Genomic DNA, 72,089 nt, shown 5'->3' on the forward strand with positions numbered 1-72,089 from the left:
CTTTTGTGCAAAGCATCTGTCGGGAAGAGGGTCGGAGGTCAACCACGTGATGGACAGACTTTCACCAACTTCTCGCATCAATCTAAACTATGAAAATTACTTGTATCTACTCACTCGTGTACAAGTATTTTTAAGATGAGAATATATATCTTATTGACATGACAATACCGGCTTACGGGCTGACATGCACCCCTTTTGAATACGAATGAGGGATCTCCATGGTGATCAACTATGACTGACAGCAGTAAGCTCCGCCTTTGAACAATTAGACACACCTCTTTTATAGCGTAGAAATCTACGGCCCACTTTTCACCAATACGATCACCGCTTTACATGTGGAAGGACTTTAGAAGTACTGTCAACCATGCTAACTCTAAAAAAAGTAAAAGTGGACTGAAAGTAAAGGATTTTGTGCAGATTTAGGATTTGGACTTAGACAAGGATACGGTGTTTATCTTAACGTAATCTTCAATAGTGAAAGACTAATACAAGCCTACTCTCTCATCACCAGTGTATGTATATGAAGTTATATATACATGAATGTATATAAAACGGTGTTGTATTCGGGCTAGATATTAGATGACATCAGTTGTTCATAGTATTATTTCCTAACCAGCAACCTGCCTGTTCACGAGAACACGACCCTCGGGTCTTACGCCCGACCCTCCCTTCCTTACAGCCCGTGTGTTGTCACCAGGGAGATCGGCCGAGTACCGGGGGAAGAGATGGTGCATTGTGCTGGGTGTGAACGTCCTATTGCCGATCGCTTTCTACTGAATGTATTAGATCGGGCATGGCATGCTAAATGTGTTCAGTGCTACGATTGTAAATGTAACTTAACAGAAAAGTGTTTTTACCGAGAAGGAAAATTATACTGTCGACTAGATTTCTTCAGGTAGGTGTTAAAATTGTATAAATATAAAACTTGTCGACGCCTACACTTTTAGATTACTAATGATCAGTATGAGTTTCTAACAATGTCAGTTTTATCACGTCACTATTATCTTAAAATCTTTATTAAAAGATATAAACTAATATTTCCTTATCTTTTCAACACATTATTCAATACTTATTTCAAATGCGTAAATATCATAATTTTATTAACATATGTAATATGTTTCTTTTATATGTTTATCTTGAATGTTATCTTCATGTAAACAAAGCACGGTGCTGCGGCATCTCTGGGAATTAAAATCAAAATTTATAACCATCTATATAATTTCACACGTATTAATCGCTTAGAATTAAAATCGTTGATGAAAAACATCATAAATGATTAAGTTTTATATTTGCCATGCATAATTTAATCATCATCGTTTTCTGATTAATTAGATAAACGTATACATATACCAATTAAAGGGGCATTACGCTTATAATTTAAAGACAATTTTAATCAAATGGATACTAGAATGGATCTTTTATATCATTTTTTTACCAAGTTAAAATTTAGGAATAACTTAAACTTTTGATAATAAAATATAATGTGCGTAATATCCATTTTATGTTCCGCTGGGCATTCATTATTTTCTTTGGGTGTTTTCTTTCATGATATGAAAATGTAAAACATTATTTCGGTGCTATGACTGTGTATGACTTGTCATTTGCTTTTTTCCCCTTTTCTTTTCTATAAATTTTTAATATTTCTATTTGTAATATCTCACTACAATAGGGGTATCAAATATACAAACGGATGCTCTGTCGAGAATACATTTCTCAAAATTAATGATATGTGAACGGTAATCTCTATTCGAAAATCTACACGTTTCAAAGTCATTGAAGCGAAAATGAAGAATATTCCTGTTATTTCACGTAAACTCAAATAATCTATTAAAAACTACTCGTGTGCAATATTTTTTATGTATTTATCTGATTTTTCGTGTCGTTAAAATCTGTTGTCCGACATGCTTCGATGAATAATGTTTTTGAAATAATCTCTCCTCGCGTCTTAATTACAACTTTATCAAACAAACGATGGAAAGAAAAAGACTCATCAATTATTAACACTAGTTTTTATTATTGCTTAATACAATAGTCTCTATAGTTTAAAGTCGCCATTCTTAATCAACACAATTAACTATTAATACAAGATTTGTATGATCAATTGACGCAATAAAACAAAAACTGATGTTATAATTATTGACTAAGTTATCGATCAGAGTCTTTATGCATTTATTATTCAAATAAAATCCTTATAATTCGCGAAACAATTCTTACTTAAAGAAATGCATAAAAGAAAACTTCATAATAGTTTAGCTCTTAATAATTATTGTCGATGAACCCATAAGAAGTAAATACTAAAAAAATTCTACAAAATTTCTGAGATTTATTTTGGATTCGAGAACATAGATTTATTTTACTTCAAGCACAGAACAGATAAATCTTTTTTATTCTTAATTTAAGGATGTCGAAATAAAAAGTGTACATTGTATATCTTTTTTGTTTATACCATTTCGATTTGTGATAATTGCGACATGTTGAAATGTTTTTACAGGAGATACGGAACGAAATGCGCCGGTTGTTCGCATGGTATTTCTCCGAATGATTTAGTGCGACGGGCCAGAAACAAAGTTTTTCATTTAAAGTGCTTCACTTGTATGGTATGTAGAAAACAGCTGTCTACTGGGGAAGAATTGTATATTCTGGACGAAAACAAGTTCATATGTAAAGAAGATTACATAAACAGTAAATTTGCGGGTGAGTATTTTTTGACTTGTTAAATCTCAGAGGGTGGAAATTCATGTTTAAAAGAAGATATACAAAATTCTTTGCACGAGTTCGAACAAAAATTGCTTGAAGCTAAAGAAGAATATTTCAAACAGAAGAATGAAAATATCAATCTGAAAACGCAAATTCTAAAAATTAACACACATAGTTTTATAATGGGAATATATACCAATATTTGAGTTCAAGTAATATTATACAAGTATAAATTTTATTTATTAGAGAATATAACTAAACTAGAACTACGCCCATTTACAGAGACAATATAATGACACAACAAATATTGAAATAATGAACATCACACCAGCAAATTATTCGTAATAGCATTACTTATCATTTTAGCACATGATGTGTTATTGCCTAGTGTTTAAAACGATATTGCATTACCGTCTAAACACATAGGTAAACGAACGAAAAATACGCTTTCACATGTATATATACTGAAAAGGCGTCAATTACCATTGAAAGATTTTATCGCATGTTAAATAATTAAATATAATATTACATGCATCATTTAACAATTAACAGAGTGTAGAGAAATACACGATATCATCTCAAAATAATTTTCTGCTTTAAAGATTAATTTTATACAGTTTTAAATACTTAAAGAGACACCCCACAGAATAGTATATTATGGAAGGAAATAATGATCATGGTATTCCAGAGTTTAGATCAATTAAAACGACGACCATAAATATTAGCACATATAGTAAGATACAAGAGCGATTTGCAAGGTTCACCAATTGCTATAATATATGAGATAATTGATTCGAGCCTAAACATCAATTAAAGGACCCAAAAGGTGTAATTAACATTAAAAAGTGAAATTGAAATTAAAAGGTAAAAGAACTAGATTGCTATACTGATTAATAAATTTTGTTATTTATTCCGCAGACACCCTAAAACTAAAATCGCCGTATTAAGAGTATTTGTAGAATATTCTTTTATTAAAATAAACTAGAGATCTAATCACGACCATAGATCCACATACCAATCATACCTTTAAATTACTGATTTAAAAACAAAGATAAACAAAATGAAAATACTAGAAAAACACTAACACATGACAAATAAAGAGCATTTACTATACGAATGTCATCACAGTCGGAAAAGAGATATATCAGTGGTAACTAAATATTATTATTGACGTATGAATAACTAATCAAGTAATTGAATAAGCATATATAATAAGAACAAATAGATCTCTATATTTAGACTACGTTTTGGATAACAAATCATAACAAAGGGGTTTAATATAAAACCACGTAAAGCTATATAATACTTATAACAAGACAATAGCTTTATATTCAAATTTCATTGTTCTTTCATAAATATATTTGCAAGTCGACGGGAGAGCGGATTTTTTTCACAACTGAGACGTAAAACTTGTGACTTGTAATCAATAGTACTCAATGTTTCTGCTAGAAACTTGCAAATCCATCGAACCATACATACATGTAACGCTTGGCATCGCATGTTGGGACGCTGTGTTTTTCTCAAGAAAAATTCGATAGACGATCGAAGAGCGGTCGTTCTAGCTTTTACTCCCAACTCGGTTGTATGTGTTGTTGAAACCGAAAACTAGCCGATATCCCAAGAATTATTGTGAGTCAGGTCTTCGAACTTGAGTTGTAGTGGACCCCACCACGATAGCTATTCTCTTGGTGACAGTGTCCATCGACCCAATATGTTAGAACTGAAGTGGACTTCACAATACCAAACACTTAAACTGTTCCACACGTACAATGATCGTAACATGTACAATAGGTGGACAGGTTCGAGAAAGGTCTCCCTTCTTCATGTTCTCAATACTCCTACACTCAAAAATAGATTTCCTATATTTTGTAACCTCTCGTGGCCCCCTTCTAAAAAATTGCAACAACGATCAAGCTCCAAAATCGTAAAACTCGAACTGTCCATGAATATCGTGACGACCATGATTTTTGACTATTCGCATGGTTGAAAGTACATAACCATATTAATACAAACATACATTTATTAGTCGTAATGGGTTTTGAATAGACAAGCCATTTTAATAGACATACATACTCAAAATAACCTTGCTGCAGATCATAAAATATTTTGGGGGACCGAGAAAGTCATAAAAGAAAATGTCGTTTTTAATTACCATGTTTTGGGTTTTATTGTATATTATATTAATGGTTGTTCTGTATATATGGGCCTCGTAAACATATTAAAGACGCACAGAACCTCAAGGAGATGAAAGTTATTTCTAAAGCAGACTATAATTTTTGCACAAAGATCCTTTCAAAGTGAACCGTGGGTGCATTTTCAGTTTCTTCCGCAGTTTAGTTCATAAAAGACGCAGGCTGCGAAACATGTAAAAAAAACAAAGAGTTTGAAATTCAAAAGAAATAATAGATAGAATTTTGTATCTAGATATAAAAAAATCATTTGAATATTTAATTCATAAATATAATTAGTTTTACATAAAACAGTCGAAGTATTGGGATGTTAAATAATTTCAAACTTACTTGATTTATCCGCAATGTTTTAAGAAAAGGATCTTCATGATATTTAAGAATGCAAACTTTAGTGGTAAAGAACCAAACATTCTTGAAATACATAAAAATCAAAAAGTTTAAACGTTCAGGTTTGGACCCGATTACACTTATAAAACCAGTAATAATTGACCCAAGAGTTAAATGTGAAACTCTTTTATCCCACTCCGACCGACGCCTTGTAGTTTTTATATACCCCGACCAAAGCAATAAAAATTTTCCAATATGTGGCCCACCGTACATAAATGGTTCATAAATAGGTCTCAGCACACTAGTACCAATAGAATAAAGATAATGGCAAAGATAAATAATATTTAATATCCATCTAATGTTGTACAACTGAGTACATAATTTGAATGTATTTGTCAGACACGAAGAATTGTAATTATAGGATTGAACAAAATTCAGAAATAACCTCCAATAACCAAATTAGAAAAAAAAGAATCGTGTTTGTTCAGAAAGATTGTTTTTCCAGAAATACTTAAAACTGGACAAATAAAACTCATAAATTTCTGCAAAACTGATCTCAACGTTAAGATTAACAATTCGCGAACATATTCGTCTTTCGTTTACACAATACAACAGAACTATGTGTAGATTTTCAAATAAACCTGCCCAGGCTTTTCTGTACCCCCACAGGCTAATGCTAAATTTCGTGTGTGGTCTACAGCAGTTTTAAACCCGGAGATGTAAAACCAAATCAAGATAATATAATTATAAACGGCTTGGATATGATAACTGTGGGATAATATACATTTACACACACCATATACATGTTTCTTATGGTAATAAAAATTAGAATATGGATATTGATATAGTTTTACGGAGGGGTATTAAAAAATGAAACAAAGTCCCTTTCTGCTGAAACTATGGCAATGGTGAAAAAGAGAGCCAGTTTCGATAATCACAGCACGAAATGTGGAATAATCCTGAACAGTTTTGTGATTCTACTTCTAGATTTGTTTGTAGTATGAAAACCTCTATGTGTGGTTTCTGTGTGCGTTTCTAGCAGTTAAGACAATTTGTAAAATAAAAAAAAATAGAAATAAAATGGCCATTCAAAGGTGGTGTCATTAACCATGTTCCCTTTGGATCTTGCACCAAAGAAATTTTATACGAAAAACAAATTAGTCTTAACCAAATTGCAAATTCAAAAGAAGAAGAGACTATAGATATAAAATAAGTTCGGTTACCATGTTACCGAAAAACAACATTGGGCTTTTTTTAAAAGATTTAATGACATTAAATACAAAAGACATCCATACGTCATGTTCTATATTATATACCATGATAGCAAACGATACAAATCACCTACTGTTTTGTACTTAAAAGAAAATCCGTTCACATAAGACTTTAGTTACCGTCGATTGTTTTTGATCATATAGTTGCAATGACAGCAGATTTAAAGAGTCTTTATTAGAAATAACAAAAAATTCTATATATTCCATATATCTCAGACATATCCTTGTTGAAAATATTTTACATCTTTTGAAGGATGTAAACTTCATTAATAATTTCCGTTCGCCATTTTAGAAAGCTCTTTGACGCTAGACATATTTACAGCATGGAATGTAGTTTTCTACGCGTACCTTTCAATTCCAATTATGTCAATTTTTACACACATAAAGATGAAAGACAAACGAACAGCCGTGTGTGGTCAGCGTTCAAGACACAAAATAAAGTCTAATTTTTCGACAAACTACTCGTAGCAAACCCTCACTGTTGAGAGATAAAGTACTAAACCATTTTATAACTCTCCCCCTAGTATGTTTGCACTCAAGTTCTTACGTTCGAACGAACGACGAGCGAAACGGACGAGCAGTGGGCGGCCAACATCAAACGGCAGATTTGTCTTACCGCTCTACCTGTACTGGCGGTCACTTTTTATACGCGCCTATAAATTTTTACAGTTTTTGTACCCGCGTAGTTCCTTTGTCCATGTGTGTGCCTCAAACAGCATTACAAAAAATTAAAATCGTTTAAATGGTTATTTTATATAATAGTAAAACAGGTGTTAGGTATTTACTCCCCATTTCTGTTATTTTGATTGTCAAATTGTATAACGCGAAGGAAAATCGAATTACGCTATATACCATTTCTTCTAATTATATTGGACTCGTTCAAGCAAAATACCTTTTCAATCAAAATCTGAATCTGCGATTTTAATATTTAATATAGTAAAATACGATATTTTACGGATTGCAAATACATGTAGTTGAATGATATAGGGGGTCATTCTTAAAACAATAATTCCCATTTGCGTAATATAGCGAAATTCGCATATATTTATTAACTATTATGTCTACGTTTACTCCCGGTTCTAAAGTAAAATGGAAGTACGAAATATCTTGTAAATTCTTCAATTTAGAATCATGTTACAAAAACGACTGCAAAAATAATGGAAGTTATGAAAAAAGCATCATATTTTAAGTATTTTAATCTGCGAATCTGTCATAATTTAATAATATATGTTTTCTTAACTAATAAATCACAAGCTTATATACACATATCTATGCTCGTTACTTCTCTAAATATTATTTTGAGTATTTATTTTTATTTACTTTAAAGTTTGGGCACACGTCTGAAGTAAAAATGTTAAAACCTAAATCCATGGATGGAAGTTGCAAATAGAATATAATCCCAACTAATCGTGGGATTAGCACCTCAAAGGGGTTCTCTTATTTGAAGAGATTTTGTATCTTTTGAAGTTCTATACTGTAACTTTAAGGGATGTTTTATTTTTTGTTATTTAGAGGGGAACGTTTTTACGGGTAGATGTGCAATGATAATAAGAAGTAGTTATATTTCTACTTATTCTTTGAATGTATATTTTTAATTTATCTTCATGTACATTATAAGTTGTTGCTTACATTAGATTTCAGTTTTGTTTGGTATTCAACATGTATATAAAATTTCAATCCAATTGCAACACATTGTTTTGATTTTTTTTAAAACCTTTTGTGTATTATATAATTAAGCTATCACCGGTAGGACATAAATGACCTCTATGCAAACTTTGCCTTTTACAATATTTACTCAATTATTAATATTTTTAATAACTTATAATTTTAAATAGTATATATACATATTCACACTATCTATAATACATTAATAAATATTCCCAAAACTAAAGCAAGAAAGCAAACTTGTAAATATCGAGTATTAACATTAACAATTAAATGCTTGATTTTGTTACTAAATTAGGCGTTCATTAAATAGATATATATTTTATTCAAGCATAAAAATCCCACACACGTCTCGCCAATAAAATTTGTCATGTTCAATATCATATTTCTTTTGGTATTAAATAAACCCATGAGACATTATTGACAAAGTGATCTGTAATTGTATTTACTCTGAGAAATACAGATGTAAAAATTATTCTCACTGAAAAAAACATTTATTCGAATTGCTTTTCACATAATTTCCAGTTCTATAATTTTAATTTGCCCAAGACCCACGTCGTTTGTGCGCGTGCGGTTTTTAAACAAGCGGTGTTAGTGAGTGATCTTTACGCCATCTTGTCAAAATAACATGGGTTTCTGAACACGAGCCTCTTTTAGTTGGTCTCTTAACGCCTTTTTAATAAAATTAACTTAAACAACTCCATCGTTCTATCATTAATGCAAATTAAATTGACAGAGTAAATTAATGTTCGCTAGTTGAATGATAATTAGGCGAAACGCGCCAAACGTTGTGTGACCGGCCCACAAAATCATACAATGGTGACTTTTTCTCTCTGTTTCTCGTCTTCATTGCAACACGTGACCACATTAATTAATAATTAATACATGATAAACATTGTAAAACAAGCTCCCGAAAAACCCTCCAGAAAAACAATGCCGATAACATTTCTGTGGTGTTATATCAAAGAAAACAGCCTAACGTATTAAAATACAAGAGCTAAAAGCTCCTTCAATATTGCAACTGTTTTGTATATTGATCTAATTAGTATACTTAGTTTATCTAAAGCAAATGAAAGAGATGTTTTGGTATTATTCTTTCTGTTCAATAATGAAGGAGGCGAGATGGAAATATACTTCATAGCCCCGTTTAATCAATAATACAACAGGGCAATTTGATTTACTATTAATTCGTTGCATTTACTGAATGTTCCCGATGATTATTCTAGGAACGATTGGCAAACATTTATGAAATATTATATCTATATGAAGCCCCACATCGGCACATTTCTGGTAATCGATTTCAGCAAATGTAAATAACAAATCTCAGCTGTCAATCAGCAGACAGTAACATCTGGTTGGTTATTTAGTATTATTCTAAAACAACTCTAAAAGTCACACTAACGACTTCCACTGTAGTATAACTGAATTAAAAGTTTTGATTTTTTATTTTCAACATTCGCCCAGCCATTGATTTTTGGTTTGTCACTGTGGACATTTTCCATCACAGAACATGGTAGAAGTATTGAATTTAAAGGAAGACTGGTGATATTCTATTGAAAGAGAACCCACTTGATTTACGGACACATGCTTTGCTGTTTGTTTTAGCCCCGTAGCTTTGTTTACCGTATTAAATTATCAATTCTTCTCAAGTAGATAATACAAAATCAATGACTAAATACGGACAGGGTATTGCCTATTACACACCTTTCAATTTAATCTCAAAATCACAGATCCGCCATTTATTCTCATAATATTCACATCGTCAATATAATAAACAAGACCATTCATACATGTATTGCAGCAAATGTTTTGGATCCAACAATTAAGCCAGGTTTCTTTATTTAATCAAAGAACTGCCGATATCTAAATAAATTATTGGCCTATCATATAGATACTATTGAAGTAAACGAAAACCCCTGATGAACAATTCGACAACAAAAATAAGCCTTCGGTACATAACAAAATACTGGAAAAATAATGTCCTCTATAAAATATACTCGTGAATATTTAGTGCATTTGATAATAACTAGCTTTGTTTTTCTTTTGCAAAATCAAACAAAGATATTGACCTAAATTATTTAAAGTGTTGATATTGATATATAATAACAACTAACATTGGTGATTTTAACCAATAGTACGTTTGTATGAGATTCTTATAAGCTGGGCAAATAAACAGAGCATGAAATCCATCTTAATTTCATCACAATTACAAGACCTACTTCTCCCAACATTATTATACCTTTATGTCTCTTGTTGTAAATCATGAAAACAAAACCTATATTAACCGATCTGTCGTTTATGCATTGCGCTGTTACACAAACAGCTCATAATAACTTCGAAGGCCGCGTTAAAGGTGTGATCAGCTTATAACACTTTGTACATTTCAAGTAAGACGGTGTGGTGTGTTAATTTACAAATTGAAACATTTCCAAATCCCCCCCCACCCGTCCCCCACACCTATAATATCCAAATGTTGAATTTACATTCCGTTCAATAACATCACCAAACCCTGGCTTTCAGATTGCTGGAATTCCAAAAGGTTCTTGCTTTAAGCTTTTTGTTGATTTTCTTTGACAAAATCGATGAAATTATTATATAAACTGATGTTATATAGCCAGCATTAAACAAACATTCTCCATAGCGGTTACACTTAAGGGATGGTCAAGTTGTTTGAATTATAAAAAAGTGTGTCGAGAACCTTTGGAAAATGGCCAAAATTTGGTAAACGTACACGAGCTTTATGCAGTATCACAATTAAAACGATTTTCTATGGCCGTTAAATTTTCAGATGCAATTGCTTCAACTTCAAACAAGTCACGAATCCAAGTCTGTCACCGTATTTAAAAATTGTACATACACTTTTGCCCTTAGTATCAATTAAATATATCTTCCCAAGTTCGGGACTTCCAATGCTAAAAGTTATTTTGTCATAAAATGTAGTTCTTTCATTTTTCAACAGATATGTTTCGAAAAATGAGATATTCGAAAGCAAAACTGTTCTCGTATTCCGAAAACTCGATCAAAATATTGCATGTTTAATTGATGTGGAATAATGTATGAGAAACGTGGCATGTTCTTTTCTATTGATGCCGACATTAAAAAAAGGAAGATAAAAAAAATCTTGCCCCGATACTTGCTGAGCAGTGCGCGTGCATTTGACATAAGTTAATGACACTTGGTAACAGTTTTAGTTAGCTTGCTGTGTTTTGTCCGCACAAGTGACTCATCAGCCGTTGTTTCTAACCCCGTGAGAGAAATACGGAATAAAACGAATGTCAAAAAGAACAAACATTAGATGAAATGATATCCCAGGGTTCATGTATTCACCTCTCGGGTGCATCTTACGATTTGGCATCACGATAGAATCCTATTTTGAAGTTCCTTTGTTTAATTATAATGCCAATTCATTTATCGATTTAGTTATTCTTATATATTTATCAAATTTCGTTTCAATAGACGTAAGTTTTAAGAAGGAATATTGGGAAACGCTACATTTCGTTTCTGAATTTCTTATGAAAAGTTTCCAAAACATCAAATAAATACTTGAATTAGGAATTGATATATTCTATTTGTGTAGAAATTTCTACCGGACAAAAACAACCCAATTGAGGATTTGGATATATTTTTCAAATTTAGTTAATATAGATGAATGTTGGAAGTAGAAATACCGTGTAATGATAAATATTTCAGATATGAATTTCTTAAAAATATCTATACTGAAACTCTGGCTAAATATTTGAAATAAGAATTAGAATTTGTGTGTATTAAACTCAATTCGGGAGAAAACAAAATGAGAATTTGGATGAAATGTAATAAATTTAAGTATCAAAGTGTATCACGAACAAAGAGTGAAATTATATAAAATAATCTGTTCAATTGTTACTTATAGTAAATGCTGTAAATATAAATATAATTTACATGCAAAATACAAATTTAGTTATGCGAAATAAAGTGAATTAGAGTTGGAAATAAGAGGATGTTTGTTAGAGAAATCTGTTTAAAACACATAAATCTCAGTTAAATCTCAGTGTTAGCTGTCGGTGTCTTTGTCTACCTAAAGGCCATAGCCCTTCTAGAATTTATTATCAAATTATAGCTCAAATCTTATGACATTTGGCCAAACGATTTGTACTTTATTCAATTTTCAGCACTGCTTAAGACGAGAAATATAGGCAGACAAGAATCTTTTCTTTCTCTATCAAGACCCTTCTTTCTCTTCTCCCTTAAGGGGAATTGGAGTTTTCGATTGACTTGTTCGTTGTTGGACTTCTAACCCAATCTCGGCAGTGTATCCCAGGGGTGATTGCTCGGGGCCATCACAATACTTGCCCATCTGTGCCTCAAATAAAGATCGGTCAATTCAAACACGTCGATAGATTCTAGCCAGATAGCCCTCGGTTAGAAAACTTATCATTCAATTCAAGCGAATTCCTGATTTTATTGTGAACTCTGTGTCCCGTATGCAGTTCCTTTGCAATTTCAGTAGCAGTGATTGCGACATATTTACGCGATTTGGTGGTTTTCTAGTATTTTATGGCATAAGCTCGTACTACCAATTCCGTTTAAGATTACGATCAATACTTGTTACAGGTCTATAACAATATAAACTGGGCATCAAGTGGGAGATTGTTTGCCACTAATCCTTTTGTTTTTCTCCCATGTTGCCCAATCTGTAACTCTCAATCCACTTACGGTTAATAATAAGCGCGTGGAGACAGATTAGGTGCGACTCATCGGAGCAACCGATGATAATTTAGCTGTAATTTGTCAATTCGCCAACTAGTATAACAAGATTACGACTGCGATACGACACTTAATTTGCACCAAATTGAACAGCTTCGGGCTTTTTTAATCTAGTTAACCGAAACGTTCTTTTCATTTTCGGCTCATCTAAAGTAAATGGTCCGTAGAGAAATATTGAGTAAAACACGAGAGTAACAACTCACCATTTCACACGTGGTAAACTGGCAATTATTATCTCATCTTGTCAACAATATTTGATAATTTTATTGCCGGATTAGAAAGTCAGCTGCATCGTGTATTGTTTGCCAGGCAAAGCATCTCTAGTGAGAGAATATGAACGTATTGCTATTTACGCAACCTTGATGTTAGGAGCAACTGTGTTAATTTTAATTAATGCCTTGTTTTAAAATTTGAAATTATCCAGCTTTACTTTAAGTCATTATGTCCATCCCCTTTCAGATTACCGTATACTAAAAAAAAATACCGAGCTTTATTATGCATGCATTTAGACCTTTCAGATAGGATTTTCTTCTTGTCTGGCTCCAATCTGGTTATAATAGGGTTTACACGATGCTATGTATAGCTGGTTGCACCTTTAACACGAGAAAGGGATTAAACTGGTAACACTTGTACCTTACTTAACATATTTCATTTAGTTGTCAGAAAGTTTCATTACTGTCACGACGACTCAAAATAATAAACACTATTTCATCCTATTACTGGTGAATAGATGTTCACAATCGAACGAGTTCGCCGATATTATATCTCCCATCTTTGACAATACAGGGGGCAGTATGGTGACGCCCGATTTGTACGGCAAATCCTATAAGTTATTCCTCGCCCGACTCGCTCAAAGAAACTCTTTGGAGGTATTTGTGAGAACAAAATGGGCGCTCTTGGTAGTTCTTAAAGCCTATTTTCAACCATTGTCGTCTAGGATAGTTTTTCTACAAGGGATTATTTTTCAGCGCAAGCGAAGACGTGGGGCTGTGTTTGATTGTAATATACCCTGACAGGACTTAGATTCTATTTCAAATTGTATCGATCCTTGGGAGGTTTTCTGGCGCCAATTGGTGCGTGTACCTCACGCGCTAGCCCATCACTTCCTTCTCAGAATATTGAATAGCTGATTTGAGCATCTGATAATCCTTCGATTTCTCCCAACATGAAATATGCATGACATGTCAAATTTATTCCCGCCATTGTTATCTTAATATATCTTATAAATGTGGAATCAAGTTTGGTCGTGTTGATCGCATTATACATAATGTTGTTTTAATTACGTTACTGGTTCATGAATATATTTTTTATACTATTTTCACAGATCAAGGTGTTGATTTTATACTTTTATCATATTTATGTGAAAATAACAATTTGTCAGTATTTGTAGTAGGTATTAAAACTAAAACAATTAGAATGGCATCCATAAAAATCATCATTATACTTATTATAGATAATATAGTATGATTATAAAATGAAAGCATAAATCAAAAATACATTTAACTTAAGTTATTAATAGTAAAAAAAATATTATGGGTTTTTTCTCTGTTTTAATTCTAACTTTTCGTAATTATCAATGAATAATTCAGCCGAAGTCTTTAGTTTATAATTTCTGAAATATTTAAAATCAAAATATCTTTCACCAATACCATGTCGAATTTCTGATTTAGATCATCTATAACTTAATGCCTATTTTTGTTACACATTTCTGATCTGGATAATGATTAAAACGTAAATAAATTCTGTTTCACCAAAAGTAGTTGGACCATGCTTAGATTGGGAATACATTGTATTTCAAAATAGAGAATTGGGCTATTTTCAGAAAAAGCCTGGAGGGTACAGACAATTTTTTGTCTTTTAAGTTTTGTTGTACATTTTGTTTAATTATATGACACACAATCGCCTTAAATGTATGTTTGGTTTTTATGGCTGGCTTCCAACTGGGCTTTCGGTCCACAAAACTCTTCCATGACACTGGAAATGGCTTTGTTGGTTAGTATCGTACTGATTCTGAAGTCGGTCTTATTTATCGTGCTTTAGAGAAATGTGTCAACAATATACCCATAGATATCCCCTTATCACATACTTTTATTGTAAAACAAACTTAAATCGTGCTGTGAGAAGTAGAGCCCGAAACTGTTTAACAGTAGGCTTTAATGTCGGATAATTTACTAACCGCGACGACAAAAAAAATCGCTTCTTTCTCCTTTCATAGTAATTAAGCGTAAATTCGCCCAAATTTTGATATACTTACCAGAAAATAACATAGCTCATTAAACACTATTTACTATGCGGAGTATGCCCAAAGCGTTCTACTGTCTTTTCGTCGAAGGAAAAAAAAACCAAATTATAAATAAAGTTTTCATAACAAGTTATTAAATATGGATAGAAATTCAGTTACAATTATTATTTATATATTTAACACGAGTATGTGATAGTTTCAAAACAAACTCTAAACGATAGCCTTTTCCAATCTAGTAACTCGCAAATCATTTTTAAACCCTTCGTGAGCATGATATTTTGTAATAAAACCAAAATATGCATATATACAGGGTTCCAAATTTTAATCTTTTTGGAGTATATCGTAGGTTACAAGTGCAAATTTAGACATACTATAGCGCACTCCATGTTTCCACCTTCCGTTATTCCATTCTATTGTACACCCCTACTCCCTCGGGTGATGCCAATGGTTATTGTTTTGACTAATGTTTTTCTTATGGTTTATTTCAGGTTCAGACGGGGAGGATGATTGTGATTTAGATAGCGGTATAGATACACAGGGAAATATATCGGATAAAGAATTTTGTTTAGAAGGAGACAATAGTCGTGAGGGAAAAGAAAACATTTTATCCAATATAACAAACAATAATAATACAAACTATTTAAATAATAATAATAACAATATAAACAACAGTTCCACGAACCCCCTCTTATCTCCAAGTATTAACAGTCCCTCAGACATTAAGGAAGAACCTCCATTATCTCCGGCAAGTTGTTGTCCCATCGGCAGTCCGGCATCAGTCACATCCAACATGTCCGACCTAGGAAGCGGAAACAGAAATACGTCAGACAGACAAGACAGCGCGGTGGATTTGAATGCGAATCCTCCAAGTAATGAAAGCAACGGCAGTGCTAGTCCCTCGGGGAGCATCAACGGGGAAAAGGGTTCCGGGAAAGATTGTGGCAGTGGGGGCCAAGTTGGTGCGAAACGACGGGGACCTAGAACTACGATAAAAGCCAAACAATTAGAAGTTTTAAAAGCGGCGTTCAATGCCACCCCAAAACCAACACGTCATATTCGTGAACAACTTGCTCAAGAAACAGGACTCAATATGAGAGTGATACAGGTAAGAGAATACTATTTAATTTTTAAAGCCAGAAAAAAGGTCAAAATTAAAATTTTGGGTGGGTTGAAGTATATCACAGCTCAGGTGTTACATTCCATCTCGAACAAGACAAAATGCACAATACAATCCCACAGGCGACATATACAATTTGAGCGTTTCAGTTCTAATTCTGATATGCAGTTTCAATGCTATATGTTTTCCCTTTACAAGGAATAGGACAATTGTTAACTATTTTGTAGTGATGGGTTAGTATGCGGATTGTTGGCAAGCCTTGCCGCCCGTGGAGACGAGTTGTGGGGGTATTGTCTAGGCCCAGAGAAGAGTGTCACAGTGCTTTCCGCCTCAACGCATACGTCTTTAACACCCTGAATGCTGACACCCGTTGGCTTGTTTGTGTAGAAGACAAAATCAATGATGGCCATACATGAGATCTTTTTTCATTTTATAACGCCTCGGGGATTATCTTTACAAGATATACTCAGTTTTTAAAAGAGATCAGACATCGCTTGCTTGAGGTAGTTTCAAATATTCACTTAAGCTAACAATAGCGACGAGTGGATAAGGTGAAGGAGCACAGAGGGCGCTTTGTACCAACAGATTACTGGGAACACATTGCTATTGACGTATAGTTTAGTACTGGTTATATATATGTATGCTCTCAGAAAATATTCATTTCATATGCCATAATACTGGTTAATATGGGAATGTTAGTCCTCTTATAGTCAATTCTTTTATTACACATTAAAGAAATCGGACAGAATAGAGCCGTCGCCTGGCGCCTGTGGTTTCAACATTTCTATGAGGATTGGTTTCCGCCCCGCCAGAGGCCTTTATTTCAATCCAAATTTTTAGTTTTACCCTTTTTTTAAGAAAAGTAAGTAGAGTGTCAAAACACCGCTGGATACCATATTTTTTATAACAAATAAGATTATTTAATTTCTAATAAATCTCCTAGATGTAAGCTTAAGATTCAACATTTCAATATGGTTCACAGCCGTGAAACATGCATTGTACACAATGTATAGAAAAGTTCATTGCATTTTAATAATGCATACTTAAAATATTATTTTTGCAGAAACTTTATCAAAATAAAACAGCTTCATCTTTTATTGACGAAATCTGCTTCGAATATTTGACTATGATTTAATCTCGAAAGCGCTAATTTCGTTTACTTAATTTACCCAATCTGTATTCAGTCAAATTATTGCAATCTTTTGAAAACGTTCGTGTATTAACCTTCTTTTTGATCTCACATTCTCAGACTTAGGTCATGTAAGCGTACTTATTTAACTCCACAGAGTTCAATTTGAACCATGAAAACTTTTTAAAAGATATTTGGCACTGTCACTTTAAAGCAAACACATTAGTAATAAAATGTTTATGAGTAGATCCAGATAAGACAAATAATGCAGGTGTGTCTAATTTTTTACATCAGATAATTTTAGTTAACAATTTTTATTTTGTATTTGATTACGTTTATTTTGTATCATGACCATTGGTACGAAAACATAACATAGACGTGTCTTTGTTTTCACCCCTGCTTGCGTGTACAAGTAATAGGCGAATTAAGCAAGAACCGTTTCATGCCTTGACATCATTATGTTGCGTTCGTGTAATAAAATTTGCATGATGGAAGGATGGTTTGTTGTAAGTGTAATTCATGCTAAATATCAACATTAAACGAAGCGGTTTTTCAGTGCAAATAAATCAATATTTCTGTTTTACGCGAAGCAGAAAAATAATCCTGCAGAAGTCCAACATAAGTTCTGTGAACATAAATTGAAGCCATTAAATATTTGCAAATGGTTTTCGGTTAGTTATGAACCTATTAATATATTTAAATCATTAGAATGGTTCGAGAAAATGTTGGAAATGAAAATATATTAGACCTACAAAAATAAAGAATACGAAACTAATGCTTTGTGCAAAACAATTGGTTATAATCTTTAAGGAAAGTGATCATGGATAATGGTAATACTTGTAACATAAACTCCAAATGAATCCCGGTACATGTATACAGTTCTGTGTTAGTGGAACAAGAATTGATAAATCTATACAGAATTCCGCTTAAGATAGTACTTGAAACAAAAGAAGCTAAAAACCCCAAGAACCATACGTATCGCATCAACACTGTATAAACTTAGGCATTTATCGCACCAGTTTATCGGGCCAATTTTTTGTACATGCTATATCATATTTCATAAGCTTTTAAGACCTCATAGAGTGTAGGTACTCATAAAATGCCACTAACACAATTTTTGCAATACGACTTCTTTTTTGACCGTAGTCTCGCTCTTTTGGTATATAGATTAACATGCGCATTTATTCTACCAAACGTTTACTCATTATTCTTCTTTTGCTACTAAATCTCTGGTTAATCCGGACCCAAAATTAGCAGACGACCGAATCGCCCGAGACGACAGTTGGTCATGACGTTCTGTTCAAATCGTTAGTAGTCTATCAACGATAGCCTTTGATCTCTAACTAAAACCGTATGGCGAAATTCTTTCCAAATGTTTCTGTGTTTTAAATTCATAATTCTAAGTGGCGTTCTTGATACAAACCAAGGGTGGTATGTTACTTCCAAGTGCATTTCTCTTCCCTCTATTTCTTTTTCGCAACATTTTGGTCTATTTATGAAAGAAACATATATTTCCAATCAAATGTAACATTGTAACATGTAAATTCTAAAGCGCGGGCGTGTTTTTTTTTTTAAAAGATTTGAAAGAAGAGAATCAATTTTTATTTAAATATTTTCTGAAAGAAAAAAAAACCCACACATTTTGTTAACTCGTTGTTGCACTATTAACCAATCTTTATATTTGAACGAAATTTGAAATGTTAATCAATGCAGCGTAAAAGAAACTCGACTTTTAATGCGTGTTGTGGCATTAGCTGTCCGAAAAAACATCTTTGACGTATTATTCAGCGTCGTGTTATCCTTAGATTTGAAATGCAAAAATGATCTAAAGGTGTTACGATAGTGTGTTAATAGTGAATCTTGATTTTGCCCCTAGACGTGACTATGCACATCAAGTTATTTGAACGAGTAAACGCGATTGTTTGAATTCTGGTCCCAAATCGTGCGCAGGAAACGAGAAATGCGATATTTTACACGAATCGAAGGAAATTAAGGGAATAAGGATCTATTTATGAATGAAGAACTGTGTATGTCCGTCATTTCCTTAGAGGTAGCGCAAGGAAACGTCAACAATTGCCTGTAAATGATTTCAAGTCGTGATATTACACTTTTAACACGTTTTACGACCGTCACAATCACGTCTCTTCTTTAGTTAACTGTCTGTCTACTTGGAAGACCAGTCGCACAATCGTCTTGTAAAGGCCATCTTCTTAACACGATATCTGTTCGCATTAATTAGTAATAATTATCAAGCAATGGAATACTGGAAGTTTAGTCGATGGTGTAATTATTAATGATACACGTTCACGTTTATCGGTACATATTATCTGGAAGTATTACGTGTAATGGATATATTACGGAGACACCACAAGTCCGATATGTATATAGCTCTAATCATAGTTACAGCAATAAAATAGACTTTCTGTATAACCATAGGAAGTATTTATTTTTTACATAATATTTGATCATAATAGGAAGAATTTGTTATCATATTAAGGAACTATTAACGGGACAATTTTTTGGGTTATCTTCAATATGAAATGAAGTGAAATGGGGTTTAACATCCTACTTTTTTTGGGGGGAGGGGGTTGGATGGCGGAATGTTTAGCACGTGTGTGCTGTATCATACGGCCTGTCATTGAGTCAACTGGCGTGGTTTCGAATCCCCGGTTGTACGTGACAAGGAGTAAGGTCGCCTGTCCAACCTCGTGGGTTTTCTCCGGATCCTCCGGGTTCCTCCCACTGCTAAAGACCCCTACGCGCAAGCGAATTATAGAGATAAAATTAAACCATATTTTAGTCCCGAAATGACCTAGTTTGTGTCGAGTGGACGTTAAACCCCATTTCTCTCTCTCCCTACTTTTTGGCACCATTTTTACTATTCTTCTTAGATTTGCAAAGAAATGTTCTATAAGGGTACTATACTTTTGGTGAAATGTATATGGCTGCGCTGCACATTTGATTTTCATTTCCGAAACTAATCTCCTATAATCTATAAATCTAATAATCCTATAATCCAAAAAGCTATCAAACACGAAATTTTAGATTTTTGTTAAAAAAACTTTTAAAAAATAGCCGATTTTGCAGTTTCACCGACAGTAATTTGTCGGAGAACTCTGAACGTCTCGATAATAGAACGACTATAGAAATACCGAAGACCGGTCAGTACAGTAAATGAGATCATTCATCACTTTTAAGACAATTGAAACGAGCAAAAACACTGGCAATGAACTAACGTTTCTTGTCTTGTAACGCCAGTGTCTTGTCAAAGTTTGAAAAATGACTTGTATAATTATGGTTTATTTCGTCCTCTTTTATTGTTGTAAATTACCCTATATTGTCTTCCAACTTGTCAAATTGTTAACAAATTGGTGATCGTCTAAATGACCGCCGCTATTCGTCAACTTACAAATTGGGCAACTGAAATTTCTATCTTTAGACAACCACATTAAACAAAAAAAAAGAGAATGGCATCCATATATCTTATGTTTGCTTCACACAGGGGTCAGGTACACAATTCTTTTTCAAATGGGTTGGGATGCCTTTGGCATCTGTAAGTGGCTTCTCTCAAGTCTGACTGAGGTCGGGCTGTGTTTTAGACTACTGCTATCACCGATTTTAGACACCGGAAGATAGTAGGTTTATGCGTTTATCGCAGACTTATAAACATTGGGTGCCACCTAACACTCATTTCCATCAACGCCGCATTCAAACGCTTAAAATCGTCCACTATAGACTGTGTCTATTTTGACATATAACATTATTATGATATATTTTAAGCTGTAAGATTTACAGGCTTGTATATAAGGGTCTTTGTATTTCTCTCATCTGGATTATTTAACTTTTGATCTCACATGTCGAATTAAAGGTATTTTAATCGTGTGAAAGACGGTGCACTAGAAAAATATGGTCTTTGTTGGAAAAATCGGTTGTACAGAAGCTTTAAAGCACTATATAAGGAATTATTGTGGTCAATGACCATTGCTATTTCTCCTATAACACTGATTTAGCTTGGCTATTTCTACTATCTAGGAAATAAATGATCAACATGTTTCTTGAAAATGGAATTTGTCTCATCTTAAAGTATGTTAAACTAGAATTGTCAGAATGGGGTATCATTATCTGCCAGTGTCCCCAGCATTTAAGTGTCGTCCAATAACAATAGTACTGGGCATAGTTCATACAAGACGAGATAGTAATGATTTCTACTAGGGTTCACCGATTTACAGAATAATATATCAGTACATGAATGTTTAAATTGTTTTCAAAAGTTGATATGAAGGAATTTAGTAATGTTGAATACCATCACCCGATAAGCATGGTTGCGCTTTAATATTTATGATGTTATATGTCGGGGTAATCCGTATCGGAATATCTTTACAAGATCATATATTACTGTACTAATATGTAGCGGGTGTTACAATCTGATTTACTAATGTACCTATGTGTTATTCTACACCCTTGTTTTATAGACCTTACGAGAAATTTATGAACACGATACATCCCCATATAACAACATAACTATAGTGTCATTTACACCAGCCCTGAAAATGGACTTCGGTTCGGTTAGGTTCAGGTTTCGTGTAGAAATTTACCCGTGTCATTTTTTTTGTATTTAAACAGTTGTATTCTTTGTATACCCACATCAGATCTACGTATAAAACCACAAAACATGTGAATTTAAAGATTAAAACCTTTGTATATTCAGTACATTTTTCAGAATTGCTAAAACATACAAAATTTAATATCACGGAAAGCCCTACAAATGTACGTATCTATATACAAAATTGTCAACAACATTTCAATAAATCACAATAATTGATAATTTAATGGATAAAATTAGCACTAAAAGTGAATTCTGTATACCACGTATTCGTGTAGATCAGTTTATTTATAAATATGTTTTATACTATTATCTCTCATAGAATGTTATTAAAACAAACAAAACCGCATTAAACATTGATTGATAATCTGTGGCATTTTGAAAACGGAAACATGATAATTTGGGATTTTTTTTAAAATGATATAGTTATTTAGTCGATGCATCCAGTTTTTATTTATATTCAAGATCATGTTTTAAAACATATACTTATATATTAGGCCTTAAGTTAAGGCCTCTTAATAAAGGCATCTTCGTGTTTAATAAAATGAACTAGGTTTAATTTTACCACAATTATATCATTTTCTGTTCCAATTACTTCTTATTATCTAATTGTATTTTTATTAATATTATAACGTAGCAATCATAGTAAGTTACGTTAATATTAATAAGCTTCCATATTCAATCTCGCAATGTTGCTCTATTGACAATAATTAAACCCTTCATAAAAACTCTGAATAATATTCAGATATGGAAGAATGACTTTTTGCCAATATGCTGAAATTAACAAACCAAAAATGTTTAGATATTGAAAAATCCATGGAATGCCTTTGCGCTTGTATGTTTTCTTAAACATTAAAATTATTCTACGAGAATGTGTTCATTTATTTTCTGAGTGGAACAAATAAATAATAAACTATAATATTACCACATAATTACCATGGGACAAATAATAATGTTAATGCTGAAACAACATAATACACTATTTAATCAGAAAAAATAAAACCTACTGATTAACAATTTCGACATATGCAAACAAACACCAACTGACCTATACAACCCATAAACCGATCCTTTATAAAATAATGCGGTATTTTGATACAAGCGCGGAATTCCAAAGACATGGATGGCATCCTTTTAAAAACATAATATTGTATAAGAATGGGTGCAATTTGTAATATTTTGTTTCATATAGTGACTTGTCAGCTGACGAAGGCGTGAAAATTTACTAGCCCCGCAAACTTGATTCTCGGCATTTCATGTGAAAATTAACGAGATTGTACCTACATGTAGCTGCCATTCTATTGCTTATGGAAATATTTTCTCTGAGAAGTTTGCACATTCTTACTGGAAGCGCATTCCACGTCAGCAATTTATTTATCCAAGAATACGATGCGACAACTTTGAATAGGGGGTTGTTTTGGTCATATGTTTCGCATTCATCAAAACTTGTCAGATTTGTAGTTTAAAGACATCTATTGGTTGCGAGAAGATAATAACGGCACAATTGGCTGTATATATCGCGTGTTTGTAGCTAGTACTTAGCGGGTCGTGGAGCAATTTACAAAGAAAACAACAGTTCTCAACTGAAATTGACGCGCCTTTAATAACCACGTTGCAGTGCCATTCCGATAACGCTAAGCATTTGAAAAAAGGTTTCAAGTGCCATTTTTTATGATGGAGTTTGTTTGTTATTATGAGGGTTGTATATCGGCAGAAGTAAACATGATGTCTTTTTTATGGAAGTTGTTCAGGTTATATTGAAGATCTTTTTACCACAATGAGATGGGAGTTTGTCAATAATATTGATAATTTATCTCTGCACGTACATGTACTTGTATAGGTATTAGTAGGTTAATGAACCTATCATGATTACTGCTTGAGTTCCACTAGGCATGTGATCTAGTGGGTTTCTGGTTCTGAAGGAGTTGTTCCGATCCTTGATTTTACATAAAACATGCAACATATCCCATCAGTCCATATTCCACATTCGTGATGGAGGATGCAAGATTGTTCAAGGTACAGATGAACTGAATATAACAGCAAAACACAGATTGTTAACTGTATGAATTGCTCAATTAATAATTAAGAAGTGGTATCAGATATTATAGATACAAAAAGAATGTCCTGCTTTGTACATATTGTAAGTTGAATATGGCCGAAAATTAGACAAATCTGGTTCTATTAAATGTGAGTTTTCAAAATGTAACCCAAAAAGCTTAAATTGTTCTTTTATACTCCGAATGCAAAAGGATTGTCTATTATTAATGAATTATTAGATTTTTTAATTAGTTAAAATGCTGACCCAATCGTTTTTCGATATAAGTATTATGGATGCATGTACATCCCAGTTAATGTATTTAGTTTATTTAACCCCGAGTGACTAAGAGGTCGAGCATTTTGTTTTAAACACGCTTTTCGCCTTACAGTACTTTTTCACATTTCATTCTCTTGTTGACATGTCCTCAAAATCAAGACGTAAGCTGGGAATTGAATATCGTGGAACGCTACTACTTACATGGCTTACTTACATATCACGTAGGACCAACGTTGTGCCCAATGTTAGTTTTTAAATAAAAAAATAATCACCAAAATATCTGTAACACGAAATTTACACTGGCGCTCTTCGCCATAATGATACATTTTCGTTTGATCTTGTTCATAACTATTTGAGTGTTCGGGATTGAATCCCGGTGAAGTATTTATACATTGATATATTTTTTGTCCGTGAAAAAAGAAAAGAAATAACTCTAAAATTTGACAAATGTAACAACTTCTTTTGATCTTGGTCAATATACACGTATTTAGTCAATATGCTTTTAGTTATGGGGTCGAGCTCGCCTTACAAAACAAAATGGGAATTCATATATACATAAGCATTTAGGTATTTAAATAAGGCACGTACATATTAAGAAAATTGACGAGGAAAGGCGATTTCTTTGGACACAAATTCCCGTGCAATTTCGCACGTGGCTTCCACTGTATTTAGGTATGGGGTCACATTCATTGTTGATACCTGAATGGTAAGACCATTTTCTTCGTGCCGAGAGCATGTAAACACTGGCAAGTGTCAGGGATATTCTTAAACACAGATTGGGTTTTGTAAACTTTTCGGCCAAAAGAACGGAAACCCCCATAATCCGCGGGGTGTATATTAGAACGCAGCTGTGGTGAGCTTGAAGGGTATAGATACCAGCGGAACATGACTGCTTGAATGAAGAGCGTCTGTTCACCATTTGGGGATGGTGTTACAATTTTTCTTTTCGTATTATAAAGGTGTTCCCCGTTACAGCATTAGTTACAAGATCACAGATGGCTACGGTAAAACGCGAACAAACAAAACATCGACAAGTAAATATTTTCTAAGCTGTGTGAAGCCATGGTGGTATCGAGTATAGCGTTTACAATTATATCTGCTGTTGCCAGTTGAATGCATGCAGAAAGAACTTTAAACATTATAATACTACATAGGATACGCTAGATAATATTTGACTTATATATCTATCTTCGTGTATACAAAACTGACACCTTTTCCGTGCAAATATTGATGAAGAATGTCAAGCCATAAACGCTGTATTGGATTTCCAGATGTCGGCTCTTTCTCGAGCATCAAATTTTAGCTAAATTTTAGCAGTCTCGTATTATTTGAATTTCACACATTAAAAAATAAAATTACTTTTTAAAGAGACCCTTTTTCCAGATAACGTCATACTCAGTAAAACTCTCTTGAAATAAGCTGTCATATTGAACAACAAATTTGATTTTGTATGCAAATTAGGTGGAAGTAATACCAACTTATGTATGTGCGTTCCAATTTGGTTAAAATCTCGAATCGTCTGTTTTAAATATGTAGAATTTGGGATAGATTGAGAGAAGCGCGTGTCAAACGCATTTTGAATAATCACAATTTAAAAAAAACCATTTCTCATAATGGTTTCAAAATATTTTTGAATTAACATTAACGATTTCAAGGCCCATAATCGTTTGCAACTGAATGAAAAGACGATAACCGTGCGAAACGTTTCCCCGTGATTCATTATGTCCATGATATGACAGAAAAAGTGAGGCTATTAGGAAGTTTTCAAGAAGATAGAACTTCATCAAATGACATGAAAAGTGACAGCAACTTCAAACGAAGCGTGAAAACTAAGTTATATATTTCCATTGACCACTATTTCAAAAAGACATTACAAGAAAAGATTTTCCTGCGGTTAACACAATACAAAGACTGACAACTGACGTCTGCAACAATTGCGAAGTTGATATTCTGTAGTGGTCTTCACTAATTACATCTTGTAGTGTAAAAGCCATTGACCACCACAAGTCCAAAGTTTATCAATAAACGCCCAATTTGTGCGGTAATTGCATCAACAAGTTGGTAACACCTAAAGTTGTTGGAGGCATCTGTTTACAAACCTTTTAGTAATAAGATTACCAAGTTTCTGATGCTAACATACCATTGATTGTGTTAATGTAATCAGATTTGACGTGGGATGTTCACTACCAACTGGAATCTTCACAATCATGCAAATATACATAACAACTGTTAAACTTTCATGTCAGGAACCGTTATGAATAACAATAACCATCATTTCCATTCCTCCGTCGGTTTTCAGTGATGATAATTCTACTGTTGCAAATTGCATTTCTTTGTCCCGATTTCAAAATTATCTTCCAGTGATGTGGTTATGTTTATGTCATCGTTAAAACAAAAAACCTACATTCACATACTTCTAACAATTCGTTTGTTGTACTTTTGTCTGCTACACAAAGATGATTGTCTATCGATATTTATCGTTTTATTCTCAAAATGCATTATTGCATGTATTAGATCTTAAAGTTTTACCAATTCAGCAATTTGTTGCCCATTAATCATTATAGGCTTACTGTGGGCTTTCTAAAAGGGCTGAGGTGGGTATACAATATAATCAGTACCCTAATAGCGCAGTAGTATCAGGTGTTTCGGAAGCGAAAGCTTACCCTACCTAGCACACGACACCCGTGACAAATATAAAATCATACATTTTGAGAAAGACCAGTATTGTCCCTTTTCAACGGCTTTAGCTATAAATGTGTAAACCCAGGAACATTCAGCGAATAGTCAGCCGATCCTTCTTTTGAACAAATATCAGAAAATCGAGAACAGTTTGGAGCCCTTTGAGTCTGGAAACGGCAATTCGTCTTGGCTATGGAACTGGTTATCTATTTTATGGCTATTCAAGCATTCCCAGGACTTAATCCAGACCAGCTGAGCCTCTGTCATATATTCTTGCTCGGCTGCATTTAGATTAGCCCGCGATTGCCAAGAGATGTTATAGCGCAAATTAATGGTCTTTCTATGAATTTTGGATATAGAACGGCATATTTATGATCGATTGCATCCTTAAATCTCCCAGATATAGCATTGGCTGCCATCTCATGCTGAAATCGTCTTTGTCTAGCACATCGCCAACGTTATTCTCACTTATTCTCAAGTTTGTTCCAATGTTAAGGTTTATTTATTGTTTCTTTATTCTATAATAATTCGGCCATAAAGCATATAGGAAAGATGAAGATAACTCATACGACGACTTTATTGCAACGGAAGCAGATGATAAAATTGTCCAGGCCTTTCTCATTCAATCACATTTGCTTATATTATTTTTATTGCGTACACTGGTTTTTTTTATTTATTCTTAGGCGAGTAATTTCAAAATGTTGAGTTTTTTATAATTATTATTTACACGTAGGACTATCGACACAAAAAAAGAAAAAAAGACGCTCGGAAACGCCAGTAGGTCTATTCAACCTCACAGCAAGGATTAGGTTTCAGAAAGTCTTCCAATTAGTTTGAAATGGAATTTATATAGTGTAAATTAATTCACGGTTGTAGTATCAAAAATCCCATTCATGTGCATAGCTGTGCCTACAGAATTAAAATGTTTCCCATAAATGAATCTCAATGAAGAATGACAATTTCAATTCAAAGATGTTATCTTAAATAACCACATTGATACAAATGACAGAGACTAAGTAACTGCCGATAGCACGGTCGTCTCTAGTATTTTTATCTCAAATACAAGCATCCGACCACTTTACGGTTCCTTTAAGGTTGAGCGAACAGTTGTTGCCTGGTGTCATATATCTAAGTTCGAGCCCACCCCAACTTGTCAGAGATCTGCTTTCCGTATCTCAGAAATTCCCCATTCAGCTTTTGAAGTTTGAAGTTGGGCCAACAGAATGCTAACAGTTGCTCCTATTCACGACTTTCTAATTGTTTGAGAAAAATCTTACAATCCTCAGCATATCTTTAAGTAGATCCACGGGTCAAATTTCGACAACTGAGCCAAAAACTCATCCCGGCCCAAGGAATCAGTTTAGCTCCTTTAAGACGCTGCTGTCGTTTTGTTAAATTTGATATGAGGGACTTGAAACCAACTCCCCGAGTCTGTAAGGGTGTTACAAAAACCGAGAGAAAAGACACGGTGTAAGATTGAGAAACATGGGTTTAATATCTACTGAGAAAAAGGTTCTAATGTTAAACTGGCTTTGTTGAAGCGCTGCTGGGTATCTTCCGCCTCCGATCAAGATGCTTGAAAATGATCGTCAAGCCACCCACATCGCAAAGAACTGTATGGTAGATTTTGGTTCAGAGAATATATAAAAAATGTATTGTTATGAAATAAGTTAAGACTGGATATATCTCCAAGTGTGTTTAAGGTTGAGAAGCTACAGTGGATGGTGTATAACACATGTTTCATCTCGCATTCAGGTACATTACAAAGGTATGAAACAAAGCTGAGAACAAGCATTCGTTGACATGCGTCTCGTTGGAAAAAATATTTTTTAGGATTAAACCCTGTTTGCTAAAATTAATAACTTTGTGGATTAATGTTAATGAAATCGACTCGCATACAGGTACATCGCAAAGGCATGATTTACTTGGAAATGAAACTCAACTAAGAAAAAACATACGTTGACATGCTGTATAACGTTGATTGATCAAATCGTTTAAAAAATTTTTTTTTTTTTTAGATTAAACCTTGTTTACTAAAACTAACAACTTTGTGGATTATTGTTTAAGAAATAGATAACCTAATATTAGAACGTTATCATCATTATTATTAGAGCGAAAACCAATCAAAACACAAAACTTATTACCGAAAAGTTGAAGTGTGTCTTTCACTGTTTATTCTCTATTAAAATCAGTATAATAAGGATTCCATTTTGAATTACCGAGTGTTTTGTAAAGAACGTCGGAGCTCCTTTCCTCTTTGATTTATTTTTGGGGTGTTTTGTTCCTAAAATTGCAAAACATGGTGTCCGTTTTAGAATAATAGGAGTTGTACAATAGTTAAATGAAAGATGGAGAATGGTTAACCACTACTGGGATTGTATGGGGTAACATTTAAAGCCCAGAGGGTGTTGTTATAATCGTCACATTATCGGCTATTTATTCCATTAAGAATATAATTCTGTGCTCATCTTGAAATGGGTGCCTGTAGCTAAGACCATCTAAAACAATAATGAGTTTGTTAGCTGTTTAAGTTCAAGTCTTTATAAATACCCTACAGCGCGTAATTCATCGCCAATCGCCTTTTAAATTACTAAATAGTTGCTGCTATTTCAGCCTAACGTGTGTGGCTGTAATATGGTGTACGTGAATAATTTCCGGTTATTGTCATTACCGTTATAATACATCACATGATTATGTCCGTCAGAGGTCAAAGATTTTCGGAATTTTGACTATGAAAATGTTGTTTATGATGAATAACTTCAATAATATGGCAAATATGAAGACTCTAATTCTTGAGATATTCCATAAAGGTTTTCATTAGGGATATGAGAGTTTATGAGAATAATTTCTCAAGGAAAGATACCTCTGACCAGCGAACTCAGAGAATATATTCTCAGATAAAATAAATTTAAGGGGGTGGGGTTCTTCATAATAATGTACTTGATGACGAATATTGGATAAAAGATTGAAATTACATATTGACAATTAGAAATGACATAATTTGAATGGTAAACTAGCACCCTTTAGTGGGGAAAGTAGCAATTAAATAACGTGGTTACTTTAGGAATCTAATGTGATACAGTAGACTTAATAAACATCTTCCTAGTTGACAAATACATGGGGAATGCCCCGTTTGTGTTTGCCTTAAGGAAGCTAACAAAGAAATGAGTGTGGTAAAGCTTGTGATAACATTCTACACACATTTATCACGATCTTGTTGGGGGCTGGAATACTCATATTTACCTGCTGAAAATCATATCACAAGCAGATAAAAGTAGTTATGGATACACTTATTATAATCTGGGCACATGAAGGAAAGGATATTGAAGACTTTTTGGAACAAAAGTAGAGTGATATGTTTTATCAAGGGATTTCGATACACACCTTGCTCAATAAGAATTATGTCACGTATAAAAAGAAAGTCTTGTATATAAAAAAAAACATTTAACTGTGTACCATTTCATTATCGAATTTCTTAACCTTTTTCTCCCAGAAAATCTAATGGAAATTATCCTCGGCATGCCTTGGCATCTCACGCAACATAACATTCAGATTTAACAACATAGATGTTAACCCCGTTCGTCTTGCTGTAGAAGGCATATTAGTCGAGGAGTCGTCTGTCAGATCTCATGAACCATTGTCCACTTTAGCCAGTCGTCTTTTTTTAGATGTTAGCACCAGGACTTCCAAAGTTAATATCCCTGGTGGGAGTTTGAGAAGAGTCAAACCAAATGAACAAAGGCGGCTAACGTACTCCCGTATCCCGCCACACGAGGGGAACTATAAGCCAAACGTCGGTTGATATTATTAGATATGTAAGACAAGCCTTTCTTTGCCAGCAGGTGTGGCTTATAAAGTCTGTGTATCATAAGAGAGGTAAAAGCTAATTAAAACGATAAGATCCAGTCTATCTCTGCTTTCACCATGTCATTGCTTCGATGGTATAATGAAGGGGTGGCAAATAGGAAAAGCTTCAAGCCTGTCTTTCCAAGTTGAAGTTGGATATTGACGGGGGATGATACTGATCCCTTTCCGGCCGTCTCTGCCTGTATTTGACAGAAAGACGCTACTTGCGGTTGATATATACCCTTTGCACGGGGATTCTCGTTTACCTGCGGGGCGAAATACGAGAAGGAGAAAATTATTATCGAATTTACGGCATGGGCGCCCAACGTAGATGAAGCGAAATCTCCTAACCCATCTTATTCTTTTATCTCCACGCCGAAATCAGCACAATATGCGGTTGATTATGAGGGTCATAGAGTTTCAGTCGAAAAGATTTTCTGAGGTTAAGTGAGGCTGTCTTCATTTCAAAGGAAAATTTGTTTTTTCAAGAATTGGGCGAAATTAAGACAGTCGTGAGCCTAGTAATGGGTTTACTATTTCAAAAGCTGTCGACATGCGCGGATTAGTGAAATTGTGTTCAAATCACTACATTGGAACGCAATCTCAATATGCCTTGATTTATAATAACCATGTTACATCAGACAGGGCCCTGGCTTTTGCTAACTTCTTTCATTTCATTCTATTTTCCATGTGTAGTAACTCTGTTTAGTTTACCAATAAACCTAATGACGTAGTAATGGCTGGGGATAAACGTAGTTAGTATAAAATAACGCTTGGTTTGCAAGCAGCATTTTTACATATATATATATATATATATTGAAATTCATGCCCAAAGCATTTATCGCCTAGGACCTCAAATCGATTGTATAATAGAGGTTAATTTTCGTTCCACCTAGGGCGATATCGAAAACTAAGAACTAACATATTGACTAATAATTTTGTATGATGTACTTTGGTTGCATCCATTAGCTCACGAACTTGCTTGTTTCGTATAATTTAGGTATGGTTCCAAAACAGACGATCTAAAGAAAGACGGATGAAACAACTGAGTGCTTTAGGTGCAAGACGCCATTTTTTCCGAAATCCCCGGCGTATGAGGGCATTACGCCCTGGTGAGGATATGTCAGACAGTCCTGATATGATGGGCGGCCCACAGTTTGGTTACATGGGTGGTAAGTAACATTTAACTATTATGTTATATCTTTAAATATAAAGCCCTTCCTATCAAAGACAAACACACACGTTATATACATCAGTAATTGAAAACCCATAACCGTTTACCTTATGTTATCATAACCAACGTTTAAATACTCATATATATTCTTATCTATATGTAAAAAATATACAAACTGTACTACAAAAACAAATAGGATTTTAACACCTTAAGAAACATGGAAGTATGTGTGTGTGTCTGGAGCGAAGACTGTATTTTAGGTTCTAAAACGCGATACTTTTACTGTATTAGTTTTGTTATCTTAAAGGCCCTTTCCTTCATTTCCACACTCCAGAATCCCTTGCAAACTACAATGTGGAAGACGATTCTCTGATAGTAATACCAGTCCAAAATTGGTTCACTTCCGTTCAGTATTTACAAAGATGTTTTTAATTGAAATTTTATCGGCCTATGCTGCTCGCTATATAATAAGTCCACCGCTATTTTGTTGTTCGCGAACATAATTGATGGACCTATTATAAATCCGATTAAATCCCCACCGGGAGATTATGTAGCGCTGGTATTTTCCTGACGCCCAAACCCTCTACGAAATTCCATCTGACGTAAAATAATTACATTTATTCAGTAGTCACGTCTTCTAAATAGTATTATATATAAATACCGCCGAAGATCATACATGCCTTATTTCCCCATCTACAAATTGTCCTATCGTATCATTCAACCATTAAAGTTTCTGCAATCGAACGTTTAGGGTTATCTGGGATATAAACGCGAATGCTTTAGAACGCCCCCTATCTTCTTTCTACCTCGTAAATTACAAAGATTTCCGAATCGCCCTCTTTAACTTGAGCTTCCCCTATTGATGGAAAGATTGTTGAATCTACCTATTTAGTCGTTGGGTATTTAGGATAAGCACATTTTAATGATAAGCCGAGTGAGCTATCGAATAGAGTCGTTTTCGGGATCAGACAAATAATGAGTGATGAGATATGAGCTAACAATACCATCTCGATCAATTTTAACACACTTTTAATCGGTGGGAGGGAATTCAAGATGCGTGATGAATCAGATATGTGGTTGTTAGACTTTTACTCAACGATCAACCCAATATTTCAATTTCTTCACGGCTGTAACCCGTACACTATTTAGAATAGTATTAACCCAAATAAAACATGTAGTTTAAAGTACCATATATATGCATGTTTTAGATTAATGAGAAATATTATATACCATGCTAGGGGCACACAAAGAACTTTATTCTTGATGACAAAAACGCCGCTTTGGGCGCCTGTTCGGCTTTGTTGTCTTCAGGGACTCCCTGATGCTAAGCAAAAAATGCGGGCGTCGGGGAGGGATATTTCAGTCGACCTTTTGTCAGGCATGGGGTTAGAACATTCACACATTTAGACAGAAGTAAAGACATACCAAGCATAAAGCATTTACATTATTTCTATGAGAGACATTGAGTTAAGTCATTTGACAGAAGGGGGATGATTTATACCGATTTGAATGGACATATTTTAGTTTGTTGGACTATTGTTAGAACGAGAATGGCTCACTGCCTCCGTACTTCACGGCTTTACAATAAAAGAATAAATGTTCTATTGTTTGATAGTGGTTTTGTGTTTACATTTGTTTTGACATAGATAGAGTTATATACCTATATCTATGGTGGTATCTAACAAAGCAATCCGATTTTCAGATTTTTTTTTAAAGTAATGAATAGTGGTCTTTGTTCTGTTTATTTCTTAAAAACAAAATAGGTTCTCAGATGTACATCAGAATACTGATTATTTTATAGTTAAAGTAAATTCTTTTATTGGTATACGTCTACAATGCGTTATCGAATATTTCATCACATATAATATACATATTTTGGGGTACTTTGGTATCATATAACGATTATATTAAAACAAATTACACACACCCTTTAAACTAAAAAGAAAGAAATTATTGATATAATTATTTGATGCAATAATCGAATATATACATATCAACATCCTTGCTAAACAAAATTAGACAAATATTGACTGCTTATTCATCATTACAATAACAGATACTATAAGAAGTCACGTCAACTCCCCCCAAATACTTACACATCTATACATTCAATGTGTATGTACCTTACTAATATTTGTCCAAATCTCTTAACTTATCCGACATCACTTACTTTGAAGTGTCAAGTTCTTTTATTCAACAACTAAGCACTAACAAAGTTTTATGTGGTTAACTTCACGTAGATAAATCTACAAAAATGCTTTTGTGCTTTGAAGTAGTGCACCTGTTCAGAAGTGATACGTCTATAAAATCTTATTTGACAAACCAGTCAGAATATAATTCAATGCCCCACAGAATACTTACTCTTATACGGATACAAAGGTTGTATGAAGCTTCGTTTATAAATATGTTCCTTTATTTTCATTATCGACGCTATGGTATTTCCCAAGGCTATACTCTACGTCAATTTTCTTTGACGGAATTTGCAAATAGGAAAGAAAAACTTAAATTGAACTATTTGCATGTATAGATATCCGTTTGTTTACACTAAATTATCTTCTTGTTAATATTAGCGAATTTGCAATATAAAAACAAATGATTTGAAAATTGTCAATTTTTGGTGTTAGTGTGAGGTGACAATGCGTCATTTCTTGAAACCCCCTTTTCAGATTTGTAAAATAATTAATACAGTCGGGTCGTTATTATATGGCGAGTTTGTTCCGGGGGAAAAAGTTGATTCCACTACAAAAATGTGTGTGTACTATTGACCTAGACTTTGTTTAATCCGTTTTCAGTTTAAGGAGTTGCCATTTTTTAAAATTGTTCTCGTTATTGATCTGAATCTCTTGTGCTTTCAAAGACGTAGGATAGGAGTCTTCATCGTTTATCATTTCGCCAAAATGTCTGTAACCTAAGGTTACTTTATAGGATGAATATATAAAGAGATATGTGTTTGCCGTCTGTAACCTCACAAAAGAAATGGTTACTGAATCGTCGACTTAAGTTCATCAATTGATAATTTCCGTACGCGGTGCATTAGTTAGCAAAAGAATTGTCATCCCATAAACGTACAAGCTGCTTGACATCTGAAAGTTTCTTTTTTGGGACTTCAACAATTAGTTTTATAGTTGTTTCATTCAAATGTAAAAATCTATTGCCAGTTGATAAACATAAAAATTCAGTCTTTACACAGACGATCCGCCCAAAACCTGGCTGCAAACTGTTTGACGGCAATAAACAAGTTGTCGAGATTGATGAACACGTTCGGTATTGGTGTGCTGATGGCCATGAAATAAAGAAGGGGGCAGAAATTAAACAAAGGCCCTGTCACTGGTCTGTTTTATTGGGCCCACGTGGCGGTCAGGTCAACCGGAAAAACCAGATCTGATTTTGGCACTATTTTATCTGATCAGTTTTCACCCGAGATTTTATTTCCATAATGTCTCTGTTTAGATAATTTCGTATTCACTCGAAAATGACTAATCCATCTGAAGCTTTTATCATGAATAATTTTTCCTAGTTCATGTTAAATTTCGATGTATTTTGGTATAAAGTGGAAATTATTTTTGTTAAAATTTTGCTTAATAATGTTCGACGATTATTTCCGCTCTTGGACATAATAAAAAACGGATTATATAACGCCACCACATTTTGTCCGTCAGACAATTCAACTTTCCAGTCATCGTAACTGAATGATTTTTCTTATGAATTATTTTGTTGTGACTTACATTGCCTCCAAATACCCGGCTTTTTTTTTTGGGGGGGGGGGCTTTTTTTTAAAGGATATATTTTGATATCAAATTCCATCTGATGTCAGACAGAAGTGTATTCAGTTTAGTTCAAGCTGTTTATTACCGCCATAAGTGATTATTTACCATTATAATGACCATTGGAGACCATATAACCTGGACCAAGACAGTTATCATAAATTCAAGCAGATGTATATAGACATGGATTTACATATATGGGATATATTTTTGAAATATTTAAAAGAATAATAGCTACATTTGTTTTTCTTTTGGAATTCTAAATAAAGTAATGTATTAAGAATGTGTATTACACAATAATGTTAATAGTAATTCGAAATCAGAAACGTTCAACATAAATAAGTCAAATTCAAACAAGATAGAACATCCAACTTTATCAATTTAATACCCCATTCAATTGAAATTCCGACATATTTGTGACAGCTTGTTTGCTTTAGTGTGTATATATATATATATATAAAAGCTTGTATTGATATATAAAGCTCGACTCGCCTACGTCGTAACAATACATTTATTTAATATTAATACATTTTAAATGTAGTATGTTTTAGCATGTTTCTAATGATTTTATCAAGTGTGTACCTGTTATTTCTGCTTGGCCTATTACATGATAAACGATTTGTTTAAAAAAAATTTAAAAAAAGAATTTCGTCGTCCTGTATACTATACTTGCTTATTCATCTATAACATATGACTACGGCTATAGTCTACACATGTTAAAATCTATATTATAATAATAGGCAAAAAAGAATCCCTATGGCTGTCTATGCCGAAATATATATCTTGATGACTTTTTAGACAAAGGGTATTAAATCTTATTCGTGTATATACATCCATTTATGCATTACTAATGACTTTGATCTTAAGCTTGGATTTTGTCTCGATGGTTCTTGTGTGATCAGGCAGGAACTTGGAAGTGCTTCTTCGTCTTAAACGGCTTTGCTTTCTCTACTTTTGTTCTCTTGGGGGAAGTAGTATTTGTCCATTTTCATGCTAGAGGCATTGTCAGATTTTCAAATTTAAATATTGATATATTTATAAAGCAAAAATATTTTATAGTAATTATTTAGTAAAATATATTTTAAAAAATAACTGATATATTACTGAAGTAATTGCATTATAAGCTAATGTATATTGTCTGTGAGCTATTTCAAATAAAGATCTACTAAGTTACTTTTCCAGCTTTGGATCAAATTAAACAATCCCAAATTCTAAATAAATTTATGCTATATTTATGAGAAAACAGATAAAATGTGAAAAGACGTATAGTCAAAATATAATTGTTGAAAGAAACTCCTTAAAAGGCCATAAAATTATTAGCAAAGCTTTTCTTTAAAATAGCCTATGGCATAATACTTACAGATCTGTAATGCTGAAGTAAGCTACGCACCTTAATAAGTTTTGAAGTGTAAATTGTTTAATGCATAAAGGGATAATATAGTTTTTGATGTCGCTTCGTCATACTTCGTTTTTTTTGTAGGGCGGCGGTTAAAAAAGGTAGAAAATTCTTTAATACATGTTTTAACTAATTCTCTAAAACGGATCCAATGTATTTCGATGAATGCACAAATTTGTCACTTGCATGCGATGTTAGTGATATAGTAAGGTGACAAAGCGTACAATGCGTACCATATAAATCTCTTTACGAGCTCTGCCTTGACGTTCATGCCCAGTAAGCACAAAGTATAGCCAAATCGAGATGAATAATTCCAGGGTTTCGCAACAACGCTCTGGTGATTAATATCAACGGGGAACCACACACTTTTTTAAAAGGATGTGTCGACAAGTACGTGTATTATACCCAAAGATAACCCGACCCATTCACCATTGATTTTTAGGTTACAATTATTCACAGCAAGAACTGTGATAATCACCTGAGTACAATATGTATAAGTTAGTACAAAACAATATAAATAGTCAATAATTCAACATTTTGCGAATCTCGGTTAACTCGTATTTTCTCAATTTAAAGCTATTTCTTTTTCTTAATTTGGGATTTAAAATCATGTGAGTTTAAGACGTGAATTATCACCAGACAGCTATCTGAAAACACGTGAATAATACTTTATGAGCTTATTATTAATAATGGCTATGTTTCAAGTCATGAGTTAAAGCTGTAAAACAAATTTTGTCAAAATGTTAGCCAAAATCACTCATTAGATTAAAAATCCATTAGGGTTTGTTATCCACAGAAAAAAAACGTAATTATGTAGCAACTCACTAAATGCTCAATCCATCAAAAATCATAACATTTGCCGTTTTACAGGATGTGAAAATTAAACTTAGAACATATAACAATTTTAAGTAATTATACTCATCATAATTTTCTATCTAGCTAAATTTCATAATTTCAAATCCAATAAGTACGACAACACTGCAGCTGCCGTATAAAATATAGACACGGAAAATACAAACTACTATCTTAATGTATCTAAGCTAAGTAATTGTGAGCTTCATTTAAGTCTTTAAAGTAGAGCAAAGAAAGAATAAAGAAGCAAAACCGAAACTTTTGAAAATGAGAACCTCGCAAAAAAAAAGGTTTTACATGATATCATTGTGAAATAACTGTTGGACGATCCGCAAATGAGCGGGCAATTTTAGTTTCCGTAGTAGACCCTGTTTTGACATCATCCGGAAGTGATTCTCAAAGTATTGCTTAACATGTTTTACATAACAGTAGATTTATGTTTTTATTTTTATTTGTGCATTATTCATATCAATTTTGTTTTCAGACAATGGTGGCGATTTTTATCCTGGCTACCAAGGTGGTTATGGTGAATTTTTTGGTATGGGACCGGGACAAGACGGTCCAGGCAACATGAATTTTCTACCTCCATCATCACAAGGTAACTATGACTTAGGCATTAGCAATCATTCTTGCGAAACTAAAATCAAAGTAAAATATGTTTGTGTGTAATACCACATACGAAAACATTTCCAGCATAATATACCAAGCGTAAAAACATGAATTAGGCTTTAAACATTGTGCATCTTTAATAATTGGGAATGAATCGTCAATTTATCACTGACGATGTCTGCGCCTATTAAATCACGATTTTCAAAAACGAATGAGCTAATGTTCTAAAATGATACGGTTCACATAATACACATTATTAAGTGATTTAAATGGTTTTCATTAATACGCGACTCTACAAAAATTCCTTTCCGGAAGTTGGCGAGTCTGTCTCAATAATACATAATTTATAAAAAAAAATCATCCGCCAAATGTGAAACCGTAGCCATGAAAGACCATTGGTCTTGTATTGAATACATTATATTGAATTGTATTACGAATGCTTGCAACCCGAGATCAAAGTCCAGAACCAGATGTTGTAATTTTAATCTTAAGTTGATAGTATTAAGGTTCTATTACTCTGTGTGTGGGGAGCTATTTCAAGATTGCTCAATTGACGTCCGAGAGAAGACAGCATTTGATTTCTTTATTCCTCATGGGAACGCTGCTTATGTAATACCCCCCTTAACTCGTTAGATTACACAGCTTCTAATTATAATTATATATTCGTCTAAGTTAAGCCACCACTTACCAATCACTCCGTGCTATACGGTTATATCTTGATTGCATTGAACAACACCCATCTAATTAACCTCACAAACCGGTAAAGCTACAATTTATTAACCGAATTTACCTTTCACGGATCTTTTTCTTTTATGTCTAACTCTTTCTTGAAATAATTTTAAATGTTTGGGTGTTATATATTCTGTGATTGTGTTAGCACCGTGGGTAATGGTAATGTCAAACGATTACCTCTATAATCTAGAAAGTCAGCGAGCTAACAAAACGCACATTTGACTCTGGAGATAGAAATTGCCAATGATTTATTTTTGCTCACATCTCGCCTCCAGTCATCTTTACTCAAATGTGACTTTAGCCTTTAATTACATATGGCTGATTGCATAGATCGCAGTGAATGATACGCCGTCAGGGAGACACAAAAACCAAGTAAACGCCAAGGAGGCGATGCGTTATAGGAAATTTATCCACAAAGTCTTGAATATCATCTATCACAAGACAAGAGCCGACTCAGCTTGCGTTATCTGTACCAAGCCTCGCGGGATTTTAATAATCGATTTTGGCTTCAATGGCAGCCGAATAGAAATCAGTAGTGCGACGATTTTGTTTTGACAAGCGCTTTTTATAATTATCTGTCGATTACCAACCAAATCTCTCTCTGAAAAGCGTGCCTGTGTGGACTAACTGGCACAGAAGATAAAGACATTTGGTGTATGGCAAAGACCGATTGATAGCCAAGGATTACGTCGAAGTATTCTTCGGAACGCTAAATCTGCTTTATTTAATGCTCGGTTAAAACAGATCATTTTTATTCATTTCCCATGGCAGGATATCCCGCAATAGTTGGGGCATTATCAAGGCAAATTTTGTAGTGGCAACAATAGCCATTGTCCTGACACAAAACCAAGTGCCACGAGGCGGTTAAAGGAAGGACACTTTAATAGACTAAGCGTATTCTCAGCGTTGGCACTATATCAATTGCCAGACATTATATATCATCAAATATTTATCACATCCTTGGCTCCATGTAATTTACATTTTTCTCGCCTAAATAATACTTTTTCTATAATAAAGAAACAATTTTGATACTTCAAAATATTGATTGCGAAAAACAATAATTATGTACATATTTTGTGATGGTAATCCAGATTTTCTGGGATTTGCGAATTTAAAATTACAAGATTCAAATATGACTGACTTTGGCTTTGATGCAAATTGCAAGACGTTAAAATAGTCCGAAAAACGCAAAATAAAGTTGTAATATCCAATATACTCTAACAAAATTTACAAACAACAACCCCAAAAAATCCCTTTTAAATCCATAATGCTGTCAAATTATACAGTATGACGATCTTGGAATCAATTTGGGGGTTAAAGGTTAGAATAATCCAGCATGTTAAAGTATGGTCGTTCAGTCTTTGTGCGCTTGTTGAATATAAAGAGGTTTTGTTTGACAAGTTTAAGCTGTAGAGAGGTTTAAACGGATAATAAAGTCGGCATCCGTCAAGACAGATCAACAAACAATAGATCATCAACAAACGAGAGATGTGATTCTAAGACAACTAGCATCTGTGATTCCAATATTGATCAAAATACATGACCGTCAGTTTGGCGGAATAGAATTTATAATTAGCAAGAAATTTAAATTTACAAAATTTTATACATGTATTGGCAAATTGACTTTATGTTTTTATGCTTAAATAGCCACTATCTTCCGTTTCTTGCTATTTTGACGCTGTGTTCGGGTGCATTTAAAGTACAAAATGTTTACAATATTATGATAAAAGTAATATGTTGGTCATGGATATGGCAGGATATACTTACTCACTGTAGAACATACAATGTCAGATAACAGATTTTCTTGTTTTGAGGTATATTTCAATCAAAATGTAATGATATCTTTACTTATTGACGTTTTTCTTTAATATTTTTCAGGTATGCCCATACAAGGACCTGATGGATCATTCATGCATCCAGACATGCTCCCACCCTCCTCAACGCCCGAGCCCTTGCCTCCGTTACATCCCGACGTTAATTTTGGTCCCATGCGCTCAATGAATGGCCCCCCTTTCAGCCAAGCCCTGGCAGCACAGTCGCTTGTACATCACCCGGAAATGGAAGCCTGGTGACAATAACTCCATAAATGATCTATATACTGTGAACAGAACTTTATTGTGAGAGACTACTAATAAAGAGTATTAAACTGATATAAACACAAGACATACATTTGACATGTATATTTGTTAAATATTTCGTGGGATATATTTTGTGAAAGTCTGAACTAAAACTGTGTGTACAAAATATCTGTGTCGTATTTATTTTCTTTTTTTATGTTAAGAAAAAAAGAATAAAAACTGTTCAGCGGATGGACAGAAAAATTTAATGTCACGTGACAAACAGTTTACGCGGGAAGATGTTGTGTTTCTATTTTTCCACGTGGGTTTTGAAAGGTTTGACTTTATTAAATAGAACTGGTGAAAGAAAAGAGACGAATGGTGGACAATGAATGTGGTCATAAAACTGGTGTTCTCGAAAGCCGAGTATTTCAGATTTCTTTCACCCGTTGTTGAAAGTTGGGAAGATATTTACGTATATTATGTATATAAAAGTCCCATTTAAAGAATTCCCAAGAATTACAGTGTATAAATGCACAGGTTATTTATTATCATGTATAATTGTCATTTATTAATGTCCAATGTTGAATCTTAAGAACAACGGTGTTGTTATATTGTACATAAGCGTTTATGATATTTTGCCATATTTATTGCTATCCTTGTTTGTATAATATAAATAAAACTCTTTGAGCCCGAAAGAGTATTCAGCATATTTTTAAATACTTACATAAAACACGATAAATTAAAATTTCTTCCAAATAGAAATATAACTTAAAAACATTATAACAGTTACTAAAATTGTTCCCAAATCTTTGCATAATGTACACAATTCCATTTCAAGAGACATAATTTATTTTCAGAACATAAAGATTCTTCACAATTTTAAGAACAATACTTTTGTTTTATTATCATGAAATTTGTATAGAAATACATACGGCATAATCTATAAACAGAAAAGGAATTAAAAATAAGTCGTTAGCAGCTATAAATAATAGTGTGCCTATGGAGGCAAATTTCAATTTCGACTACCGGGTAGCTATAAACCATTGAAAACGCAGGCCATTACGATGGACGTCAGCTACTTTGAAACTGAAAGGTCCCTCCCTTAATAAGTTTAGGGTAGCCGAGTTGACCATTTTTCATAGTTGACAATTCCTTTTACCGGAATATAAAGAAATATTGATGAAAGATTGGTGATGTTTAAACAGACGGGGTAATACTTATCAATAGAGACTATTTCTATAATTTCAGATTCCTTCTCCGAGGGTTCAAAAGATTAAAATCGATGTACAAGTAGATCCTCGTCCAATGTGACGATTACCAAGGCAGCCATGAATATCATGTATAAAATCAGACGCGGCATGGCCCCGTTATTGCCATTTGCACTTCTCATGAAACGCGTGTCTATCAATTTCATGGTTCGGTATTGACAATTGCTAGGATGAAGTAAAAACTTATCTGTTCCAAGGCTTTGATCTGATCAGACTTTCAAGCCGAAGAGTCGACAAAATTCGTAACATTTGGATGCTTACGTGATAGAGGTTTCTATTCATTTCAAGAGGTATTGTGTGGTCGCGGCTCCATTATTTGTTAGGATATTTTACTCAATCAAACTTGTGGAAGGAGAGCGTCCACTGATGAACGAGCTTTGAGTTTCAAACGTTTTATTTCTAACTTCATTTTCTGTGCAAACATCGGCAGGTTTACGAGTTCAAACAGAACGACTCTTTAGTAATATCAGTACTAAATGTGTTGACACACGATGTATTGACCAGGACTCCCACGGGATGGCGATTACTAAAGTAAACTCATACACACACATTCAGACTATACCTTAATGGATAATCTGCTATTCATTTTGCTCTACGTTAAATCATTATGCTCTTAAAACTCGCACTGTTTTCAATCCCCGGCAATGATTTAATTTGCCAGTGAAACGCCAAACACATAGTTCATAAATTGCCATGTTTGTCTCTTTGAAATATTCCTGAAGTCATGAAAATGAGACCCAATTCTTTCTTAGTTCCTTGTTTGTACAGAATCCATTACATTCTAACCATGGTTTGTTTTCACGACGTCGATAACTTCTATTTCATTAAAGAATAACTATTTATTTTTCATTCACAGTGTCAATCGATATGCCTCGTGTATTTGAGTACACAGACAAAAAGGTGTTGGAAACATGGCTAGCCGAACTCTCCCATCTTTCTCAATCAGCGTATTCAAGTTAAGAGGCGAAACAAAAAAATACTTCTTCATCCCATTCATCATCATCGTCGTCGTCGTATAATAATAATAATATTATGTACATTTTTATTGTGTCTCTGTAGTGCTCTATTTCGCTGTATTTGTTATTGTCTTTACTTACTTTGCTCAGGTTCAACTGGAATATATAATGTTATAATATAGAAATTATTTGTCTAAGGTTTTTTTTCTGTATGTACAAACCCTATTGAATCATAATGTGCATGTCCTACCTTGTACGATACATTGAAAAAAATTATTTAGGATAATTGTCCTATTCTACTGATGAATAATGTATAACAAATAAAAAAAAAATACAATTCCAATCCCGCATTGTTCTTTTTATTTGTTTGTCACAAAAAATTAAAGCAATACATGTCGTCATGTTTCAGATTGCAAAACACTTGGAAACCATCATCGTAACTGGAAAGACAGCCTCCGTTCCAACAGTGTTTACATTTGGGATTTTTTTTTTTTTTTTTTTTTTTGTCATTAAAATACTCATTATGTTCCTAGACAGTCAGAATTGTAAGAGTGGGTAGGGTGTAATACAATTGTGAACAAAACAAAAAGTTGAATTCTGAAAATTCAAAGCCATAATTAAACTTTTGCCTTGTGATAAGCCATTTATCTACAGCATATGAACAGCCCTAAACCCTATTGCAACAGCAAACCATCTCTTTCATGCGATTAAATCTTGCAGATAGGCCATTAGTAGCTGTATATCGAAAAGCAAAAAAGTGGACCCAATGCTATATTTTTGTATAATTGGAGGCACTAACGAAGGCTCTTCTTGACAAAACAAAGAAGGAGACCAGGATCCCTTGAAGAATGAATGGGCTACCTCCTATTCCTAAACATTATCGTCGTACCAAAGTTCGCAGAAATCCCAAACATCCTATTTCGTAATCAAAGCACAGCCATATAACAAGGAAATAAAATTATTTGAGGAAACTTTGGTATTTAAGCAGGTTAGAGCCCCTGTCCTTCAGGATAAATCTAATCCCAACTTTAGTTTTACATGTTTGGTAACCAAATAATCCGATGAAATGGGGTTAAGCGTGTTACCCTTTTTTTTTTACACCAACTGAGCGAATGAAGACGCATAATTCACTTTTTGGGGTGTAGGGGTTGCGCTGTAACATCATTGTGTTGTGTCAAATGGGTAGGGAAATTATCTTTATTAGAGAGAGAAATGGGTGGGGGGGGGAGGTAACGGCCACGCGACACAAACTAGGTCATACGGGACTAATATATGGTTGAATTTTATTTCAATAATTCGTTTGAGTGTATGGGTCTTTAGAGATGGGAGGAAACCTTTATTCGAGCCACAGGCTGTAATGTTGTGGAGATGGCATTGTGGATGAGATTTATCTAGCTAGATGGTAGATATGAAATATTACAGATTTTAAATTTGGATTCAACCCTCTCTATCCAATCACATTATATTCTTCCATTGTAAAATGGGTGGCTTTGCTTTAAAACGAAATATTATCAAAACAATCTCAAAAGTGGTAATATGCGTTCGATGCAAAAAGAAAAAGGATTCAAATTTACCAATCAAGCCTCTAAAACGCCTTTTTATACTCTCACCAAGAAAATAAATGTAATTAAGCCCCAGAAGAATTCAGAAAATCGAAAATCTAATAACTGATCTAATTAGAATATAGTATTTATTACTTTGAAAATCGCTAAAATATATACATAATGTGTATATATCTCAAATATACCTCGGTAGATTTGTCTCAAATTCTACATACAATTGTATATGCTTAGTGAAATCGCACCATATCGAAATGTTTTTTTGGTTTTTTTTTTATCAACGGGTAAATTCTTTCACAAAGTCTTAATGCTTGCTAATGAAAAGGGGTAAATGTGTTATGTATTAATATATAGGGATACCGCTTAATGCTTCCTTTAAATATCCCGGATATCACCAGGAAAATAGTTATAAACCCTTTAGAATCCCATGCGTCAAAATCCTAATTTCATTCTTGTAGTTTAAGAATTATAAAACGTGAAATTAAGTGGAGAGACAAAATGAACATCAGTACGTACGATAAATATTTGGAAGCGCGAGGGAATAAAAGAAAATATGATCATCGTGTTAAGCGGTTTATAATATAACGAAATGGTTAGAACTGTATCGAGGTTTGTACGTCAACTGGTACACATAAACAGTACTGATGGAATTGGGAAATTATATAGAAAATTTACAAATTACGGATTATATTGAATTTAGTTTTTGGATTTCCCCATTGATAATGTTTTCGTTTATTTTATAATTAATATCTGGGACTATAATTGAATTATTTGTTGCATTTCAAAGTTGATATTTCAAAATACATTGCATTTGTATGGTCACAATCTCACCACATCGCCATCTTCACAACATAATATATTCCTCTGACAAACGTAATCCATAGGTGTTTCGACTGATGCGAAGTTCTATGAAGGCGATATATTTATATTTTCCAAAGGTAAATCTGTATATTTGCAAGATAGGAAATAGAAATAGGAAATAGAGTTTGTTTCTTCGTTGGTTTATTTTGATTAATTTCAAATTATTTTTTTTTTTTTGTGGGGGGGGGGGGGTGGCTATGCGAATCGAGCTGGGGTTTTTTAATATTCTATTTTAATTTTCTTTCCTTTTTATTGGGAGGGGGGGGGGTAGCACAGTGTATTGTGACTGGACCTCGCAATCCGAGTCTGCAATGACCCCATGCCAATCGGGTCAGGAAATTACCTTTATCAGATCTAGAGACAGACAATGTAACATCGAAGAGATGGCATTGTGGATAGTATTGTTCTAGACGATATAGATAATTATGAAATATTAGAGATCGGTATCAGGCATTTCTCTTAAATAACCACTAAGCAGTAAAAATTAATTGTCAAATATGTGTGATGTCAATCTTCATTACAATATAATTGGGGGATTTTTTATAACCCCCACACCCATCACCCAATAAAAAAATACCAACAAAATATAACAATTGTCTAGGGATACTCCTACTACATATTTCATTTTCAAAGGACCGATCAAGGGTGTTAAGCTTTGCTTTACTGGATCGAGGGTGAGTTAGTTCAAAAATAGAAATCATAGATTCATAAAATACACTATTTTGCAAAATAAGAAAATTAGATAGTGTCAAGGGTCAAAATTCTTTTAAATTTGGAATCTGGGAATTTTTTAACATGTTAATGATTAGGAATTAAGAACATGTGTATGATATCAATATTAACAGCCAAAGTAAAATCAATGAAAAAGGAACCATATGTACATTATTGTAAATATGTACACTTCAAATTATTATTGGACACGTGTGCTGTACCAAGTTACATTACAGTTATAATTATATTTTTTTAAAAATAACTGCATGATAGAGGGAATCAATTTAGATACATCGGTTCCTCATTTTAAAATATTATTAACCACATATCGAGCTAACAAACTGAACTCAAATATGACCACAATCCCAGTAATTCTATATGTCTGCTAATTTTTTGTTATTAATTTATTATTCGTTTCGGTTTATATCATACAGTCAAGTTTTTTTGTATACACGTGGTAGCTACGTAATATTAGCTGTGACATTTCTAGTGTGGATTTCTTTTTATCATTCTTAGAAACATAATTTCTGGTATGATAATGTCTATTATTGCAGCCATAAGACCCCAACCCACTACCCCAACCTGTGCACTCGGAACCCTCGGCACAATCAGGGGCTGATCCCAAAGGTGGCAAGGGGGGGGGGGGAGGGGTCAAGTCCCACCCCCATGCTCAGTTACATAAAACAATTTGTAAAACAACACTTTATGAAAAGTGAAACTGTCGTGTGCTTTATCCTTAATCATCAGATGGTGGGATGGGATTGGCATTCAAATCGCGAAATAATGATATAGACATGAGTGATATCACAATTAATGGTTTGCACCAATGAAATTGAATCGCAATGTGATCCTATTAATTCATTATAAAAATTGACATCAAACGGAGTGTTGGATTTCTCTCTTTAATAAGATCAGTGTCTATGCATGCCTACGTAATTTAGAGACGATGGTGGCATCATGCATTCGTCAACTGTCAAATTTCCTTAACATGAGCCTGGCAAACCCCCTCCTGCAAAAATTCCTGGATCCGCCCCTGATAATTCGACGGCTTTAGGGACTGATTGACTGTAAAGTTGTCCGTATTTATAATCGATAAGAAAGTAATGCGCTGAATGTTGTAGGGGAGGTAACTCCAATGGCTAGACATCATCTCGTCGGTGACTTCAATTTTATAATTAAATCAATGCTATTCCTTGACCTATATCATTTTGTTGAAAGTTAAAATGATCTTAATCTTTAACAAAGAGCTCAACATGTCACAACCATCCGATAAAGATATTGAAGGTGATTGGTCTTCTCGATTTATTTCTTCTCCGCCCGATCAAAGGAATCTATCTAGGCTATAATTATACGTTGTCTCGTCATTGTTGTACGTGGTTTCCTGTGATATCTATTTACCTCCTGGTTCCTCCGCCCTTAAAACATGAATATTTTTCAACTCCTTGCAGAAAATGTAAATTCAAAAACTCGATTCTAAACCAAAACACATCAACATTCAAAAATGGTCAAAAGGGAGAATTGATATATATGGACGAGCCGCGTTCGTGGAATCAGGGGAGGTATTTACTGTGGCCTGTTTCACGAAATTTTAACTAAGATCAAATCCAAATTTTAGTAATTTGATTGGATAATATTAGATTGATTTTAGCGCTTAGCCAATCAAAATTGAAGTATCTACTAAAATTTAGATTTTTTCTTTAGTTAAGATTTCGAGAAACAGGGCCCTGGTGTTATTTATTATGTTCGATCTGTTGAATTGATTATTTCAGAATATTGATGGGGGGGGAGGTAGGGTGGGGTGGCAACATCGTCAGTCATCTAATACCATACTGCTGAGGGGAACTTGGATCTCCCTTCTTTTGGCAAATTAAGTATTAAAGTAGAAAAATAGCCTACCTTACGCGATATATCGTAACATAACGATATTCTCCATATTAGTTCATACATAGTTGTGCTGTAAATAGTTTGCTGAATTCATTTTTAACATAAAGCTGAAGATTTCAATATTGCCAAATAGCGGCAAATAAAAATCCATTTGGCGGGGGGGGGGGGGGGCTGACGCTATATATAACCCACTCGGGCGCTTCCGTCGGACAACACCTAAATGTATCTACCTTCTAGAAGAATAACATTATTATCAATTCAAGCATTATATATCTAACAACCATAAGTCCAAAAACAATCTCCAGTGGACGAATTCGAGCAACAGAAATCCCACATAGACCCCAGTGGAAAGAAGTAAATTGTATAAAAGGTAAAGGGGCTCTCCGACCCCAAATGCTAACCGGTATATTTAGATACCTGGGTATCTGGAATTTCATTGGTCTGGAAAGTGGTGAAGGGTATTTGCGTGGAGGCCTTTTACACCAACATTTCCTATGCAATCAAGTGCCTTTGTACCTACATTTTCTGACACATAAATTTGAAGAAATAAAAGACAAAAAAACGATGAGACCTTTTGATATTATAGACATATTAGCTATGTATATAATAAGAAATTGAAGTAACAAATAACAGAAATATGTATAAAGCTATTGATCAGTTGAGTAAAGTAGACTCTCCTCCAGTCTAATGATATACCAGTTATCTCATAATTGTGTACTCATTTCATGAGATACGTTACTTATGGGACCTTATAGCTACCGATCCAAGCCAGTGAAAAGAAAACAATTTTCGTGAAAACGACTTGCACGGGCTAGCTTTCTGTCAGCCATACAATTTCCACCCATTGCATAATTTCAACCAAATCTGGATGGTAAGTCCAATATGAGGGACAGTTGTTATCGTTTTATGATAAAGTGTATGTATGGGGTGAGGGTTGGGGGGGGGGGGGCGTAGTATTAACAATATTCATCAGGAATGGAAACCGTTTAAGGTCATACTATTAGCATACGTAGATAAACGGCTATTCCTGGCCATTTTTCCACAGGGTGACGTTTTGTTTTGGATGCAGGATTTAACAAAGCATTTTTGATATAAATACGTTTTTTATGTCATGAATAAAGACTGCATATTTGTAGATATGCAACACTGCCTTAGCCCAGCCAATGGAATCATTGTTCCAGATTGTTTTAACAACGGAAATGCACATTATAGTTGAGTTAATTCGAAACCCATCAAATTGAGCACAAAAGAATGTTGAAAATATTAATTTTAATCCTTTACACTATAAACAATATGCCATTTTCAAAAATATAGAATCGCCAGCCATAGACGGTTTCCTTCGACAAAAACGACCAGGGAATGTAATTATTTTTACCGAATGACCAGTCTGACATATAAAAAATACCCTAGTATTAAAAATTTACAAGAGATTTTATGTACATAAACAGGCTATTACAATCTATACAGATTTATCACAATTAATGAATTTTTCACAGGAACGGGGAATTCTTTTAAAATGGTGCATTGCCTGGAGGAAATTCGGTATATTCGTTGTATGAAGGGGGTGGGGCTTCTATTGTAAATACTGATGTTGTCGCTTTTGGTATTTTTGGTAATGGTCGTAGTTCAGTAGGTTCATGATACATTTTAGCACTTATTGGAGGTAATGGTCTTGGACGAATTATGTCAGATGAAAGGCGTGTTGGGCGATTAACAGAGGCTGGTAATGGTTCTAGTTTTTGTGCTGTAGCCGAAACAGGCTTAGGAAAATTTGCTGATTCTTCTTTTGGATCTTCAACGGAAGTCACATCACGAATATCAACTCTTTTGTTCTTAAGTCTATCGTGGCAATACTAGAAGAAAATAAAACAATTATTAACTGATAATTAATTTCGGTGGGTTTCTTATTACGCAAGGAGAAATGTTCAAGTTGTAAACATATCTTGTATATATTTGAAACCATCAAAACTTTACAAGCCATCATTGATAGATTACTTTATGGGTAGACTGCTATCTATTGTTACATTGGTGAAGTAACCATATTCGTAGACTGATAATTGACGACTATAACAGTAGATTATATGTCGTATAACTCGTCAATTGTCCATAAATAAACGCAGTGGGGAATCAATTATTGAAATAGAAATACCTGCCTAAATAAAATGAAATGGGGTTTAACGTCGTACTGTTCTGCTCCGATTTGGCTAATGAAGACGAGCATACGCCAAACAGTATGCGATGAGGGAAATGTTTCCCGGACAACGGCGCTACGGCCTACCCTTATATCGAATTCTAGCACGCAAATGTGGGCGACGCTACCTTTAATAAATTACAATAAATTGAAATACATGTACCGATGATTTTTTTGGTAGATTCTATATAACGGTACACATAAAAAAAAAAATATTTTGGGGTGTTTTAATGTCAAACCGTTTGCGGTGGTCTTAAAAAATGAGGCCCAAACTGGTTTCTCCATTTCGTAAAAGTTCGAAGGGAGATAACACCGCCGCTAGATGGTTTGAGGCTAGTAATCCCACATTTCCCTTATCATTGACTTTAATGTTTTATCCATGCTATTCCTTCTGCTATAACATTTATTTGTGAACTTCGATGCTGTCTGCTCTTTAACCAGAAATAGCCCAACATGACACAATCAGTTGATAAGAATGATGAAAGGTGTTGGCCATCTCGATTTTTTGCTACGACGGGTCAAAGAAATCTATAGGCATCAACGTCATTTTTATACGTGATTTCCCTAATTCAAGTCTGTTCATTTCCTGATCCTTCCGCCTCAAAATTATGACAATGCACCAAAGTGGAAACTCAAACACACTTCTAAAATTCTATACCAAAAAGTCAACAAAAAAATATCATGCAAATGGCGGGAACGAGAGAACGAGAATAAATATAGGCAATATTGGTCACTAGGTACGGGTGACTTTAACACCTATTTCTTTACATTCTTCATATTAAATATTTATATACCCGATCATGCTGTCTTTTGTGTACACTCACTATACGAGCAAAAGCTCTACTTATGATTTATATGAGTTTCCTGTCGAAGTATTGGCGTACGTTATTGGTGTTAACAGAAATGTTGTGGGTGGAACCGGAAAAGTTCGTGAGTGGATGACGAGATTTATTTTTAATCTTTGTAGCTGTCAATTTACAAGTTCCCAAATCGACCATACAGTCAAAACGTATGGTCTACCAACACTTTTGGTATAAACAAGTAAATCAAAAATGAAAGGAACATTTTCTATAAATGTATTCCCATGTTGCTTATAAGAACAAAATTATAAAATAATAAAAATAATGAACTTACTAAGGCTGTCATTACTAGAGATGAAAGACTAACCACCAGAGCAATCATAATTAACGTCACTTGCCAATCACTGAATTCACTAGAACCTGTGATTGCAAAAACATAAATAGGCTGGTAATTATTAAAACTAAAAGACCTCTAAAAGGTGTGGTCAGAATTTTCACTTGCTCTCCAAAAATTGATGTGCAATTCGACCGACATAGGCTATTTACCCTGTCGGCAAAATTACCACAAAAATTTTATTTCACCGGCAGTTTGGGTTTTTATACGAAAATATTTTATCCGTTTACTTGACACAGAAACAATTGGACAAATCCAGAGGCAACGAACCTGTCAGCAAGAATTAATAAATTACCTGATGCTGTAGATTTATACCTGAAATCTTCTAGACTTTTCTTTTGATCACCATCTAAACAAAATATAACAAGCTCTATTGAACAAACTGTCTAATTAAAATTATATCAACATTGCGTTCCGTTTGATTTTGTAGGTTGTTTGTCCAATTCATCCTTGTCTAAAAAAAATTCTTTAAAAAGCGCAGGGGGATCACGGTGGCTAAGTGGGTAAGACGCTCGCTCGCTAGCCTGGAGGTCGGATGTTCGATCCCTGAATTGGCCGAGAAAGTTCATTCCGATTTTCCGGCCTGGTCCCCCTTGTCAGTGATGCAGTACAGAGGGCCTGACAAGGACAGCTGTCTAGTCGTTCGGATGAGACGAACAATCGAGGTCCCGTGTACACATTGGCGTGCACGCAAAAGATCCCATGACAGTTGGAATTCGATATAAGAGCAGGCCATAGTGCCGCTGTCCGGGCAAAATTTCCCTCATAGCACACTGTATGGCGTATGCCCGTCTTCATTAGCCCAGTTCGGAGCAGAACAATAGGACATTAAACACATTTCATTTAAAAAGCGCAGATTGTGATTAGTAACACGGTTTGCATGTGATAGTACTTTCGGTGGAGGCGGAGTTAAAGCCCTACAAACCTACAACAAACCAACCATGATTAGTAAAACCAAATCAATTTCCTCAAAATCTTTAGCATCGAGACATTGTTTGGCTATCTAATTAAGTTCAATGATATGATGCTGTTGTCGCAGGCAGATAGGGTTAATGTGACCAACTGCATACGCGAAGCGAAAATAACATCAGTTTTTGGATTAGATTGTTGAACAAATCTCTTAGTTTCAGCTTTGTCCAAGATGTGAAAGTAAGTAATACCATAAAAATTATTGTTGGCTTATCTTAAGAAATAAATCAAACCCGAGAAAACTGATTTTTATATCAAAATTCCCTTTATCGTATGTTTACAAAATCGTGATTCGTATTGCGTAACAGTAAGTGATGTCACGGTTAATCTGGTATTTTTGTTATCAGTTAAACCAATCTACTGTTCTGTAATATCATGTTTGTTGCACTAGAATGTGCAGTTGGTTATGCTAATTATGTGAGAGAACAAAACGGTGAACTGACAGCTACCCCGCCCCCTCCCCCGCCTCCAGAGCGTTCAGTTATATACGATAATAAGGTAAACTCCGTTTATTGATTTAATTACCACTGTAACACACTGTGTTGACCAACTTTATTTACGGGTATATGAAAAATTAAAATGAGAATAACTTACTTGCTGATATCAGATGTGTCATATTGATGATAATTAGTAATCCTAGGATTATCCTAAGTGGATCCAATAATTCGCCTTTCGTTGTCATCTTTGTATAGTTAATCAATGACTACATTTCATTTAAAACTGGGTGATATTTCAAAATTATAATCCATAATCAATCATGTAACTCAATAACGATATCACGACCCTTTCGCAATGGTTACCACTTATTGTACACCTACATTTTAAAAGCCCTCACTACGGGTTGTTTAAGCTATACAATAAAGATGTATTCAGGAGTTCGTATCTGGCCAAAAACACGTATCTATTGTATTGGAGAAATCAGTTGTGTTCGGCAAGAGGTTGTTAACATATTTAAACTAGACATTTACTTAAAGCCCCAGTATGCCACAATAAAGGTTAAAGATGCATCACGTAAGAGCTAATTCTGTCTATTACAGGGTTTTATTTTGGTTTCAAATGATATATAAATTATTATTTGGACATTTATTCACATGGCAAGTCTATAATCAATTCTCTAGAGCACCGGATGGCGCAGAAGTAAACAGATTAAATTTAAAAATGGAGAAGCGAGACTGAGTCAAATCTTCAAGAACGACCAGCTCTTTATCTAAATCTTACATAATGCACCTTTAATTATAGAAAATGAAATGAACTGGGGTTTAACGTCCTACTTTTCGACACAAACTATGTTTTATTGAAGACGGGAAATTTTGTCCCGACAACGTAATTTCCACCCATTCTTTACTGAATTCCATCTTTCAAGGGTTCGTTTACGAGTACTCCCACGTATACACGAGACCTTGCCCCCCCCCCACCTTTTGTGTACCATACGCTATACCCCACCTCAACATCGCAAATTATTGTGTGCCAACAACCCTACCCCCACCCCACCCATGCTTTGATATACAAACAAATTGAGTTTTGTAAAAGTGTAATAAAATTAAATCCTTCAAATAAGATATTGATTCCTTCCAATAAAATAATATTATTCAAATACAATATCAAAGAATCAAACAATTATCATTTTATTTAGTATTTAGTTTATGAAAAGGCAATTTAGTGAGATCCTTGTGTTTTGTGTTTTAATACGAGGTTCTGATTTAGTCAGTTTCAGTCTTAAGTACTAAAACCACATTCTACCAATGTGTAAAAGTCAAATTGTCCCTTGTGACGCGTACGCCCCCCGTTTTAAATCACTGTTTTGAACTATATATTATGCAGATAAGACATACATTGTGCCTTTAAGATATTTTCATTGTAGCATATTGGTATTGCACAATGAAAATTCCATATTATATATGTAGTGCTTTTGTTTAGTTACTCATGCAAAGTGTTTTAATACGAGGTTCTAATTTAGTAAGTTTCAGTCTTAAGTCTTAGCAAGTCGATTTCTTTTTTAAAATAATAAGACACTCACAGTAATAAAACCACATTCTACCAATGTGTAAAAGTAACAATGGAACACGTGAAGGTTTTTTTTTCTTATTTACATCATTTCCAAATTGCCCCCAAATATTCAAAGTGTTCCATTGTGTGGCGTACGCCCCCAGTTGGAAATCACTGCTTTAAACTATATATATGCGGATAGAGTACAAGTGATACATTGTGCCTTTAAGATATTTTCATATTAGTATTTCACAATGAAAAATCCCATATCGTATATGTAGTGCTTTTGTTCAATTAGTAATATATGTATTCACGGTGACCGTTTAATCGTATATTTCGTATTATATAGTAAGACCCTTAAAGTGAACTGTATAAATAAGATTGTTGTATTGTTATTATTATATGTATATATATTGAATGATTACGGTATATATAGTTTATAAAAAATGTATATGTATATATCTGATATGTAAGTATTATTGTGTTTTATATGTAGGTATGCACTTTGCTTTTTTCTTTCTCGTTATGAATTAAGCATAAATTGTTGGTTGTTTATCTAGTAGGTTGAACTATATTATTCACAATCAAAGAATATCATTTCAGCTATCGTTTCTATAATAGCCAAATGCCCGTATTATTATGTCATCATAGGATAATAAAGTTTAATATAAATAAATACAACGATCTCTTCAATTTTGGCGTTTTCTGGCGTGGTTTCCCCTTGTCAGTGATGCAGGACGGAGGGCCTGACAAGGACAGCTGTCTAGTCCTTCGGATGAGACGAAAAACCGAGGTCCCGTGTACACATTGGCGTGCACGTAAAAGATCCCTTGACAGGTGGAATTCAATATAAGAGTAGGCCGTAGTGCCGCTGTCCAGGCAAAATTTCCCTCATAGCACACTGTATGGCGTATGCCCGTCTTCATTAGCCCAGTTCGGAGCAAAACAGTAGGACGTTAAACCCCATTTCATTTCATTTCATTTTCAATTTTGGCGACAGGACGTTTCAGATTATTCACTCCAAACTACGCAATTCGAAATCTGATTTAAATTATCATAAATACCTCATGCGTATATCTGATGACCCTTCCTGTCTGTGCGGAAACAAATGTGAATCTAGCGAACACTTGGACGACTATTACAAGAATATTAATTCACTTTTATTTGGAAATGACAGTCTTTCTAAAAATAAAAATATCTGTTTACTCTCAGTCGTCCACCAATATATAACTCTGACTAAACGCTTCAATTCTCATAAATAAATGTAGTTTAACCATTCTTTACGAGCCACTATTTAAAGTATCCTTCAAATTTTATTTGCGAACAACCTCCCTGACCAAGCCACAGAAACCAAGTCAAACGTGAGATATGTGTATACACCAATTAAATATACTAGGTTGGTGCGTAGTCCCCCCCCCCCCCCTTGGCATCGCGTATCCAACTTTCTTATCCAAATCGGTACTCGAGCCCCCAGTCCTTTTCGAATTTTCTTTTTTTCTCTTTTAACTGTTTCTCTTTTTTTTTTATTCATACACCCCTTTTTCCATATCACCGTTAACTAAAACCCTGATATTTATAATCATTCTTATTGTATTACATTACCAGCTGATCATTAAAATTATATTTATGTCACCCTATTCTGGAAGCAGTTTTACATAAGCATTAAGTTGCTTGTTACTGTATCCAATCTATTCATATTTTTCCCTCTATGACTGTATATAAGAATTCTGAATAAATACATTTTTAAATCAAATGGTATCGGCTATTCTAGAAAGAATACGTTACACCCAAGCCCAGATGTAAAGCCGTGGTGGGGACGGCCACCCCACCCCATGAGAACAAATAAGACCAAGTAAGCATCCCTATTAAGGTTCACAAAAAATAATAACAAATCAATAACAACCTAAACAACTGGAATAGAACTGGTTTCCGGCGAGATAACCATCACCGAACTATACTCTTCAAAAAAAAGTAGGGGATATTGAAATGTAAATACCTATGTAGGTTGTGATATGATAAACAGTAACGGACACTTGACATGCTTTGAGAGTATGTTCACAGATGAAGAACTTATCGCCCCAACAGAACCACTGAGCTGCACATGCGACACGCAATAGCGCCATACACGTGGGAGGGGTTCATTGTCAAATTTGACACTTCAAGCAAGGGTTGATGAAAACTGCCGCGTGCTGGTTTATCTATCCTAGGGTGGCCCATGCACCTACAGAAATACAGTCAACCGCTGATAGTTCGAGACTACCACTGAAGCGTGCACATTCGCCGTGTCGAGGCCAACTTTCTGACAGTATGATACTATAAATAGCCATGGCACGTGCAATTCTCTACAAATCTATCAACTATTACAGCCGTAAAAAAATTATTGTTGACGATTTTGAATAGCAGTAAAATTAAGCTTCTTGGTTATTACAGCAGATTTAGAAATTACGTTCGTTTCATTTTTTAAATCGCTTTATCATTAACTGTACCGTTCAGAGCAGCATCTTTTGGTTTAGTACAAATAATATCTCTGAAGCACTCGGGTTAGACAGGAACATGATACTAGCAGTAGTTTCATTTTACTTTTACAAGCTTCTTAAAACAATTGTTGAGCTAGCTAACGTGCTCATGTCTAATTTCAATTTCTTGTTCTAGCTTTCTGTTATGTTTCGTAAAAAAGTAGTCTTGATTATCCCGACATGTCAATCAGCCCTTGAATGCTCGATAGACTGGTTAAGCGAGACTAATTTCAAAACAAGGGCACGTAACCTATTTTTTACTCAAGAGTGTCTGGATGTTATGGACGACACATGGAACCAGTTTTCAGTCTATTATTTATAGATGATTAATGGTCATAGCTTATTAAGTACAACATGATCGTTTATTTAGTGACTATAATTGTGTGAAACTGATTTGAGGCTTGGCATATATATAAATATTGTGGCGAAATTGTCGAGATATATGGAGATATTTATTTATGGTGGGTCACCCTATCCATGTTTGCTTTCCTATCGGTTCTTGCATAAGATTTACTGTTTAGCCGTATCTTTGCTTTAGTGCGTTAAGTTTAATTTGTTCGTCGACGTCAAAGTCACTGCAAGAATTGCCCGTGGCACTGCAAGAGGGGTGGGTCAGATTGCCCCAAATCGTGATTGGAGTATGCCACGACGAATTGCCGAATGTCTGAGGATTGGTGGAGCAATTACTCATTATTAAGACCAAAATCAAAAACGTCCATTTTCACTTTTGACGGTGTATCTCTGCGAGTGAAATGGGGCCGTCAGATAAGCCGCCTATATGAACTGATTATGTTCATGTGTAGGCAATTGGCCTGTTCTTAACATACACTGGTTACCTCTAATAAAAACAGCAGTGTATTTCAGCAATTTTGTATTGTTTCAGAATATCCGCAACTTTTTTGAAGAGTATATATAGGCAATACGATTTATGTTCTTCCGGGGCGCTCAGTGTTATAGTCAGTATTTTGTTGACATTCATTGTGGGCTGGGATTGTGGATGGCGTCCTAGATTTGCATCCCTACGCCTCATTCGCAGCTTCTATATCCACTACTGGATGTACCAATGACTGCTTACAAACTAACTGAAGTAATGAATGAATGAATGAATGAATGAGGTTTGACGCCAGGCTATTCTGCACCAACTGGACTAGTGACCACTATGACATATATGCAGGGGATTTTGTCTGGACATCAATTGAATTGCAACTGCCAAGGGTTCTTTTATAAGCACGCCGATATGTATACGAACGACTAGACCTAAAACAAACAGGTTTTCATTGAGTCAACTGGCGTGGTTTCGAATCCCGGTTGTACGTGACAAGGAGTAGGGTCGCCTGTCCAACCTCGTGGGTTTTCACCGGGTTCTCCAGTTTCCTCCCACTGCTAAAGACCCCTAAGCGCAAGCAAATTATTGAAATAAAATTGAACCATGTGTTAGTCCCGAAATGACCTAGTTTGTGTTGAGTGGACGTTAAACCCTCTCTCTCTCTCTCTCTCTCTCTCTCTCTCTCTCTCTCACACACACACACACACACACACATACACACACAAACAGGTTTAGTCCCATCTTTAGACGAAAAACATACGTACAGATTTTAAATATCAGTTTTCCCCAGAATGTTATCAGTTATTATCTCCCTTCTATTGCGATTTGTCAGTTATCACAGGTAGACATTTCAGTTGGAAAGCGCGAGACCTTTCATTCGAGATGGCATTTTCTATCGAGAAATCTGAGAGTTCTAGAATTTGGTTCTAGACCAATCGGAATTTGTTACCGAAAATGTACAGTATTACGTTAAGGCCTTGTACGGAGTTAAGCGAGATCAAACCTTCTATTCAAGATGGTAGTCATAGCACTTTCGCATCTCTGCTCATTTGTAAATTGTGTAGTATGCTTGTAGGCCTGCAGCCGAAATTTCTAGCTTGCTTAGAAACACAATTCCGCTACATGGTCCGCCCAAATAAACAAACTATACATTTTTGGAAAGCTTATAACACTAGGAACACAAATCCAGAGAGTTCCAAGCAAAATGTTTGCTCTAACTCGATTTAGGGCCAGATGAAAATTGTGATAATTTTCAAGTAAATGCTTTATTTATACTAACAATTGTGAAGTTGGCATAAAATTAAATATTGGCTAAAACACTCAATGCCTTCATCCTCAGCAAAGAATATGCTATTGGTTAAATTTTGATTTAAACCAAAATTCCGAAAACATAATGGACAAGTCAACATACAGAATTTTGGAAATCCATTAACGGTAATAGAGTTATCTCCCTTTCTGTCAAATGTCTGCAATTAATAACCGTATTTCAGGTGTGTGTTGACTGCTGATGCTGTATGACGCACAAGACCATGTGTGAGAACACATCCTGATGTTATAGGCTTTCCAAAAATGCATAGTTTGCTTTTTTGGGAGGACCATGTAGCGGAACTTCACTCTAGAAATTTTGGCTGCAGGCCTATCAAGCCTATTAAAATCTTGAAACGTGAAATGATGACGCGACCTGATGTGATTAGCCAAAACACGCCAGTACCGCCTCGTGGTTCTAGTTGTTGTTGTTCTCTTTCAACTGAATTTTAACAAACACAAGTTAAGTTTATATTCGTATGGTGGGAGGAGGGGTATATTTCCCTTCCCGGAACATGAAATAATTGACGTTCATGACTACCATAATTAAAATTAGTGAAGCTACTAAGCCGTTTTGAATTAGAGAAAAAAAAGTTTTGAATGAGTGATGGGACAGGATTCGAAATATTAAGTGGTTTATTTACTTATTTTAATTTCGTTCCTGGCCAGAACTGGTGACTGTTCAAAACATTTGAACATTAGTTTTAATTCAGATATCCTCTTTACAAATCTAATAAAACACATTTTAAAATCCAGGGTCATTTTAAATACCCCCTCCTTCACTTCACATTCTCCCTTACACGTTGCTATATAATGTAGCATTGATAACGGTACTAAGGAGTCGTGTTAAAATTATTTAATTGTACACTTAAAAACGATATTGAATAACTTGTAGTATAAAACTTTTTTAAAGATGCATTATTTAAGATTTAGAGAAAGAGCCGTTCTTGCAATAATAGTTCAGAAATAGATCATGCAAATTAAATATATTGAAAGTTTCATTCAAATTACTTTATTCTGAGCCAAGTATTCACTGTTTGTAGTTTTGACAATATGTATGCATTGATTGATATCACGGTACTGGTATATTCGAAGCTTAGCCTCGCTTTTCTATTTTTAAATTAATTCATTAAATGACCGAACCTTTCTTATCTAGTTAAAATCTCGAGCATCCGATGGCATCGGGAGTTGATTATGGTCTCGTCATGTTAATACATGTCTAATTGATAATTTATATAACAATCATGGCCTAAAAAAAGACCTGCAATAGACAAATTTAGCTCTTGAAAAAAATGTATCTTTAATAAAAAGCAGAGTATAAAACCGTCTTTGTTAAGAAATAATGATTAATTAGTGCTCCTCTCATTTCTTCAGAATTTCTTTTTAAGCGAATTATTATTTAGAAACTTTGCAAATTCTTGGCATCTTCTTCGATTTTCTTGAGAATCTTTTTATCGACATCAACATCGTCAGCACTGACGTAGAAATTATCTTCTGATGGTGAATTGCCATTTTTCTTTTCCTATGACATAAAAAAATGGAAATCGTATAATTTGGACTATATTATAGTGACCAGTACCGGCTATGGGCTCAATCAATGTTGTTGAGCCGTGTTTTTTTCTTTTGCGGGTTGAAACTATGTTTTGGGTCTTTTACAAATCGTTTTATACACATTCGATCATTAAAGTCCATTCTAGTCCAACAACGTAAATTAAAAAGCTTCTCTGGTATACGCACCTTTTTTGCCTTTTTGGCTGTGTGACAATCAAATATCCTGTCCCCAACCTCACAAACGAGTGCTAAGACTACAAAACCAGCTAAGACTAAGAATACGCCAAACATGTTGTCTATCTGTAACTCGGCAGTTGCTTTATCACTTCGAGATATGGTACTGTCGTCATCTGTACAGTTGGTACCAGGAGCCCACCACCTACAATAAATAAAATAGACATTGTTCTATCTCAACAACCGTTTATAATGCTGACGCCTTGTCTTTGGGAACGGGGTGCCGAGATGTGGTTTTCAAATCCGGTCCCCATTTACCATTGGTGGCTGACAAGCGCAGTGTTTAGTCTTTCTGTTAGTTTCAAAATGAGCGAAGTATACTAATGCGAAACTCTAAGATAAAACGGGAAGTAACTCATTAGAGTTCTGACAGTAGCGACAAAAGATAAACTACGCATGTCAGATGTCACACCGGTGTTTTATGACGTAATTTATTGATCAGATTTTATTCTCGCTAGCGATTTGCTAGTGTGGGTAACTTTTAGCCACTGGATAATTGGGGTGACTTCACCAACAGTCTTGCGTTATTTTATATGTTCAATATGCACAGAAAAGTGTTAAGCTTACATTGTGTATTCATATATAAAGAACTATTTTGTATATTAATACTTCTAAAAAGTTATGATACAAGTTTGTTATACTTTTCTTTTAGATAATCCAGACGTCCCCTTTCTTTCAGTTCTAGTAAGGCTCTGTTGATATCATCTCGATATGGTGCACCTCGTGGAAAACCAAGACTGTAATCCTTGTGACCAAAATGCTGCTCAACAGATTCGATACCACAATGCTGTTTGGCATAGTACTCGTTTACAACACCATCGGCAATGAAAGTAAACTCGCCCGAGGTAACTTTCTCGATGACTTGGGTAGTGTTCTTCAACAAGGTCTCTGTCTCGTGTAGTTTAATAAAAGCCCACATTCTTTCATAAGGATCTTGCCTTTCGCCCTCTATATAGTGCATTAAACTGCTGTCCTTTTCAACCCCATACAGGATATCAGTTTGTTCAGCTAGGTCATATACAGTACTGAAAATAAGTAAATCTGTGTCTTTATATATAAACACCGTCTAGAGGTTTGATATATTCTTCGTCCAGGTTTAACACTGACACTATACGTTAGGGTCAAACAGCATCTTTGCGTTGATCTGACGCCTTATCTAACCAATGAAGAGATACTTTGTATCAGGTAAAATGGTTTTAACCAATCACAGCAGATGGAGCTAGATTTCAGAAAGAACAGATAGCTAACAAGTAATATGTTATTCGTTCGTGTAGTGTAGGACATCCAACATTAAAACTAGAATGAAAATAGGAGATCTAATTTAGAGAAGTAGCTCAGTTTAGTGGGTTGGTGGTGAGGGGGGGGGGGTTGCAACAAAAACATAACAGCTTGGTTGCAGTTCTTGCACAATACTCTAAACTATGTATGAAAGTCCCTTTGTTCGCAAATGGACTTGTCAGTAATGGCAGTATTGGACTTACCGTATTCTATCATCTATCTGCTGAAGAGTAAGATAAGCAGCTAGATTAGCTGTGTAAGCAGCATCAATAACCAGTACACAGAACCAGAAGAAAGATATGATTGTTCTAGTTGAGGTAGTTTGTGGCGAGTAGTCGGTGGTACCTTGTAGTAGGATATTCAGCGAATACCACATACTCTCTTTTAAATCAAATTTTTGCTCAGATTTATTTTGTGTTTGATCATAGTGACTCATGATGAACATGGTCAAACCGGCCACTATTACAAATCCGACGATCATGAACCAGAGTCCGATGGAGAAGGGTCCCAAAAATTGGAAAAAGTTCCTGGTGCTCTTCGCTTTCTTGATCAGCAGTGAAGCCTTAGATGAGAGTATGGTATAAGAAAAACTAATTACTTCTTCCCTTTCAGCTGTTACTTCTAAAGCTCCAATAGCCATTGATGCATTCTGAAATAATTTTTTAAAAGTCAGATACATTAACCTTATTATTAGATGATAACACATTCGGAATGATTTTATAAATGGGCTTAGTCAGGTTTGTAATCTGTGTTGTTATTAGTTTGAAAAACAAAAGTTATTTTATTGCATTATACGATATTTAATACCAAACATCATGGACAAACAATTTGATGAAAATCCGATCTCTTTGATTCTTTTTTTATTTTTTAGTTTTAGATTCCAATTTTTTACATTTTGTCGATCTAAAGCGGAACCATAAAGATGAAAAGAAATAAAGACATAATTCACATTTAGTAGAATGTTTGTAATTTAAAATTACCCCATTCATTAATTCCTGTACCATTCCATTCAATTGACCATTATGACTATCGTCATATTTATTATCTGTGACATCTACTATATTGTATTTGAAATTTAGGCTTTCCGATAGCTCTCTTAGAAGGTCAATGTTAAATCCTACGTAATTGTCACCTTCCTTCATTACAAATGGGTCGTCCTATAATGAAAAATAACATAATGGAGAGCAGAATTAGCGACTACTGAATTTTATCTCCAGACTGTTTCTAAATAACATTTACATTTTGTCTCGTGGGATTTTTCTTTTATTAACGGCTAACAAGGATGTTTGTCACAAGTCTACTCAATCCCTGTCGTTATCTTGTAATGGGGTTCAACTTCTTGTCACAACAATACTTTGGCCATTATGGGACTAACACAGTTAATGGTTACTTGTTCAATGTTGGGGAGGAGAAATACAACCGTCTCCTCATCGGTTTCCAGGGGGTTCACGTGGCTAAGTGGGTAAGACGCTGGCTCGCTAGCCTGGAGGTCGGGTGTTCGATCCCTGCATTGGCCGAGAAAGTTCATCCCGAATTTCCAGCATGGTTTCCCCTTGTCAATGATGCAGGACGGAAGGCCTGACAAGGACAGCTGTCTAGTCGTTCGGATGGAACGAAAAACCGAGGTCCCGTGTACACATTGGCGTGCACGTAAAAGATCCCTTGGCAGTTAGAATTCGATATAAGAGTAGGCCGTAGTGCACACTGTATGGCGTATGCCCGTCTTCATTAGCCCAGTTTAGGAGCAGAACCGTAGGACGTTAAACCCCATTTCATTTCATTTCATTTCCATCTGACAGGGGTACTTTTACAGGCGTGTCAACGAGTCTTAAACTATCACAATATTTAAAAGCCCGGCGGATATGTGTCACGTATAAAACTGACAATATACATTTACATAAAGGTTTTAACAAAATGACAATATATATTTACATAAAGATGCATTAACCTGTTTTGTTACTACTTGAAGAATTTCATCTTTACCAAATACATGCTTTACATTACCACTTTTAGAAATACTCTGTGCAAAATGTACCTCTGGTGTACCATTAATAAACGTACAACTTCCAATCTGCAAAACAGTAGAGTGGTAATTAAATATATTTTACAAATATTATGCAGGCTGAAATCGATGAAACAATCATTATTAAAACTCGGCGTGTTTGCTTTATACAAAAGAAAAGTCACCCCCTTGTCAGAGACGGCACAAGAAGAAACGCATTCATCTACTTTTCAATTTTTGTTTCAAAAAATGAAATAGAAGACTGTAGTTTAATTTTTGCCATAATGTATCGCCAGTCAACCACAGAATAGGTTACATCTCAGTCAAGACATTTGTCAAGTTTAAATATTCTACCTGAGGTAGAGGCAGATCCTTAGCCTATGTATCAAATGTTCATCGATCTCCGTCAAAACATTTAACCAATAATAAACAAAATCTCTAAATTGTAGAACAATTACAACGTTTCAAAAACTTGGGCAATAACAAAAATGACAACATGAACAAGAGGGCATAAAGAACGGATAATCTATACTAATATTTGTGACTGTCGTTTGTCTGTCTGTTTGTCTGTCTGTCTGTTCGGGGTTGGCGGCTACACTAGGTCTGCCCCGAGTCTGAAATTTGGGGTGTAGGGGTAGCTCGGACCAGGGAGTAACATAGGCCAGGTGGCGTTAGTCTACCACTTCCGGTTTCGAGGTTATGACCCCCGAACGAAGCCGGACATTCTTCTAGTAACGTTAAATTATAAAGCCATTATATCTCCAATAATTCAGACAATAAATTGTACAAATATGCGGCTTAATCACTACAGGCACATGTTATAATATGCCATACCAGAAATTGATCAAATTTATAAGCTAATCTCTCTTCATGTATGCCGAGATTTTAATTAATGACATCTGATAAGCGTGATCTCTAATACCTTTGTTATTTGAATGTGATTAAAATGCGATATGGATATTTATATGCATATATAAGACCCTGTATGGATAAGTAGTGGCAGAGGGACGGTAGGTTGAGATTCAGAATTCAATGATCAAAGGGCGTAGTATTGCCATGTCTTAGTGTGAATGGAAACAATTTTGAAGGTTAAATTGTGAATAAATATGCTGTTTAATCACTGCAAGCACATGTTATGATATGCTATACCAGAAATATGATTAACCTTATAAGTTAATACGCTCTACCACTACCAGAGAAGTTAATCCGATCACTTGGAATGAAAACAGCATATCGATTCATGCATCTCGGTGGATAGCTGTGTGTTTAATTACAAACTCTCCGTATGTGCAGATATTTTAATCAATTACGAGAGAGAGAGAGAGAGAGAGGGGGGGGGGGAGGAGGAGGTAACGTCCATGCCACACAAACTAGGTTATTTCGGGGTGGTTCAATTTTATTTCAATAATAAGCTTACGCGTAGGGGTCTTTAGCAGTGTGAAGAAACCGGAGAACCCTGGAAAAACAGCGAGATTGTACTAGCGACCCCATAAGCGGAAAATCGACACCACGCCATTTGACTCAATGACATATCTTATGCTTGAACGCGCACGCGTTAAGCACTAGACCCCCACCCCTCCCCCAGACGACGAATGTTTAATTACTCTTTCAACACAATGGGAACTGACCCAACAGTTTGAAAAAAGAAAATATTAAAACATATATATTTATTATTATGCTAAATAGGCAATAGCCAATAGCCAATGGCTTACCTCATTTAAAGTTGTGTTATACCATAAGACATTAATAGAATAGTTAGTTTTTGTATTATCAGGCATCTGCCATATATATTGACCCAGTGCTCCTTGGTATGGTCGATCCTAAAATGGAAATGCAAAAAGAGGTAGAATTTGAAAGTTCAGAAAGGTGATTCTTTATAATATACTCTACTCTGTCCTTTTCCAGATATTCCCGCCGGGTACGAAATAAAGGCAGTCATTTAACGCAGAATGTGGTATGCAATTATCTGATTGGCTGCAAAAATTAAAATCTTATCGCATTTGCTCAAAACTAAGTTATTTTTACGATCTGTTAAACTCTAACGGATCGTTATCTTGCTAATGTGTCGTTTGTTAACGATCCGTTAAATTCCTGTTGCTGGAAAGTCAATTTCATTATCCATTATCTAACGGACTGATTAAAGTTAATCCACGAGAAGACTGTTTGTTCATTGGTTGAATTTTAAGTTTTTAAATTCAATGTACATGTATATCAACTTCATAGAACTTAGTATTAACAAGAAACTGAAGACAGTGGGGCAACTGTGCAGTCTGTTCACAAAATTTGATTAAAGACAAAAAAGATAACTGTAGAATAACACTATAAAAAAAACTATATTTTTTCCTTCGGAAATTTTAGCATAAATCTGTAGGAAAAATTATGGGATTTGCACCACAGAAAATGCCTCCATTAAATATAACGGCAAGTCAACATGTTAAAGTTAACGGGGCTTCCAGCAAGAGACTTTCTCTCCGTTAAAAATAATCCGTGTTCACTCCATGTTAACGAGTCGTTAAAAGTTAACGGAGCTTTGAAAAACCGACCCCTCGTCGTTTACCGGGTATTTTGAAAAATCGACCCCTCGTCGTTTACCGGGTATGTCCGGCAGATATAAAATAACGACTTGCTTATTGTATGCCCTCTAATTAACACAGAAAATGGGTCGAAGTTGTCTCATGGTCGGTTAAGAAATTTAAATAGTCTGTTCATAGCCGTTTTCTGACACGTGGAAGTTTTGGAGTGTTTGAGAATTTTCACATGGCTTTCCTATCAGAAAGCTTAAAGCGGCATTATGAAAGATTAGATAAAGTAAAGGTGACATGCTGTCACGATTATTAATTTTTACAGTTAATCATCAACGACGGTTGAACGGCATTTCGGATTCATATCTATTGAAAATCTGACTCATCAGATGAAATCGAGAGTTGATTATGGTCCTATCATGTTAATAAATATTTAATTAATAGTTTATATCACATTCAAGGCCTAAATAGACTGGCAATAGACAGATTTAACCCTTGCATAATACCTCATGTCAGAGAACATCTTACAAACCGTACGTAACTAACATACGAAAATTAATTGGTGGCTAGCTTTTTTTTTCGCGCGTATACAGTGAATGGCCATTTTGCTCAGTAATCCCAGCCAGAATTTGGCTATTTTCTAAATTTGCGTTAAAGTTTAAAATATTTGTTTTAGAACTAAAACACATTAAGTATTAGTCAATCCCAACGCTAAAAACATCAACAGAATTGATTGTGTATATCTGAAATAGACCCGACCGACGCACAAAATAGTGCAATATGGCGGCCTCTATGAACAACAGTCGCAGAAGCTGTCATTGAAGACAACGTCAATTCTATGAGTTGTAGATGTTATTTTTGTGAAAAATCATTGGAAGAAGAGAGAACATGTTGGGACTCTACGAATTATATAGTCTTTATGGGTGAAGCGGACACAATGCTGAAGATAAACCTATTGTTTACAATGTTGACCTCATGACCCATTGACGCCAATGTCATGACCTGTGATGTGTAGATCACGTGATATGGATATCATGGCTACTGACTGTGTCTGAGATACTTCTCCGCAGGTAGCGTGTCTCAGATGTTCAGAATGCTTACAAACTTTAATGCGCTGCAGGTCTGCTGTTTTGTGTACAACTTTAGATAGATAGAGCGAATCACAGAAAGGTACGTGATTTAGCATTCGAGCATGGTAACATTCTGTATGAAAATTCTCTAAAACCTCTCAACAGACAAAAGATGGGTCCTGGACGGCAACCATCACAATGGCCACCATAAAGGTATTTAGGAAAGAATTAGACACTTCGACTTCAGACACGCTTACATGAAAATACCATCATGAAAAAACTATTTGTTATCTACTTTAATTTGCAAGAATGCTAAATAGATTACCTGAGATTTGATACTACTTTCAAAATCGTCAGCCCCAATAATAAAATCTCCCCCAATTGGTCCACGACTGCAATCATGTGCTGCTCCCCACAAAACATGGCGTAAAATACCAACAACATCTACAGCCAATCCCAGTTGAAGTCGTGATATTTTAAAACTTTCCATTAAACCTAAATTAGAAAACTAGGTAAACCTCTTTGTATGTAAAAGAACGGAATTGGGTTGATCTGGTGTGTAATTTCGATTGGTAATTGTACAGGTTCTAAACGATTAAATAAATGTGAACTTGTTTGTTTGTTGGGTTTTTCTATTATTATTTTTGATCAAGCTCAAACAGGTATTAGCATTTTTAAACATATCATTTATAAAAAGACATTGAAATATAGATAAATCTGTTGTACTCAAAAAAAGCAGAAATAGCCTACAATAAAATATGAGGATAATCGACAAGCGCAATAAGCCTTAAATATGCAATTTCGCAAAAGGCTACACAGTCTTCTAAACTTTTAATACAAATGGACCAGTTGAACTTGAGTAATTGACCGGTAATGAAATTACCAGAATCAAAAATAGATACTATTAAGAGCCGCGGATCATCACTGTCCGATAAGAAAACAAATATTATGAGGTTGGTTCTGGCTTACATCTCAAAAGTTATGGGAAGATTCTTCTTAACTTTTGAATTTAGAAAACAATCAAAAGTTTTCCATAACAACTGCCCTACATACATGTGATCTACATTTATTTGTGTCAAAGATGGTCGATTATATTGCACAAGATTCATTTTAGTCCGGTGGCTGAAGTGAGGGAATCGCCACCCGAGCTGTGGATTTATGAGAACAAGTTTTTCTAGACCAGTTTTTTGCATAGATTCCGAATCTGGATGGTGATCATGCCTTTGAGGGGGGCGTTTTCGACATATAGGGGGTTCAATGTCTACAATTGGGGGAAAATATGATTATGTTGACATAAATGATGATCATGTTATATAACTATTACATATTAATAAAACATAATTTCTAGGAATGTCCATCTCTAAAGAACTGGACAACTGTTTTCATTTGTGGGGAGGTCGGGTGGGAGTAGCATTTATGACATCGACAAGTATCACATCTGATCATGTTTATATGCACACTAGATTTCAGTTATTTCCTACCAGGGGCGTGCTGGCAGGGATTTAGGAGGACGGTGTCCTCCCAGGCCCCCATTAAACAATAAGTCCACCCGTATAAGCGGGCCCCCCTGAGAGCTCTAATTTTCACGCGGAATCCCCTCAAAAAATTGATAGTGCGCACGCGAAAAATCATACATAGACAACGATTAGTAAAATATATTATGCTGACGTGCAAATGTCTGTCACCTTAAGGTGAAATGGTCTTTGATACATGTATTCATGCCTCGATATGTATAAGATGCAATTTATTATTTGGATAGAAATACACTGTAATTGCATTATATTAAGCAGACCTGTCATGAGTGTCTTGTGTAGTACAGTAGTATGTCTTATAGTCAAAATAGCAGCATAAATTTGGAAAATATGATACCTAGATTTCTCCCAGAAGTGCTTGCAAAACGCGTTTCCCGTTGTCAAATTTCAAAAATTTTCGGGGGTGAGAAGCCCCCCAGACCCCCCTACCAGCGCCGCGCCTTCGGCACGCGGGTCGCATTCGGCGACCGACCGGCCCCTTCGGGGCCAGCACGCCCCTGTTTCCTACAGATGCCTGTATATCTTATTTATTAATATTTTGTTTGTTATGAATGTCTTCTTAAATAAATATATATTCTAGATACGATACTAATAAACAAAATTAACGTACCAGATACATTCTGAGGTATCTTTTCGCTTCGCAGCAATTGAAGTCCAAAGAGAGAACCCGGCCAAGCTCCCTCGTCATCTTTAATTATATCTTGGAAATCCTGTAGAGAAGTAACGTAAAGTAAAAGAAATGAAATGGGATTGAATGTCGTACGTTTCTGCACCAACCGGGATAATGAAGACGGACAAAACATCGTTGGCAAAAGTGTGTACACCTCGAAGAGGACTATGTAGAAAACTTAGCTTAGAACTTTTCAGACAGCCTCTTACCATGATGTAATGTCATTGTTGCTCGAAAAGCGGCATTTCCGCCTACTCTTTGTCGAATTTCAACCGACACCTTGTTCTTTGGTCTATTCCGAACCATAGACACTGGTCCTGGTCCTCATCCTGCGCTACTGACAATGGGAGACCATGGTGAAAAATCTCGAGGTATTTTCTCAGACAACAACGGGATCGGACCGGGCACAACTGAGCCATCGTTAACAGGCTCTCTAACAACGGGATCGAACAAGGGACCTCAAAAATTGTAAACCAGCTCCCTACTCACTGATCAATCGTAAACTGGTTTTCTGTGCAATCCTTCATGGATTCATGAACATATCCGTGTTCTATATCCGACGTGTTTCAGCTACTCCCATCTAGAACAAATTGTATCATGTTTATTGAATTGTATTCTATTTTTGCATTATTGTACACAACGCATAACTTGAAACTTACCGGGTATGTAACAAACCAATCAATGGAATGGTGCAAGAGGTGGAGTCGTTTGGCCTGAAATTAGGATAAAGTTATGATTAAGGCTTAGTTTCCTCTTCTCAAAACTTTATCGTCGGCATATGGTACATAGGCGAATGTTTACTTTAAAAACGTGTCAGGCGTGGTCTTGGTTGTTCTGATGGTGGAGAAGGGTGGGGAAGGGGAACGACGAAGCGAAGTCAAAGAATTAATATGTTCCGTTTGGGAGAATTTCTGGATCCACACTTGAGTTATGGATAAAAGTTAAAATTATAAAAGGATATTTTGGCTATTCCGTTGAAATAATGGTCAAATACTTTATTAGGGTTACATGCCGATGATAAAATAGTTTATCATTTTCCTTAGCGATTTATCATGTGAAATGTGAGGCATAGACGAAACCAATTATCTTCTATAACCTTTTCGATTTAATCAATAAATATTGTTTATGACGCTATATGGAATAAATATAATCATATTGGATATCTGGAATTATCAAATGTCCAAGATAATAATCTAATAAATTATTTTCATATCAACATTGTATTTTTATAACAAAATCAAAACTGCCTGAACGAAATGTCGGATCTGTTTTAGTGACCGGGTTAACACGAAATTTCAATCACAAAAAACGATCTAATCGAGCAGTCTGACATTATCTAATAGCTTTTTAAAAATCGAAAGTTCACATGAGAGATCGAATAAAAGTGATTAATTTCAGAGAACGTAAAAGTGCAGTAAAAAAAGAGGAGAGGCAATATAATATCTTATTGCTACAAAATGCCATTAACTCTCCCTTGGGGAGACTTGTCTATTTGAACTCATCAAACATACAAATAAATATACATCACCATTGTACCAGTCAGAATTTATGATGCATATATTTGATGGAAACAAATATTCGTAATGTGGATAGTA

At 34.7% G+C, this 72,089-nt stretch overlaps 2 protein-coding genes and 1 long non-coding RNA gene across 4 annotated transcripts in view; 1 reads left to right on the plus strand and 2 right to left on the minus strand.

Moving 5' to 3' along the window:
- Nucleotides 1-330: 330 nt before the first annotated feature.
- On the plus strand, nt 331-43,976 carry LOC126823928 (LIM/homeobox protein Lhx1). The gene is made up of 6 exons (XM_050553002.2): nt 331-895; nt 2,492-2,694; nt 15,623-16,239; nt 31,823-31,994; nt 38,493-38,606; nt 41,228-43,976. Exons 1-6 carry the CDS (start codon nt 726-728, stop codon nt 41,419-41,421), a joined length of 1,470 nt encoding a protein of 489 aa, XP_050408959.1. The 5' UTR covers nt 331-725; the 3' UTR covers nt 41,422-43,976.
- Nucleotides 43,977-49,902: 5,926 nt separating this feature from the next.
- LOC126823935 (uncharacterized) lies at nt 49,903-53,908 on the minus strand. The gene is made up of 4 exons (XR_007681376.2): nt 53,597-53,908; nt 52,329-52,382; nt 51,974-52,059; nt 49,903-50,501 (listed from the first exon to the last, which is right to left on the minus strand). It is a non-coding gene; the product is annotated as an uncharacterized LOC126823935 (long non-coding RNA).
- Nucleotides 53,909-60,476: 6,568 nt separating this feature from the next.
- LOC126823922 (glutamate receptor ionotropic, kainate 2) overlaps nt 60,477-72,089 on the minus strand; it is a 20,537-nt gene continuing 8,924 nt past the window's right edge. For both annotated transcript variants that reach the window (XM_050552996.2, XM_050552995.2), the window contains exons 6-15: nt 71,154-71,207; nt 70,435-70,534; nt 68,618-68,787; nt 66,413-66,520; nt 64,647-64,769; nt 63,679-63,855; nt 62,902-63,347; nt 62,062-62,445; nt 61,373-61,565; nt 60,477-61,157 (exon numbers count right to left, since the gene is read on the minus strand). In XM_050552996.2, the coding sequence (XP_050408953.1) occupies nt 61,035-61,157; nt 61,373-61,565; nt 62,062-62,445; nt 62,902-63,347; nt 63,679-63,855; nt 64,647-64,769; nt 66,413-66,520; nt 68,618-68,787; nt 70,435-70,534; nt 71,154-71,207 (1,878 nt within the window). In that variant the 3' untranslated portion in view covers nt 60,477-61,034. The remainder of the gene's footprint in view (nt 61,158-61,372; nt 61,566-62,061; nt 62,446-62,901; nt 63,348-63,678; nt 63,856-64,646; nt 64,770-66,412; nt 66,521-68,617; nt 68,788-70,434; nt 70,535-71,153; nt 71,208-72,089) is intronic.

The sequence above is a fragment of the Patella vulgata genome, chromosome 6, assembly GCF_932274485.2.
Source record: "Patella vulgata chromosome 6, xgPatVulg1.2, whole genome shotgun sequence".
NCBI classification, from domain to species: Eukaryota; Metazoa; Mollusca; class Gastropoda; family Patellidae; genus Patella; species Patella vulgata.

Coding starts and splice junctions, on each gene's coding strand:
- LOC126823928 (XM_050553002.2), top strand. CDS start 726: ATGGTGCATTGTGCTGGGTGTGAACGTCCTATTGCCGATCGCTTTCTA. Junction 2,695..15,622: donor CATAAACAGTAAATTTGCGG/GTGAGTATTTTT, acceptor GGTTTATTTCAG/GTTCAGACGGGGAGGATGAT. Junction 38,607..41,227: donor TCTACCTCCATCATCACAAG/GTAACTATGACT, acceptor AATATTTTTCAG/GTATGCCCATACAAGGACCT.